Here is a 72,089-nt window from a genome sequence, read left to right as displayed (position 1 = left end):
CTTTACATACATATCCATGATGAATTAATTCATATGAATGCCCATCTCCCTCTCTGGACTGTAACCTCCTTGTGGGCAGGGAATGTGTCTACCAACCCTTTATTCAACCATCCCTTAGCCCCACAGCCTTTACATACATATCCGTGATGAATTTATTCGTATTAATGCCTGTCTCCCTCTCTAGACTGTAACCTGCTTGTGGGCAGGGAATGTGTCTACCAGCCCTTTATTCAACCATCCGTTAGCCCCATAACCTTTTCATACATATCCATGATGAATTTATTCATATTACTGCTTGTCTCCCTCTCTAGACTGTAACCTCCTTGTGGGCAGGGAATGTGTCTACCAACTCTGTTGTACTTTCTCCAGCACTTAGTACTGTGCTCTACATACAGTAATCCCACAATAAACACCACTGATTGACTGATTGCTTGATTAGGAGATTTGATTTTAGGAGGGCTATCAAGGTGGTGAGAGTGGTGGTCTGTCAGATATGAAGCGGGAGGGCATTCCAGACCAAAGGGAGTATGGTCAAGGGGTTGGTGGCAAGACAGATGTGATCCAGACATGGTTGAGGTACCATGAACTAGTACAACTCTGTTTCTGAATGATACTATGAGAAAAGAGCACAAGGAAAAGGACTATTCACATTCAGTACAGTGCTTTGCACACAGTAAGCACTCAGTAAATACAATTGAATGAATTCAGGTGCATTGTGTAAGCTGTCTTCATAAAGTCACAGCAGTCCTAACTGTAATTTTAGTAAGTCAAATCAACTCAGCGGGTAGACAAGGCACCAACAACACAGTATTAAGGCAACTACCCAAACTCCTGGAGCCTCATAGAGAAAAGGATATAGCTTAGCTGATTAAATTTGTCCTGTAGTCAGGAGTAAAGCTTTAATGCGGAGAACAAGGAAATCATCTCGCACCTGCAAATTTCTGGATGCCTGCTAGGCATTCTGGCACAAGTCAGTAGCCTAAGCTAGTTTGGTTTGTTTATACTGAGGGAAAATTAATGTGAACAATAAAATGATGAGCTTTAGAATCAACGCCTGGATTCATTTTCATATCCCAACATGTACCAGTAAGTCTTTTACTGTTTCATGAATCAGCTAACTGCCCAATCTATGTTTATTTAGAAGTAAAAGGAAATTAACAATGATAAAGAGCTGATCTACGGTTGGGTAATTCTGTTTTGTGTTGCTGATTTGTTTTTGTTTATGCAATGTAGTACCCATACAGCAAGCTTTGACATTTCAGATGTGTTTTCAGTTTCATGGAAACGGAAGGATTTTTGCCTACTTGGCATTACACATTACACATCTGTCCTCTTCTTTGCCGGCTTTCTCTGTCACTGGATTTGCACAGTTGTAGGAAAATAACAGGGATAAAGGGATTAAAAAGCAACGATTTTCTGTAAGACTTTATAGGGCATGTCTGCTACTATCATCTTACTTGCCTCTTCTGGGCAAGTAAAACAAACTGCTTTACTACATAGCCTGCAGACCCGAACTGGTAGATTAAAATGCAAATAGATGAGAAAAAAAGTACTTTAGCTTGCCTATTCTGTTCTGTATAGTCTTTCTAGACCATTTCTCTAATTCCTGTTCTGGGCTCTATCAGACATTCTTGGCTGACTCTTCCCTCCTTCCCCAGGAAAATTTAACAAGCCTGCATGAAGATTCCAGACCCAAACGGTTACTTCTTCAGGGATGTAGCTCCATCGACTGGATGGGCCAGCAGTTTGGTGTTGGAAGGAGTTCTGGAAAAGAAGAGTTTTCAAGGAGGATTTTTATGTTTCTAACCCTGTCTGCATGCTCCTCCACTGGTGATGCCCTGTGACCTTCGATCCAACTCGATAAGTTGGCAAGGAGGAGATAGCTGAGAGGGCTGTGGGAACAGCCAACAGCTCCCGCAGATTCCAGCTGCAGTACACCCTTGATTCCTGTAATTCAAGTGCCTGTCACTTTCCTGAAAGGTTTACTTAGGAATTTCCCCCTTTGGTGCACTAGCAGGTAGAAGGTGGAGTCTCTCAAAATGGCTCCTCCCAACATCCCCACCCCTACAAAGCCATCCTGATCAATCAGTGGCATTTATTGAGCACTTACTGTATACAGAGTACTCAACTCTAGGGAGAGTGCAGTGCAGTGGAGTTGGTAAACACAATTCTTGCTGTCAATAAGCTTATGCTCCCTGGGAATGGTGGCCCCAGAGAGGAGAACTTCTAGCCAGTTGTGCGATTTTCCCCAAATCCGAAAGACTCCTATCCTTCCGTGTGCCTAGTGGGGGTAAAAAGTAACAGTGGTCCCAAGATCACATACATTTAGCCCAGAAGGGAGCCTGGTCTCAGAAGCGTGGCTGCCAGGTCTTTTTTCCTTTTGTAGGTCAGTGCCCTCCCACATCTTACGGCAAATGTCTATGGATCTTTTCCTAATCAAAGGGGCATTTTGAGGCATTTTGCCATTTCCTGGAGGTGCAATCATCCCCATAGGATGCTACGTGCTTTCCCATGTTCTCAGAGGGCATCCCATGAAGTGCCTCCTCTATTTTAGCTCATCTTCACCAATCTTCTTTTCCCTGTTTCGCTGGGTAAATCAATGAGTCCCAGCACATGTGTCAGGTGCATTTTGGGAGTTCAGTTCATTATTGGAGCCTACTGCTCAGGCTTTTACCCTGTTCTACAAAGCTTCACCATAAACAAAATATCATCATTCAACTTTTACCAAGCTATCTGTAATACATGGCATGATCTTTCTTTCAGCATTTGGGCAACAATTAGCTGGGGATGCGGCTGGTTGTCGCTGCAACTTTATTTGGTGCATTATGAAGTCATTTTCATCCCTTAAATATAAGTTTGCCAAACTAAAAATACATGCCCTCTTGGAATTCAAGAATCTCTGAAAATGGCCATCAGTTTTTATTCCCTTCGGTAAGGGGGAAAGACTTAAAGACAAACTTTTTAGTATACCTCAGTAATAGAGAGAAGTTTCACTTTCCCCAATTCTGTCCTCTGATGATTTCTGGATCTGGGATTCTGCCAAACAGAGTCAGCATTTTCCTTATAACTACATCTGCAAAAACAGAACTCTCAACACAGAGATGCCTATTTTTAATTGCCCCAAAATGCACCTTCCAGAAAATACAATAAATCCCTTGCAGCGTCTGTGTCAGACCATTTTCTTCTCCCTCTTTTTAATTTCATGGGAATTGGATATTCTTGGTCTGAGTTGTGTAAGTTTCTGGGCCTCACCAAAAGATCCTGTCACACCCTGGCACCTAATCAGTGTATTCCAAGACAGTAACTGGTCTAAGCGGTGCTGCTAGTCCTCAGAGTACCCTTCTGCAAGCAAATGCCAGTTTTGGAGAGTCCACGGACCCAGGGTTTCACTGGACTAGGGATCCAGACCAAGATGCCTACCGGGAACCAGTCAGTGAGACCGGTCAATCGTATTTATTGAATGTTTACTGTGGGCAGAGCACTGTATTAAGCACTAGGGAAAGTATGATACAACAATAAACAGGTACATTCCCTACCCACAACAAGCTTACAGTCTAGAGGGTTGTAGCCTTACAGCCTAGGGGACCACAGACAGGGTAGGGCAGGGGTGGCACTCACGGCTACTGAATACCTTGACCTATGTGCCATCACGTTTATGCTGGGCCTGCAATGGAATGGAATCAACTCATGCACCCCATCTTGCAAACATCCACCCAAGTCTGCCCAAACCTAGAGTGTTTCTCCAGGAGATGCCCAAACTTCCCCAACTTGCTCCAGGGATTTTGTCTTCTTCCCTGACAAGGGCTCTGTTAACACCAAGCAATTAATCAATGGTATTTATTAAGCACTTATTGGGTACAAAGCACTGTACTACATGCTCAGCAGAGTACGATAGAACAGAATTGGTAGCCACGTTCCCTGCCCACAACGAGCTTACAGTCTAGAGGTCATAGGCTGCTTCCAAGCTGTTGGAACCCAGGTACAGGGAGGCTGCAAGCTTAAAATGAGAATTCTGGGGATACAGGAGTCCAGTGTCATATCTGGAATGGACAGCGAAAAGATCAGCTGAAAATGACACTGTCCAGTATAAAACCAGACGAAAGGTCACCCTAGTCACAGACTCAAGCCAGTCCTGGAGGTGCAGAAGACAGCAGGCAGGATTCTAGGGATTGCCCCTGGCCCAGGATCTTATCTGCTTGGGAAGGCCCTGGTGGCTCAGGGTGCAGTTGGTAGTTCTAGAGGCTCCAAAGGCTTTGAAATGGGTCCATAATTTAAGGAAGAGGGCAGGAAATTTGGGGTTACACTCAACCACCAATCAATCAACCGTATTTATTGAGCGCTTACTGTGTGCAGAGCACTGTACTAAGCACTTGGGAAGTACAAGTTGGCAACATATAGAGACGGTCCCTACCCAACAGTGGGCTCACAGTCTAGAAGGGGGAGAGAGAGAACAAAACCAAACATATTAACAAAATAAAATAAATAGAATAGATATGTATAAGTAAAATAAATAAATAGAGTAATAAATATGTACAAACATATATACGTATATACAGGTGCTGTGGGGAAGGGAAGGAGGTAAGGCGGGGGGGTGGAGAGGGGGAGGAGGGGGAGAGAAAGGAGGGGGCTCAGTCTGGGAAGGCCTCCTGGAGAAGGTGAGCTCTCAGTAGGGCCTTGAAGGGAGGAAGAGAGCTAGCTTGGCGGATGGGCAGAGGGAGGGCATTCCAGGCCAGGGGGATTACGTGGGCCAGGGGTCGACGGCGGGACAGGCGAGAACGAGGCACGATGAGGAGATTAGCGGCAGAGGAGCGGAGGGTGCTGGCTGGGCTGTAGAAGGAGAGAAGGGAGGTGAGGTAGGAGGGGGTGAGGTGATGGAGAGCCTTGAAGCCAAGGGTGAGGAGTTTCTGCCTGAAGCGCAGGTTGACTGGTAGCCATTGGAGCTTTTTGAGGAGGGGAGTAACATGCCTAGAGAGTTTCTGGACAAAGACAATCCGGGCAGCGGCGTGTAGTAGGGATTGAAGTGGGGAGAGACAAAAGGATGGGAGATCAGAGAGGAGGCTGATACAGTAGTCCAGACAGGATAGGATGAGAGCTTGAACGAGCAGGGTAGCAGTTTGGATGGAGAGGAAAGGGCGGATCTTGGCAATGTTGTGGAGCTGAGACCGGCAGGTTTTGGTGACGGCTTGGATGTGAGGGGTGAACGAGAGAGCGGAGTCGAGGATGACACCAAGTTTGTGGGCTTGTGAGACGGGAAGGATGGTAGTGCCATCAACAGTGATAGGAAAGTAAGGGAGAGGGCAGGGTTTGGGAGGGAAGACAAGGAGTTCAGTCTTGGACATGTTGAGTTTTAGGTGGCGGGCAGACATCTAGATGGAGATGTCCTGAAGGCAGGAGGAGATGCAAGCCTGGAGGGAGGGGGAGAGAGCAAGGGCAGAGATGTAGATTTGGGTGTCATCAGCATAGAGATGATAGTTGAAGCCGTGGGGGCGAATGAGGTCACCAAGGGAGTGAGTGCAGATCGAGAACAGAAGGGGACCAAGAACTGAACCTTGAGGAACCCCCACAGTAAGGGGATGGCAGGGGGAGGAGGAGCCTGCAAAAGAGACTGAGAGTGAATGACCAGAGAGATAAGAGGAGAACCAGGAGAGGACGGAGTCTGTGAAGCCAAGGTTGGATAGCGTGTTGAAGAGAAGGGGGTGGTCCACAGTGTCGAAGGCAGCTGAGAGGTCGAGGAGGATTAGGATAGAGTATGAGCCGTTGGATTTGGCAAGCAGGAGGTCATTGGTGACCTTTGAGAGGGCAGTTTCCGTGGAATGTAGGGGACAGAAGCCAGACTGGAGGGGGTTGAGGAGAGAGTTGGTGTTGAGGAATTCGAGGCAGATGACTCGTTCAAGGAGTTTGGAAAGGAATGGTAGGAGGGAGATGGGGTGATAACTAGAAGGTGAGGTGGGGTCAAGAGAGGGTTTTTTTTAGGATGGGAGAGTCATGGGCATGTTGGAAGGCAGAAGGGAAGGAACCAGTGGAGAGTGAGCGGTTGAAGATGGAAGTTAAGGAGGGTAGAAGGGACGGAGCGAGAGATTTCATGAGATGAGAAGGAATGGGGTCAGAAGCACAGGTGGCCGGAGTAGCACTTGAGAGGAGGGAGGAGAGCTCCTCTGAGGATATAAAATTTATAAAATTTTAGCACTTCTGCATCACCCCCACCAATGCCCACCCCCTGCTACTGTCTAATTTTAGGTTCCAGTCACTGCTAAAGAAAACTTGGTGCTAGCTGAAATCTACCAAAATGGTATTCCATGCTTAGTCTGTTGTGCCTAAATTCAAAACATAATCAAAATATCAAAATAATTGGTGAAAATTTCACATTCCAGTTCATTATCAAAATGATTTTAAAATAAGCCCAGAATGAAATTGAAAAAAAACATCTCCACACATCTTAATTTGACAGGAAGTGAACCAACCACTAGGCAGCACAACATAATAAAATAAAAAAAGGCAGGAACTCAGCCCTCAGAAAAAAAATATTTCCCTATCATGGCTAAGCAGGTATGTGGCAATCAGCCTCACTGCTTTAGTCACCCAAACTAAGTATATTTGTCTTCAGCTTTCATACCATACTTAATTGGAAAATTTCAAACCCCCAACAATATGTGGAACACAGTGTTCAAATTGTTCATTTTGTTATGTGGTTATACGAAAATTTAGATGCAATTTCATTTTAATACACAGATATCCTTCAAAGGTAAGACATAAGAATGGCATTACATATTTGTTTTAGGCCAAACAGACCTAACCAAGGGAACTCTTCTACATGTGTATGGCTACAAACTCCTCATGGTAATTAGTCCTTCTTTTTGGGGAGAGATATATATGTGCATGCATCTTATCACTGCCCACACCTGCGATGCAATTTTCCTCACAAATCTGCTTGAGAGATATGGGCACTGCTGTGATGAGTCATCTTTCTTCTACCTCATCAGGGGCTATCATGTTGGGGCATAAACACTGATGACTTACTATCTTTATTTTAGAGGCAGGTGTGGAAATGTGGACCCCCACAAAAAAAAATCACTGACATCACAGATTGGCCAGCTAAATCGCAATGGTCTATTCATGCTCAGCAAAAATGTGCTCACAGTCATCACACAGTTTTCCACTTACGAATAAAAGAATGCTGCCTTGAATTCCAATGTATTGGAAGTATTCAAAACAGCCAGGCATTTAAATATCAGTCACGAAGAACAAAAGTATGGAAACATCAAAGCAGCCTTACTGGGGCAAGAAACCTTATATGCTTCCAACAATGTGGACACTGATTGGGTGTCTCTACCTTTAGGACTGTAGGTATGTTGTGCTGCCTACTGTTTTGAAGAAAAAAACAAGACCGATTTGATGAGACTGAGATCCAAGAGTGATTTCTGGAGAAGCAGAGTGGCTCAGTGGAAAGAGCACGGGCTTTGGAGTCAGAGTTCATGGGTTCAAATCCCGGCTCCGCCAATTGTCAGCTGTGTGACTTTGGGCAAGTCACTTAACTTCTCTTTGCCTCAGTTACCTCATCTGTAAAATGGGGATTAAGACTGTGAGCTCCCCATGGGACAACCTAATCACCTTGTAACGTCCCCAGTGCTTAGAACAGTGCTTTGCACATAGTAAGCGCTTAACAAATGCGAATTATTATTATTACTTGATATTCACCCCACCCTCAACCCCAAAGCATTTATGTACATATAAACTATAAACTATGTATTATAAATTATTTATTTACATTAATGTCTGTCTCCACCTCTAGACTGGAAACTTGTGAACAGGGAATGTGCCTACCAACTATGTGGTATTGTACTCTCCTAAGTACTTAGTACAGTGCTCCACACAAAGTAAGTGCTCAATAAATACCATTGGTGATAATGATCTGGCAGAACAGAGGGGAGAGAACTGACTCTGGACATTCTCATAGGAACTACCCATTCTCTAATTACGGTAAGGACTGGGCTGATTATTTATATGCTTTGTTAACCTTGAACTTCCATGGCTGGAATATGGCTTCAGGCCTGAACACAGGAGAATGGACATGGTAATTAGTGCACATCAGCTACAGAAGAAGTACAGGGAATAAGAACATGGAGATCCTTTCGCAACATTCTAGACAGCATAAAAGTTATTGATACTATCAACAGACCTGGTTCCAGCAAATATTCTATAGGTCTGGCTATTTTGAGAAGTTTAAACCCTCCTTAAAAATCACCTCCTCCAGGAGGCATTTCCTAAATAACCCCCATTTCCCAGACGATGACATCCCATCAGCCATTTAGGTAGGGAATGTGTCTACCAACTCGGTTGTACTGTACTCTTCCAAACACTTAGTACAGTGGGGTTTTCTGCATTTTTATCTTTTGCAGTCTTTTCAGAATGTAAACCAATATAAAGTATCTGATTTTTAAAAATCAATGTGCCAGTGGATTTTACAAACAGGTACTGTTAGCCAATTTTCAATTATCCAGGACAGTGGTGGGATAAATAATAAATAAATGCTAACAAATAAATGAATACATCATATCTGTAGAGAATCCAACGAAACTCTCATCACAATTCTACTCAGAACTTTGCAATAACACTTTGCCGGGTAGTAACACTGGTGGGACTTGCCCAGGGCAAGGACATTTTTGGAGAGGATTTTGTCCTTTAAAATATTCACACTAAGCTCTCTCAATAGATACAATTGATTGCTTGATTGATTGACAGCAACATGGCCTAATGGAAAGAGCACGGGACTGAAAGTCAGAAGACCTGGGTTCAACTCCCAGTTCTGCGCCTTTCCTGCTATGAGACTTTGGGCAAGTCACTTATCTTCTCTGTGCCTTAGTTATCCTGTTCTCCCTCCTACTTAGACTATGAGCCCCATGTGGGACAGGAACTGTGTCCAACCTAGTTGACTTGCATTTTCCCCAGCACTTAGAAGTGTTCGAACATAATGATCACTTAACAAATACCATAAAATAAAATTAATTCAATTCACAGGATGGCAATGCCTTAAATATAATATATATAATACATTATATAATATGAAACAGCATGGCTTAGTGGAAAGAGCACGGTCTTGGGACTTAGAGGTTGTAAGTTCTAGTCCTGTCTCCAACACTTGTCAGCTGTGTGACTTTTGGCAAGTCACTTAACTTCTCTGTGCCTCAGTTACCTCATCTGTCAAATGGGGATGAAGACTGTGAGCCCCAAGTGGGACAACCTGATAACCTTGTATCTATCGGAGGCCTTCCCAGCCTGAGCCCTCTCCTTCCTCTCCCACCCCCACCCCCCACCCTACCTCCTTCCCCTCCCCACAGCACCTGTATATATGTTTGTACATATTTATTACTCTATTTATTTATTTATTTTACTTGTACATATTTATTCTATTTAATTTATTTTGTTAATATGTCTTGTTTTGTTGTCTGTCTCCCCCTTCTAGACTGTGAGCCCGCTTTTGGGTAGGGACCGTCTCTATATTTTGCCAACTTGTACTTCCCAAGCACTTAGTACAGTGCTCTGCACACAGTAAGCGCTCAATAAATATGATTGAATGAATGAATGAATACCTCAGCACTTAGAACTCAGCACATAGTAAGCTCTTAATACCATCATTAGTATTATAATGTTATGATTATGGAATCTATTAAGGACTTAAACTTACTATGTGCCAGGCACTGTAAAAAGCACTGGGGAAGATATAAGCTAATTAGGTTGCACACAGTCCTTGTTCCACAGGGGGCTCACAGTCTTAATCCCCATTTTACAGGTAAGGTAACTCAGGTACAGAGAAGTCAAGTGACTTGCCCAAGGTCATATAGCAAACAAGTGGCAGAGCTGGGATTAGAACCCAGGTCCTTCTGACAACCAGGCCCGTGCTCTATCCACTAAACGATGCCACTTCTCATACTGCACAGCAAAATCTAAACTTTTACAATAGCTTCAGAATGTAAGAGGAGTTTTCTGCATTCTTATCTTTTCTAGTCTTTTCAGAACGTAGTGGATAGGGCATGGGCCTGGGAGTCAAGAGGTCATGAGTTCTAATCCCGACTCCACCACTAGTCTGCTGTGTGACCTTGGGCATGTCACTTTACTTCTTTTTAACCTCAGTTACCTCATCTGTAAAATGGGGATTGAGACTGTAAGCCCACTGTGGGACAGGGACTGTGTCCAACCCAATTTGCTTGTACCCACCCCAGTGCTTAGTACAGTGTCTGGCACATAGCAAGTGCTTAACAAATGCCACAGTAATTATTATTATAAAGTACCTGATTTTTAAAAATCCATGGGCCAGTAGATTTTACAAATAGGTACTGTAAGCCAATTTTCAATTACCCAAGATAATGATTGCATAAATAATAAATTACTAATAAATAAATGGATAAATAATATCTGTAGAGAATCCAAAAAAACTCTCATCACAATCCTACTCAAGTCTTTGCAATAACTACTAAAACTTGGTGGGTCCTGTCCAGGGCAAGTACATTTTTTGAGAGGATTTTATCCTTTAAAATACTCATTAATAATTTTCATTTTAATAATAACAATAATAATAATGATTTATGCAGCACTTTCTATTCATTCATTCATTCAATCGTATTTATTGAGCACGTACTGTGTGCAGAGCACTGTACTAAGCGCTTGGGAAGTACAAGTTGGCTACATATAGAGATGGTCCCTACCCAACAGCGGGCTCACAGTCTAGAAGGGGGAGACAGAACAAAACAAAACATATTAACAAATTAAAATAAATAGAATATGTACAAATGATAGAGTAATAAATACGTACAAACTTATATACAGGTTCTGTGGGGAGGGGAAGGAGGTAAGTGGGGGGATGGGATGGGGGAGGAGGGCGGATTTGGCAGATCTTTTGGCAGATTTGAGGGAGGGCATTCCGGGTCAGAGGTAGGACGTGGGCCAGGGGTCGACGGTGGGACAGGCGAGATCGAGACACGGTGAGAAGGTTAGTGCCCGAAGAGCAGAGTGTGTGGGCTGGGCGTGTGCCAAGCCCTGAACAAAGTGCTGGGAACTAGACCTAGCTGAGCACCAGTCTCGCACCAGGGAACAGGACACCCTGATGCACATGAGCAGGTAGAAGGGAGTCGGTGGTTGGGTGTGGGGACTTGGATCCTATTTATTCTTCCCGGGGCCCAGTCAGAGAGGATGTGTAAGCACTGGGGCAGACAGGAGTCTATCAATCAATCATTCATATTTATTGAGCACTTACTGTATGCAGAGGACTGTATTAAGCACTTGGAAGAGAACAACACAAAAGAGTTGGAAGACACATTCCCTCCCTATAAGTGAGTTACAGTTTAGAGGGGGAGGCAGGTATTAATATAAATAAATGAATTACTGTTATGTACTTAAGTGCTCTACAACTGAGGGGTGAATAAAGAATGCAAATCCAAGTGCAAGGGTAATACACAGGGGAGTGGGAGAAGTGGAAATGAGGGTTTTGTTGGGAAGGCCTCTTCTATGAGATGTGCTTTCAACAAGGCTTTGATTTTGACACCATGTTTTGTTTTGTTGTCTGCCTCCCCCTTCTAGACTGTGAGCCCATTGTTGGGTAGTGACTGCCTCTATATGTTGCCGACTTGTACTTCCCAAGCGCTTAGTACAGTGCTCTGCACACAGTAAGTGCTCAATACATATGATTGAATGAATGAATGAAGGTGGGGAGAATGATTGTGTGTAAAATACGAAGAGGGAGGGCATTCCAGGCTAGTGGCAGGATGTAGGCGAGCGGTCGGTGCCAAGATAGGGGAGAGAAGTGTGTGGGATGGGTTGAAATAGGAAATCAAGGAAGTAAGGTAGGTGGGAGCAAGGTGATTTGAATGCTTTAAAGCCTATGGTAAGGAATTTCTGTTTGATGTAGAGGTGGATGGGCAACCACTGGAGTTTCTTGAGGACTGGGGAAACAGGGATTGAATGATTTTGTAGAAACATGATCCGGCAGCAGAATGAAGTAGGGAATGGCGTGGAAAGAGACGGGAGGCAGGGGGGTCAGCGAGAAGTCTGATGAAGTAATCAAGGCAGGGTAGTTTAAGTGCTTGGATTAACATGGTAGCAGTTTGTATGGGGAGGAAAGGGAAGATTTTAGAGATATCGTAAAGGTTGAACTGACCGGATTTGGTGGCAGATTGAATATGTGGGTTGAACGAGAGAGATGATTACAGGATAACGCCAAGGTTACGAGCCTGTGAGACAGGTGGCTACCAGATCAGACACAGTCCCCATCCCACACAGGTTTTATAATCTATTTTAACCCCATTTTACAGATGAGGAAACTGAGCCCCAGAGGAGCTAATAATTTGCCCAAGATCAGGCAGTAGGCCAGTGGCAGAGCTGGGACTTGAACCTGTCTGATTCCCCATCCCATGCTCTAATAGGCCACGCTGCCTCCCTATCATCTAATAGTGACAACTCACCATGGCAGAGTGCTATTAATATGTGAATAACATTACTGGAACAACATACCACTGGTGCCACTGGAGGAACCACAGAATCAGTACATTGACCAATCAGTGAATCAATCAATTGCATTTATTGAGCACTTACTGTGTGCAGGGCACTGTACTAAGCCCTTGGAACAGTACAACACAACAATATTACAGACACGCTGATCTTACGGATGGAGAACGTCACTAACTTTTCCAACCTTTCAGCCCTACATCCTAACTCTGCCGCTGAGCTGGGGTGCCTTGTGGCTGCCCCAAGATATGTAGAGGTGCCCAAGCCCTCTTTGATTGCTTCTGGGCCAATAGGGAGACCTGTTTCATTTTCTGAGTTTCACCTCTTCCTTATTCCTGAGTGTAGGGCCAAACGAGCAATGGGATTAGGGGATGGGAAAACAGCAGGAAAAAGGACAAGTAACTATAATCCAAATCTCTAATACTGTATTCCCCATCAGTCAATAAATGACATTTATTGTGTGCTGAGCATTGTATTGAGCATCTGGGAAAGTAAAATAGAGTACGTAGACCTGAAAACTGGCCTTAAGGAATTTAAAATCTACTGAAATTCCACATAGATAATGCAGGCACCCTTGCCTTCGGATTTGTGCCCTTTATTCATTCAATCATATTTATTCATTCATTTAATCGTATTTATTGAATGCTTACTGTGTGCAGAGCACTGTACTAAGTGCTTATGAAAGCACAATATAGCAATACTGTAAACTCCTTGTGGGCAGGAAACACGTCTGTCAACTCCATTATGTTTAACTCTCCCAAGGCCTTAGTACAATGTTCTAAACACAGAAAGTGCCTGGTACATACCTTGATTGATTGACTATACTCACTTTATGGCCATATTTTTAGGCAACCGCACCAGTTGCCTAAAACTGCAGCTAGCAGTAGTTATGATCTAATTCTCAGTGGGTATACTGGTGTTGTGCATACTATAGTATAGTATATATAATGCATGAAGTAATAGCAATAGTATATATGCTATTGCAATACGAGGCTCATAACCCACAGAAACATCAGAAATTATTTTAGCCCAAATATGGCTCTTGGATAGTACATCATTTAGTTGGAACATAGATTCGAGTGCATATTGTGTGTGTAATTATGTAAAAGAGCTTCAACAGATGCAAAGTGTGGTATAGACTGGTAGATGAGTACTTAGTTGTCCATGAAAATTAAACACGGGCAACGGTTTACTCATAAGGGAACCATTAACATACAGCTGAGCTGAAAAGAATGGGTTTTTGTTACAAAATCAAATGAAGTACAGGCAAAATAGAAAGAAATTTTGACAAAGAGATGACTCGAGAAAATAGGAAAAAAATGTAAAACATTTCCCTAAACATCGATATATCTGTTAACTTGTGGGAACCGGTTCTCTTTCTCTCTGCTAGACCAGTTAATACTTTATATACAGAGAGGCATTTAGATCAGTGGCTGATGGTCCAGGGGAGAGAGTATTGCTCTGGGAATTCGGAGACCTGGGTTCTAAAACCGCTTCTATCTGCTAGGGCTCTGCCCATTAGTGATGAACAGCTTAAACTTTCCACAAGGTGGACAGGCCCAGCAGGACTCCCCCAAAATAGCTGGCTGACATGGGTGGCAAAGAGCACAGACTTACCACGGCAACCACTTGAGGAAGCAGTGTCGTCTACTGGATAGAGCACAGGCTTGGAAGTCAGAAGGGCCTGGGTTCTAATCCCAGCCCTGCCATTTGCCTGCTGTGTGAACTTGAGCAAGTCACTTAACTTCTCTGGGCCTCAGTTAACTCATCTGTAAAATGGGGATTAAGATTGTGTGCCCCACGTGGGACAGGGACTGTGTCCAATCTGAAACCTTGTATCTACCCCAGAGTTTAGAACAGTGCTTGGCATGTAGTAAATACTTAACATATACTATCATTATTATTATTGTTATTATTGACAACCTGCCAGACTACAATGATGCAATATAGCATCGGCAACTATACCACGGTCACTTCTGCCATGGAGACGCACCTTGGCCTAGTGGAAAGAACACAGACCTGGGAGTCAGAGGACCTGTGTCCTAATCCCGGCTCTGCCACTGGTCTGCTGTGTGACCTTGGGCAAGTCATTTAACTTCTCTGTGCTTCAGTTTCCTCAACAGCAAAATGGGGATTAGCAGGTCTCCCTCCCACTTAGACTGTGAGCCCCATGCGGGACAGGGCCTATGTCTGACCTAATTGACTTGCCCCTACCCCAGCGCTTAGAACAGTGCTTAACAAATACCATAAAACAAACAAGCAAATGGGTCTTATACACAAAACAATCTTTGCATGCAGTTTTCCAGGTACTGTACCCCTGGCTGGGCACTACTTTCCTGGTGATTCGATTCCATTTTACTATCAGGTAACACCCTCACTCTGCTTCCCCCTTCTCTTCTCCCCACACCATCTTTACACTTTCCCACCCTTTCGCTTTCTCCATTCCTGTATATATGTATATATGTTTGTACATATTTATTACTCTATTTATTTATTTATTTTACTTGTACATATCTATTCCATTTATTTTATTTTGTTAATATGTTTGGTTTTGTTCTCTGTCTCCCCCTTCTAGACTGTGAGCCCACTGTTGGGTAGGGACTGTCTCTATATGTTGCCAACTTGTACTTCCCAAGCACTTAGTACAGTGCTCTGCACACAGTAAGTGCTCAATAAATATGATTGATTGATTGCTGCTTTTAAAATCGTTTGCACCCATTGCCCCTTAGCTCATGTGTGTTTCTCCACCACCTAGGCCTCCAGAGCTAATGTCATAAGGAGGCTAGTGTTGTAAAGTCAAAATAGACGTGTTGAAAGCTAAGGAAGTGCATACGTTTAGACATGTTTTAAGTGTCATTTGGCATATCGCAAAGCATCTTAAGTTCCTTGAGGGCAGGGATCACATCTGCTTATTCTTCCCAAGCTCTTAGTACAGTGCTCTGCCCACAGTAGGCACTCAATATTGACTGACTGACTGAAACTGGAGGATTTCCTGAGCCAGACAGTCAGGTCTGATACAGTCCCTTTCCCAGAAGGGACTTGCAATCTGGACTGGGGGAAGATAAATTCATAGGGAATAGGAATACATCAAGGAAGACAAAAATAGATAATTCAGCAATAAAAATTATAATCTGAAATAGGTAAATAGTACTTGGAGGGGACCGTCCTGACTGAGTTTCCTCACTGCTCCAGATCCCAGGTCTGGTGAATGGATAGTGCAGCGTACCCAACATTCTAACAATTGGGTCACCAGAATTGTAGCATCTTCCCATTCCTGAGGGGTGTGTGGGTGGGATCTGCCATCCCACAGTGGTGTTTGGGAGGGGGCAGGCTGCTCTGGGCATGGAGCGACCTCCAACAAACTCCAGAACTCACACACTTCTGTCCCAACTTGATACTAGTCCCTATTGGGAAAGGAAAATATGATAATTTGACTAACCCAAATCACAATAGCCAGCTTTCAGTGTATTCTTTCAGCAACTCCTATAAGACATTTTGGGGTCTTTAACCCCTTTTCCAGGACACAAATGGTGGAGCCGGAATTAGAACCCATGACCTCTGACTCCCAAGCCCATCCTCTATCCACTGAGCCATGCTGCTTCTGTACTTCCACACACATCTGAGTGCTCCGCACACAGAAGGCACTCAATAAATATTAATGATGAAGAGGACTAGATTTGCATACATAAATCAATACAGCATTTCTGATTCCATGGGCCATAAACATAATAATAAATGTCTTTAAGATGACAGTATTGCATAAGTAGAATCAAAATGAAAAGGAAAATGGATTCCCAACAACCCTACCCCATACTGAAACTTGGGTACCTAATTTGCAGCTACTAAACAATTTAAAAAAGCCATTTATTAAGAGCTATGTGCTAAGCTCTGGGGTAGCTAGGTGGTTATGGAACTGACACCGTCCCTGTCCCACATGAGACTCACAGTCCATTTCATCACCATTTTCCAAACAATCAATCGTATTTATTGAGCACCTACTTTGTGCACAGCATTGTACTAAGCGCTTGGGAGAGTACAATATAACGGAGTTGGTAGACATGTTCCCTGTCCACAGTGAGCTGAAGAAACTGAGACCTAGATAGGTTAAGTGGCTTGCTCAAGGTCACTCAGTAGGCCAGTGGCAGAGTTGGGCCAGAACCCAAATCTCCAGGTTCATTTAGAATGAAAGTGAACAAAGATCACGTTAGTTATACTACCTTGCTCAGTCCTAATCTTCAAAAGGAATACTGGTGGTGATTTTTAAACTATGATGCCATTCAAAGAAATGATCACAATGATGATAATGGTAAGACTAATAATATTGATAATAATATGGAGTAGCATGGTATTTGTTATGTGCTTACCAAGCACTGCAGTAAGCACAGGGGTAGATATAATACGATCCCTGTCCCACACAATCCTTGCCCCACATCGGGCTCCCCATCTAAATAGGAGAGAGTAGGATTTAATTCCCATTTTGCAGATGAAAAAACTGAGGCACAGAGAAGTGGAGTGACTTGCCCAAGTTCAAGATCACCATCAGCTGTTTATACTTCCCACTGTTCTATTTTATTCTGTTTATTCAGCTGGTTTGAAGACCCAAAATGTCTTCAAGAATTACAAATCTGAGGTTCCTAAACGTTTGTGTTTAAATACCTTTAAAACATTTGATGGATTGCTTCTCTGGGATCTAGCAGAGGCTCCATCACTTGCCTGCTGTGTGATTTGGAGCAAATCACAATTTTTCTGAGCCTCAGTTTCCTCATCTGTAAAATAATGTTGGTATCGCTAACTATGTGCTAAGCCCTGTTCTAAGTGCTGGGATAGATACAAGGTGATCAGGTTGCCCCACGTGGGGCTCACAGTCTTATTCCCCATTTTACAGATGAGGTAACTGAGGCACAGAGAAGTTAAGTGACTTGCCCAAAGTCACACAGCTGACAAGTGGCAGTGCCAGGATTAGAACTCACAATCTCTGACTCCCAAGCCCGGTCTCTTTCCACTAAGCCACGCTGCTTACCTGTTCTCTCTTCTCCCTTAGACTGTGAGTCCCATTTGGGATAGGGACTGTATCTGATCTGATTATCTTGTACCTTCCCAGCACTTAGTACAGTGCTTGATACACAGTAAGCATTTAAACATAATCATCATCATCATCACTATTATTATCATCATCATCATCATCATTTCTCAGTAACTCATACTACCCCTTACTATTTACCTCTTACGGCACCAACCGATATCATTCACTCCATGTTCCTTTCTTGTTCAGAATAGTTTCTCCCTACCTCCAATCCTATACCTCGCCTTTACCCTAGAATCTAATCGTCGGTTCTCAGTATAATCTTCTGTCTCTAGCTAGAGACTCCATTCATTCATGCAATCGTATTTATTGAGCACTTACTGTGTGCAGAGCACTGTACTAAGCATTTGGGAAGTACAAAACAGCATCATAATGTGAAACACTGAAATTAGTACAGTGGAAAATGGTACTGTTGTCTGTAATAATAATAATAATAATGGCATTTGTTAAGCAGTTACTATGTGCAAAGCACTGTTCTAAGCTCTGGGGAGGTTACAAGGTGATCAGATTGTCCCACGGGGACTCACAGTCTTAATCCCCATTTTACAGATGAGGGAACTGAGGCCCAGAGAAGTTAAGTGACTTGCCCGAAGTCACACAGCTGACAAGTGGCAGAGCTGGGATTTGAACCCATGACCTCTGACTCCAAAGCCCGGGTTTTTTCCACTGAGCCACGCTGCTTCTCACTACCACAGTAATAATCAAAGCAACATTTCACTGTGAGGTTAAGACAGGGCACTGAATTTTGCAACCTTCCCAAATTGTTCTCAATTGGTACAAAGAGCCCCACATTTGTCTCAGTAATGCTCAAGAATTGTCCTGGTATGAAATCATTGCTCTTTCTTCCAACCTTCGTGAGGGAAACTTCATTTATTTGAATGCTTTCCTCAAAACATTCTTTTATGAGGCTTTTGCTCCTTTCACATATAACCCAGCATCTCTACTTTTTATGTCCCTTACAGAGTTTAAATGTTGTGCCAAACCTTGGTTGAAACTCAGAAGAATCCTCTTTCTGGAGAATAGCTAATAAACAGATTGTAGAACATAAAGGAGACTTTGGTGGGGGGGGGGGGGGGGACTAAACATATGCTTTGGGGACTCATGGTGGGCAAGGAATGTGTCTTTATTTTTTTTGTCCTCTCCCAAGCGCTTAGTACACTGCTCTGCACACAATAATTACTCACTCAATACGATTGAATGAATGACTTCACCAAATAGAGATAGGAATAGGGAAAAGGTAAAGAAAAGGAGATTGAGATATGCAGGAAAGGCAGAAGCCAGAAGAGCAGAATGCCAGGAAGCCAGGATTTGGAAATACAAGACCTAGGGCTATGTCCGGAAGGCTAAGAGGAGCAGATGTTCATTTAGGGCTCTGAGGAAAGATAATCAATGACCATTCTGAACCACGAAAAGATTCAGGTTTAATTTGGGGATCAACAGTGATGTTGCAGCAGAAGGTTTCATTCTTTTCAAAGTTCTACCCCAATTTCCAAATGAGTCAAGCCCTACCATTATGGTTCACATATGAATGTGGCTTCCCCAGTGAACGAGTCAGCTATGGGAAAAATAATGAGAAAGTTTCTCTAGTCTTTAAATAGTCTTAGATGTCCAAAAACGAAAAACAAGAGGGCTTGGTATCGGAATGCCAATTAGGTCAGATATGACCGTGGGGCTCACCTACCCCACGTAGCCCAAGCAAAGTCCCAAGGGCACGGATAACCCCCGGGCATGGGAAGAGCGGGAAAATGTTTTGGGTTTTTTTTTCCAATTATCAAGTATCACATCTTACGCTGACACTGTTGTCCCTTGGCATGTTTCCGTCTTGGCTGTGCCCCCCCAGTCTGCACTGCGATCGACTTGGCACCGTTGTGCAGCTCTTCGGCACTTCGCTCGGATGCCGGGCTCACGCTCCAAGATTCAGCGGTGAATCCTCCCCCAGATCTCCCCCCCGTCCCCCAGCCCAGGCAGTCCGAACCGAGCTGGTGTGCGCGCCAGTGGGAAAGGGGGTGGCGCGTCCGGGGGTGGGGACAGAAAGGGGGGGGGGGGGGAAGCGGATGATCGTCCAATCAACCGCCAACCCATCAGCTGACCTTCTTTGCTTACACCAGGTGCACGCTGGCTGCGAGCAGCACAAAGCGGAGCGCACAGCACCCAGAGAGGCGGCAGGCAGCGGCGCCACCCGGGTTTAAGGAGGAGAAGGAGGAGCCGCAACAGCAGCAGCAGCAGCAGCCCCGCCGCCGATCCCACCGGGCAACCTTCTTCCAGACTTGGCTAGTGCTGAAGTGGTGGAGGCTGTCACAGCAGAGACCAGCCCCCGCCACCCCACGTCTCCCCCCTTGCCCTCTTTCCACCCCAGTCATCCACCACCTTCGGGGACCGTGGCACCTAGTGTCCCAGGGCAGCAGCAGCTGTTGAATGTGCTGCCGCCTCCCTCTCTTCTCCCCCGTCCCCCAGGTCCCCGCCTCTAGCGCCCCAGCCGGTGCGCCCTGCAGGTTGGGAGGTTCGGTTCGGCCCATCTTCTCCCCCCTCCCCACCCCTTCCCCTCCCTCCCGCCCCCCTTGCCCCCCGCACCATCCTCTGGGGTAAGTGCTCACTCTCCTCTTCGGGCTGGCCAGACCAGGGGGAGGGAGGGTAAGTCGGGGCAAACTTGGCTGGATGGACTCCAGCAGTCCAGGAGGCGGCAGGAGACGTTTGCTGGGATTTGGGGAGTGGAGACAGGGGAGGAGGAGCCACCGTAGAAAAAGGTTTAAAGGAGAAAGCGGAGGACGAGGAGGACGAGGAGAAGGTGGGACACGGGAAGAAGGCTGAAGAGGAGGAGGAAACCGCTGGTCCAGAGAGGAAACCCGCAGCATCTAAATAGGAGGGAGACGGGGGGAAAGGTACAAGGGGAGGGAGGGGGGAGGGAAAAGGCAGAAAAGACAGGGAAAGAGAGCTGAGGAGGGGATAGGAACGGAGGGATGGATGGATGGAAGGAAGGGAAGGAAGGAAAAGCGGCGGGGGGCGGAGGGGGAGAGTGAGGGAGGGGCGAAGAGAGAGATTGGGAGGAAAAACAGGCCAAACGCCAGCCGCGGATGGAAAGAATAGATTTCGGGAGATGGAAGAGAAAACCCAATAGGATGGGAAATCGAGGAGGCAGCCGAAAACGGGGAGATAGGGAAAGACGGGGGGGGGGGGGGGCGCAAGCAAAAAGCAGAGGGAAAATTTCTAGAAAACGTGAGGCATGAAATGGTAAGAAAGCCAAGGAGGCACAAAAAGGTCAAAGAGGAGAAGTAGCAGAAGTGGGGAGAAGAAAAGGTAACCAGGAGGTGAGGAACGACGACACGGCGCGGCGGTACCTTAGGGGCAATTGAGAAGAAGCCTAAGGGGAATTAGGGTCGGAACCAAGGAACGTGCATCCCCATGCATTATTTAGTTCCATTTATTGGCAAATCGATCGTTTTTCCATTGAAGAAGGGGCGAAAAGCCCAGCCAGGGATGCCTGTGATTTTAGGGAAACTCCCGTTGACTCTCCCATGATGCTGAAGGGAAAGGGAATACTGCTGCCAAGCCCTACATCCGAAGAGGCAGCAGGGAAAGTTTGCCAGCAAGTGTCTGTTCCACTGCCTGGAGAGGGGGAGGTGGGAGAGACTGCCAAGCGTTCAGTTCTGGGATCTCGTCTTTATTTTTATCCTCCTCTAAGGTAACTCCATTTCTGAGTAAAATCGGCAAAATGCAAAAGCTCTAGAAGGAAAAGCTCCGCCTCGGTTGCTTGGCAGTCTATCTCTTGGCATTACGATCCCCCCAAAAGCCCGTTTAGGGATGTGTCTAGGAAGCGTGCCTCTTTCTGACCCATAGATTAGACCAGCAGCAAATCCCGATTGATGTGGCTAATGCCATCGCTCCACTCCGACCATCAGAGAAAGAGCCCCTTACACACTCACAGTCGCCACGGTGAAAAGTCTCATTTCTATCATCGACTTTTTCCCCATTTCAGGTCTTAAGAACACGGATGAATAGGGAGTGAGAAAGAGTTGCGGTTTTCGTTTGTGAAAGACGAGGTCATTTTTCTTGCTTTCCTTTAAGCCCTTTCCCTCAGTCTCTCTAGATTATTCTCACCTATTTGTGCTTTGGTATTTATGGCACGCAGCATTTGGTTTCTGAAAATAGCATTCGCAAACCGAGAACATAGAAAGTTCAGTAACTAAGTTTGAACACAATAAATATAGAGTAAAAATGATCTTGTTTGGCTATCAGAAGCATGTGTGTCCCCTAAGTCTCTGATTTGCATGCAAATGTGAGTGTATCCTGGCAGATGTCTTGCCTCATCCATTCACATGAAGGAATTTGAAAACACAAGGAGTCTTCAGTTAACAATAGACCTTAAGAAAATGGCATAAAGGCTCAGTGTGAGTTTTTCTGTTTGGGGATTGTATGGCTTGCTGTCACCTTTATTCAAGAGCCAAATTCTTTCAGTAGTTTTGTGTTGAAAGCTGAAAGTAGTGGTTGCTCTGTACCTGGATGGGTGTGCTTTTCTGGGCTACAAGTGGAAATGTTGTATAGAGGAGAATACAATTTTACTCTAATTTTGATACTTTCAAGTTATTTTACACACCCTAAACTTTACCATTTCATTTTCCAGATCTGACACACTTGTGGAAGGACTTAAAAAAATTACCCAGTTGTACTGTTTATTAACATGGCCCATCTCTTCCCCAGAAATGTAGAATGTCAAATTAGAATTAATCCCCCCACCCCACCACCACCGACTTCATTTTTCTGCAGAAACCCCTGGAATGAAAACTTATCCTATTCCCAACCACCCGGCCATATCAGTAGTTTTAGGGTAACAATGTGAAATGCCAAGGAGGGGAAAGTAGGAGGGCACTTCAGAAGCACCCCAAAGCCAAGGACCTTTTTACTCTCATAACATCAGCTTGATAGACAACACTCTATGTGCACTGTTCACCTCTTTAGCATTGTGAAGCCTTCTAAACAAAAGACTTGCAGCGTGGGCTGCACGTGAGTCTAGGCGATATATACCTACTAACATGCCAACACCAGTTGCCTCTTCCTTTGTGGAATTTCAAACACTCTTCTCAAGAGTAAAAGAGCCTATTCAGTGAAAGGGGGTTAGCTCCTGTATTCTAAAGCTTCATTGAAAGGGGCATAAAAAAGACAGTATTGTGTTAGAGGGTTCAATGTTATGAGGGGGGAAAAAAACAACAGATGTTAGTCTGCTATTTTACATGTTTCTTTAAGTTACTTCGTGCTGGCTCAGTGCCTTTTACCCATCAGGCACTGTTCTCTGCAAAGACAAATGAACTGGATCAAACTTAAATAACTAAATGTTATAGTCCACAAACGATCTATCATTCAGTGGAACACTTACATTTTTGTCAAAGCTGAACAGTCGTCAGAAAGTAACAAATCATTACAATAAAACTTATGTGAATGTGCAAGACTAAGAGTCTGTCTTATGAACTAAAAGAATACCTATAAAATAAATATGACATTTCTAAACCAGACTATAAACCTTTTATTGGAAAGTGAGTAATTGAGGTGTTTGGGAAGAAATCCCATGGTACTTAAAATGAATAAATTTTCACATTTTAAATGTGATTCAGCTTCAGATTATCCTTTTCTTTAGATAACAAGTCTTTTAAAGGTTTCTGGCATTTGATTAAAATAATTAAAGCCTTACATTTTTTCCTACTTTAAGAAAGTTTTAATGATGGTAGGTGCAGTGTCAGAAAAAAGATAGCCTAGTAGCTCCATGTGGGCAGAGAATGTGTCTGTTATATTGTACTGTACTCGCCCAAGCACTTAGTACAGTGCTCTGCACAAAGTCAGTGTTAAATACATGCAATTGATTGATTGATTTTTAAGGGAATTTATCATGTCAAACAACTGTTACTTTGTTTTTGTTTTTCATGGACATGTTGAGCGCTATGTGCCAGGCAGTGTTCTAAGTGCTGGGGTAGATGCAAGATAATCAAGTTGGGCACAGTTACTGTCCCATATGGGGCTCCCAGTCTAAGTAGGAGGATGTAGGATTTAATCCTCATTCTACAAATGAGGGAACTGAGGCAGAGCTGGGATTAGAACCCAGGCCCTCTGACTGAAGACCTGGGAAAGCCTGTAAGACACCTCGCTAAATTTAGTGCTGAGGTTAGCAAAGAGGGTGGGAGTTTTTGTGAACTCTCAAATAATTATCTCATATCAAAGATATTCTGAAGTGATGGTTCTAATAATAATAAATAAATATATATATATATATATATGACTAAACAGAATTTCCTACAATTTCTAGGAAGTTCTAGATGTTGACTAAAAATAGCTCTTTGCAATTACAAATCACCATGATATAGAGAAGCAGAGTGGCTCAATGGAAAGAGCATGGGCTTTGGAGTCAGAGGTCATGGGTTCAAACCCTGGCTCTGCCAATTGTCAGCTGTGTGACTTTGGGCAAGTCACTTAACTTCTCTGTGCCTCATTTAACTCATCTGTAAAATGGAGATTAAGACTGTGAGGCCCGCCGTGGGACAACCTGATCACCTTGTAACCTCCCCAGCGCTTAAAACAGTGCTTTTGCACATAGCGCTTAACAAATGCCATCATTATTATTATTATTATTATTATTATTATTATTATTATTATCATTGTTATTATATTATGCAGGGATTATATGTATTTTGAAGTCGTGGAAAGCACATCAATTTATGAAGGTGAAATTCATTTTTCTAGAACTCCACAATGTTGTTTAAAACATTTTAAGGCAATGAAATAAACAGATTTTCTGTAGAGCTTATTTGAAGTGGAACATAAAGTTTGAACTATTGGTTTAAAATTTTCATTTTGTGGTAAAACCACCCTGAAAATGAAACATTCAGCTTGAGAATGGCACTTCAGTTCTTGGAACAATAGCAGCATCTTATAAATAGAGCTTTTGATTAATATTTAATAAGGGTAGGCATAGGCATCCAAAGACGAAATTATAATTATAATTAAATAGTCAAAATTCTGCATGTGTGTGTGTGTTTCTCATTTTTCTTGGCTCAGTGCAGCATACAATGGAATAATTCTGGGTAAAACTTGACAACATTCATTACTGGTACACTTTAGAGACCAGTGAAAGCATAGGCAATCTTGAGCCATTTTAATTTACGTTGCTTCTTTTAATTTCCCCTGGGTTGAAACATTAATGACATATGTCATTTCTTAAAGTAAATTCATCCTTAGGTACATTTTTGTTTTTGTTTGTTTTTTAAAGGAGCCTGCTGAAGGGTGTGTTTAATTCTTTAAACATTTTTGAAATAAAAAGTCTCATATTGGAAGACAAACTAAAGACAAACTATGGAATGAAGCCATTAATTGTCTAACAAGAGTTAAAACTGACTGGAAACTTTAGGTTTCCTCTGGAGCTAATAATACTAAAGATAAATCTAATAGTCCTCCTATTGTAAGGAGGAACTACAGAAGTGATTCTTAGAAAATGAAATGACCTGCCAATTTTGGTTTTTGAATACAGCTGAACCTGCTCTGAATATTTATTTTAAAGCTGTTAACTGAAAAAAAATCAACTACTTAACAATGCTCTTTTCCATTAAATGTACAGTTTACAGCCAAGAAGCTGAATATGTTTGAAAGCTCTGATTGATATAAATGAGTTATAATTTTCTGATCTAAGCTATCCCAGTTCACATCCGTTATTCTACTGAAAGACATGTGGTCTCCACAGCTGTCCCTTCATTTGTGTATGAAATGGACCCACTGGTGGCATTTATAAGTTACCATAGTTACATGAACAATACACATGTGACACCACATTTTCTAAGCTAAAGGCATTTTGTAGACCTAGAACCAAAGAAAATACATTTAAAGTTTGAAAAAAAGCATATAAAACATTCTTCAATTGATTTCAGAGCAAAGGTTTTCATTAGAAAGTAGGTATCCTTAAGTCTAGGAAAGGTGAATGAGTCATTGGCTAATTAAAAGTTCCACGAATCCCATCTCCAAAAATGATTAACCTCTTAACTGTTACATACATCAAATATTTCATGCCCATTTCTCTGCTGGCCCTTCATAGAGTTATATGCTAGCATAGACTATAAAATTTTCAAGAGGGAAATATTACATTGAGCCTAGCTTCCACCATTACTTCTCATGTAATAGATCCACTGAAGAAATATGCATTTAGGAAAAATAAAATATAGCAACATAAGCAATGATATCCAGTCTAGTAGTCTGTTTCCAAAAGTTGTAACACAATACTTGGAGGAAACACAAGATAACCATACCTAAGCCATCAGAATGGATGTCAAGAACAACCATCTAATATCCCCAACTTTTCCCCTTTCATCTCTAACTCTCTATTTGGTAACCCATTATGAACCATTTAGTCACAGATGCAGCCAAAGTCCTCCTGAACCTACAGATAGCTTTCATCTGTAAAACTTCCTGTGGTATCAGATTCTCTACGCTTACTCAATATGTGAAGTGTTTCCTTTATTTTGAAGACACGGGCTTCAGGATTCAGAACACATCCCTTGTTCTATTGTTTATGGGGTCTGATGAACCATGGCTCTGCTACTCCTCTCTCACCATTCATGATTTGGAAACTTCAATTATGTGGCCCCTTCGCCTTTACCTTTCTAGATTAGAGAATTTTAATTTTCCTCTGAGATATTCTAGTACAGATGCTGCTCCATCCCCCAACCATCGTGGTTGTCCGTCACTGTTCCTTCTCCAACTCTAATATATCATTCTAAAACTATGACAACCAAAATTGCTCACAGAATTCCCAAGTGCAGATGTGCCAAGGTTTTGCAAACTGGCAAAACTATGCCTTTTTTGTAATTTTCTAGTTGATGTCCAACAACAGCTGTCACCCAAGAGACCAATGGTCAATTTATGGGAAAATCTATAATATTCCCAAATCTGTATCCGGAATCATGACTGACAGCTCTGAGCCCATCACGATGTAGTTGTGATTTGAATTCTTTTTTTCCCCAAATGTATTCCTTTGCATTTTCCCACACCAAAGCAGCGCAGAGAACATTTTTTTTCCCAGCCATTCACTCAGCTCCATCTGCGGTTTATCCCCATCTACAGGACATTTGAAAGAGTTTAGAGCCATCGGCCAACTTGAAGAATTCACTGCCCTCCCCATCTTCTTGATTCTTTTTGAAGTTGTTATATAAAACCAGTCACAGCCCCAACCCCTGGGAGACCTTGTTCTTTGCAATTCTCTATCCTAAAATGTGATAGTTATCCCTGCCCTGTGTTTCCAATCCAACAAAACATTCTCTCCAAAAGAAAAGGACTGTGGAACCTTGTCAAAGACCTACTGAAAATCTTCTATCCACAACATTACTGACCTTTTAAAGAACCCCAACAGATTAGTGAGCTATGATTTCCCCTTATAGAAACCAAGTTGTCCTTCTCTCAACTGGTTGTATTTGCTCATTTATCCTAAACTTAATCAATCAATTTATCAGGTATACAATTTGTCAGGTATACAAGAGAGACTCACTGGTGTATAATTCCCAGAATACTCTTGGGTAAGGTGGTCATTTGTAACAATAGGTTACACAATCTTGCCAAGAATTTTCTGCATCTTTCCGATGAAATTCCTTCAGAACTCTAAGGTTGGATGTCTGCTAGTCCCAGTAATGTAGTTACATCTAGTTTATCAATTTGGCCTAAAATATTCAGTGAAGCAGTTGTTCTGAATCATCCTCTTCAAAACAACAAAAAAGCAGTTTGGGCATGGGGATATATCATAGTCTTCAGGGAAAGGCTTAATAGGGGAGATAGGTTGCAGAATTTGTTACATGGATATAATTTCCCCTACTTGAAAAAAAATGATGGTATAATAAAACTATCATTACTATGAACTTTGATTTCATAATAATACTAATTCAAACTTCAGCCAAAATATTTTAATGTCCTGAGTTGCAGAAAGACCTGGCTATATTCTCAATTTAAATTTCACTGATTCTAATATGCCACTTAACCTATCTGAATCAGTTTTTCCATCTGTACAATGGGGTTTTATATAGAGAGAGAGAGACAGAGAGAGAGGGAGGGAGGGAGAGAGAGCGAGCATACAGGGCTAAATGGAGCACCATTTTCCATGCGGATCGGTAATTTTCTTCAAAGGTCAGACAGTAGAAAAAAGAATGAGCACACTGAGTTTTCAGAAGAAAAACTGCACAATTAAAATGGGGGAAGACTGGCTTTATGTTTCCTCTCTAAACTGCAATCTCCTTCTGGGCAGGGATCACATCTACCAACTCCATTGTATTGTGCTAAGTACAGTGCTCGGCACACAGTGAGTACCCAATAAATATCACTGATTGATTGATTTGTGAATGTTATAAATTGCAAGAAGAATAGCGATGTGCCTTATAGTTTTAAAACCCCACAACGCTGGAATACAATAATCTGAGTATGGTATCTTGGAACCAAGGGGTAATCCTCACATTTTACTCCACAGTTATCAGTCGCTTACTAGATTATTTCAATTATGTGTGACATAGCTATGAAGAATGGAAGAAAATTCAAAGGAAAGTCACAGAGTAAAAATGAAGGGTGTGGATAAATTCATGGCCAAAAAATCCATAATGGCCTACAAGAGGAAATTGTTAGGCACCTTATATTAACATCCACAAGGAAATCATACTTCAGAATGTTCCTTTAAGAATCCCGATGTCACTGATTCCACAGAATACTAGGATGGGCATTTTGTTGGTAGAACCCAGGAATGGCATTTCTTATGGTTATGTGTAAGAGAAACAGGGATAATTAAGACTGGAGTAGCAGTAGCATGCACTGAACAACTATTGTGTGCAGAGCACTGAACTAAACACTTGGGAGAGTGAAATAGTGGAAAGAGCATGGGCCAAGGAGTCAGAAGGACCTGGGTTCTAATCCCAGATCTACCACTTGTCTGCTGTGTGACCTTGGGCAAGTCACTTAACTTCTCTGTGCCTAAATTCCCTACCTCATCTGTAAAATCGGGATTAAGACTATGAACCTCATGTGGGCTAGAGACTGTATCCAAATTGATTAGTTTATATCCATCCCAGTGCTTAGTAATAATAACAATAATTATTATTATGGTATTTGTTAAGCACTTAACTATGTGTCAAGCACATTGGGATTTGGGGAGGGGAGTGGGGAGCCACTGAACCACAGCATCCAGCAAGGACCCAAGAAACAGCAGTGATGATATCACCACCTGTGATCTCTCTGGCTCCAAGGGGCAGAGTGTAGAGGTCCAGATGTGGCTGCCCTCTCTCTCTCTCCAAAAAGCCAAAGACTTCATCCCTTTGGTGATAACCTCACAGAGGCAACTTACCTCACTACCCCTATGGGGTTGGTGCATAAGATTGGTAGTAATGGAATTAAAATGAAAAATAAATGATTATATCACCTATGTAAATCAATACATGCATATATGCCATGGATGGCTGTTGGGTTGACACAAACAGAGAGCTGGAAATCAGGTAGGGAATGTCTAGCTGGAGGAGGTGGCCTTTCAGGAGGGATTTGAAGATGAGGAGGGATGTGGTTAAGGAGAGAAAGTTATATCAGTTCTCAAGGATGATTTTCAGTCTTTAATGAGAACAGTATAGTCTGTTCTTGCACTCCCAGCATAAAAATAGGGCATAGGGTTAAGTCTTTAGTACACTGCTCTGCATACAGTAAGTGCTCAATAAATATCATTGATTGATTGATTGATAGTTAAGCTGGGTTTGAAGACAGACCAGAGGTGGAGAAGCAGGAATATGCTTGTAGCAATTCCGCTATTAATGGTGTCACCTCTTTGCTTCCTTTCCAACAACTCCAATTTCCCCCCTCCCAGACCCACAACACTTATGTATATATCTGTGACATTTATTTGTATTGATGTCTGTCTCCCCACCTCTAGACGGTAAGCTCGTTGTGGGCAGGGAATGTATCTGTTTATTGTTGTACTCTCCCACATGCTCTGCACACAGTGAGCACTCAATAAATAGGATTGAATGACTAAAGAGAAGAAATGCTTTGGGAGAGCTCAGGCAAGAAGTGGACAGAAAGGAGCCATTGGCTTTATGATGATAATAATAATTATGGTATTTGTTAAGCAATTACTGTGTACCAGGCACTTTACTAAGCGCTGGGGTGGATACACACACACAAATCGGTTTGGACCCAGTCCCTGTCCCACATGGGGCTCACAGTCTTAATCCCCATTTTACAGATGAGGTAACTGAGGCACTGTGACTTGCCCAAGGCCACACAGCAGACAAATGGTGGAGCCAGGATTAGAACCCATGACCTATGCCATTCCTAAATACCTGGTATAGTACTATACATACAGAAGACATTTAGTGCATATGCTGTTAATGATAGTGTTGGGGATAGGAGACTTCTTTGTTAAATTGCTGAGCCCACAACCAAACACTTATTTGCTCTCTACATCTCCTATTTTCTCAAAACAATGATGCAATGATAATGATAATAATAAGAATAATAAGAATAAGAATGTATTTCTTAAGCACATACTATGTGCCAAGCAATGTACTCAGCACTGAAGCAGATACATGATAATAAGATTGGACACCATCTTTGTCCTACATAGAGCTCACAGTCTAAGTAGGAGTGAAAACAGGTATTTAATCCCAATTTTATAGATGAGGAAACTGAAGCACAGAGAAGTTAATGACTTGCCCAAGGTCACACAGCAGGCAAGTAGCAGAGCCACAATTAGAACCCATATCCCTTGACTTCCAGGCCTGTGCTCTTTCTATTAGGCCATGTTGCTCCTCTATGACCTCTAAAGGAAGAACTCTGAGTAAAATATAAGGAAGGAGTCTCTGAAATTAGAATGTGTTTTCACGAGAGACTGTAAAATCCTCTCATTTCCAGGGAAGGACTGTCTAAACATGGTCCTGAAGAGAGGTAAGGGGATGGACTAAGATTCCTTTATATGGTGTCTCCCAGCCCCATCTTCCCTATATATCAGGTCAGATTATCCCCAAAGGCAAACTGCATTCTGGGAGTGAGTACAACACTTTTGGAAGCCATATTAACACTTTTGGTTCTATTATGGTGCCCCATAGTAAATTATCATTTTCATGATCAAATAGTAACTAGGGACATGAAGGGGTGAATGAATCTTTTGCACATGGTTATTTTGGTTCAATGTAGTTATGCACATATATTCTTAAGGGTCTGCTTCAGTGCTTACTCAGTTTGGTCAGAACTGACAGTCCACCCTTGTGTTGATCTTCTCAGGTGCCTTCACACCCACTGAGAAAGTTTGCAATCAGTTGTAATCACCTCTGTAGTCACCTCTGAAAAGGAATGAGTTTTCTATACACTTGTTTATACCTATTTTTCAAATCATATATATATATATATATACATATATATATATTTAAATTATGTGGAAAAAAATACTATCTATACTATATAAATTCAAGATTGCATTATCAGGCTGATCATTAAAATATAATGAATGTAAAAGGGGGCCAATACATTTGCTTTACTCATTTACTCATATTACTCAGTGAATATATTTTAACTGATAGTAAATTAATAAATGTAACATTTGGAAAGGTATCAGTAATTAAGATTACTTTTTTCAACAATAATTATGATCAAAATTCAAATTTATTCACATAGCTCCTATATTAATCTAAATGCTTCTACAAATTGTAAAATATGTTTCTTAGACATGGAAAGTATTCAGTAAGTATTCAATACCATTTCTGCTACTACATTTTGTTTGTGGTCTCCAAGACATTTTCATGTTTATCCCAAAGAAATGCTTAATAGCTAAAGGTTATATTGATATTAATAATTACACTCCTCAAAGTATGGTTGTTATTATTATAATTCCACACATTTAGATTTCTACATAAATTCCTTATTTTGATATGTTTTACTGATCTGGAAAATACATTCAAGCTCTAAATGATGCCCTTAGAGAATAGGCTATATATTTTAGGCAGATGTTTCTGAATGAGAAGTGTAATCAAAATTCAGAAAAAAATATTTAGAAATTTTAGGACCTCAAGATTAAGTATCTGTGTGAATGCAATATTTCAGATGGGTGTCACCTTTCATTAGAAACCTCAAGAAAGACTATTTATATAGGCATATGCACAGTCTTAACTGAGTTGAAGAGCTCTTCAAAGCTGATAGGTGAATGAACAGTCTGCTTTTCTAAAAAACATATTTTTTACTTGCTTATTACAAAAACAACCTTCATTCACCTAAATATGTCCATTCATTAGTAATTCTTGCTTTTTAGAAGGGTTTTCTAGACTAGAAAGAAGCAGGGAATTTGGACAAAGACCTGAAATTTCAAAAAGTAGGAATAGATGGTAGTCAATCAATTGCATTTTTTGAGTGCTTATTGTGTGTGAACACACCAATTAGAGTGTAAGCCTCTCAAAGGCAGGAATGACATCTATAAGCCTTACTCTACTTTCCCAAGCACTTAATACAGTGCTCTCCACACAGTAGGTATTCAATAAATACCAATGAATGAATACCCATGCATTCATACATAATCATACATTAAATTCATATTCATACATTAATAGATTTTTCAGGCATTGAAATGGTATCTTAGAAAATTCACATAGCAGTAAGAACAGAAGCAGTTTTAAGTCACTTCAGGTTGTGTCTATACTGGATGAAAAGTAGGTCAATTTGAAAACATTACAGATTCTCAGTACGTAGCATTTGCTATTTAATGACCTTCACAGTTCTAGCCAATTTGTCAACTCAAGAAAGGGACATAGACAGCTAGAATTGTTTGTTGCAATCACTTCATTCTCTGGGCCCCAGTTACCTCATCTGTATAATGGTGATTAAGACAGTGAGCCCCATGTGGGACAAGAAGTATGTCCAACCTGATTAGCTTGTATCTATCCCAGCATTTAGTACAGTGCCCAGCATATAGTAAGCGCTTAACAAATAACATAAAAAAGGAAGGTGATCTAGGCTGCAGAATGTTGGATAGATAGAAGAGGAGAGAGAATGGAGGTAGGGTGAGTGACCAGTACAGAGAGTGATGCAGTAATCCATCAGAGAGGTAACAAGGCTTTGGATAATGACGATGCTCAGAAGGGAGGAGAAGAAAGGGCAGATTGCTAATATATTGTGGAGGAAAACGTGGCAGGACGCATATGGGAAGTGAAGGGCAGGTAGTATGTCTACCAACTCTGTTACACTGTACTCTCCCAAGTGCTCAGTATAGTGCACTGTACATAGTAAGTGCTCAATAAATATTATTGATTAACTGAAAGACAGAGAAGTGATAAAGATGACATCAAGGTCAGGCTTCTGGGACAGGGAAGATTGTGGTATTCAGGAGGAGTTGGATCAGGAGAGAAGATCAGGGATTCAGTTTTTGCTGGATTAAATTTAAAATGCCCACAGGTCATCCCTGTGGAGATGTCCTTAGAGACATGAGAAAATGTGAGAGCATACGGCCAGTGACAGGTCAGGATCAATGGGATACATTTGGGAGTCTTCTATATCGAGGTGATAGTTGAAGCCATTTAACCAGATGAGCTCACTGAGAAAAGAAGTGTAAAGGATCCCATACATATTCTTGTGAGACACACACACACACACACAGTTAAAGGGCAAGAGGAGGAAAATGAGTCAGCAAATGAGACTAAGAATGAAGTCTCAGTATGGCTTTCTGCACTTACGTATCTTCCTCTATCCTCTAGTCTGTAAACTCCTCATGGGGAGGGATCATCTACAGCCACTCTTTTGTACTGTACTCTCCCAAGTGCTTAGGACAAGTGGTCTGCACACAATAAGTGCTCACTCTATACCATTGATTGATATCTTAGATGCTGCAAATATCACATCTGCTATTCTACCCTGTGGTCTAAAGTCACATTGAAACTTGGCGGGGGGCAGGTGGTGCAGTCAGTGAGAGCATGTGTATATGTATAGATGTGTATGCATACACATTATTATTAATTATTATTATGGTTGGTTAAGTGTGTACTACGTACCAAACACTGTTCCACATGGAGCTCATCGTCTAAGTAGGAGGGAGAACAGGTGAGGAAATTGAGACACAGAGAAGTTAAGTGACTTGTTGAGGTCACAGAGCAGACAAGTGGTAGAGCAGGGGTTGGAACCCAGGTCCTCTGTCTCCCTGGCCTGTGCTCTTACCACTAGGTGACACTGGTTCCCTGAACAAGTGTACTGACTTGTTGAGTCTCGACTACGGATTATTCACGATTTCCATCTGGCAGATGGTATTCACGCATATGGGCCCCTGCTAAAGTGGAGACTGGGTTAACACTTGAGACTCCCCAGTGAAGTTAGAGATTAAATCACTCCATTAAGTAAAAGGACAAAGTTTGGTCACTTTGATTTATATTCACAAACATATTCCAAGCCTTCTGGCTTCTTCAAATTATGAAATTTAATAATCTAGAGATCACTTGAATCCTCATTTAAGATTATACCTTGTCATAGAAAATCCATTCACTTTTTTGTTTGGGAAAAACAAAAGGCACTGGCATACTACAATGAAAGGAGCTTGTCAGGACAGTCTATAGTATTTCTCACCACATTGCAAAGACATCATTCATGTCAGTACTTTGTTCCAGGTAGACTACTTGTAATTCATTACTTCGACAATTTCCCTGTAGCTTTTGGAGTCTGTGCAAAATTCCTACTGTGGAACTCTCACTGGTGGTATCTGTGAGCATAGCATTCTTGTGTTGAGTGCTAATTTGACTGGCAGAGAACATTTTGAAATTTACAGCCTTTATTATTGGAAAACACAATACCTATTCACGTTGTCACTCCCCCATATTTATGAGTCTAAATGCTCCATAAGGTATCTCTGGTACAATGACTTTAATTTTCTTGTCTCATTTCAAAAATCATTATTCATGCTTCAATCTAGTTTTAAAGTATTGGGGGTGAGATCTTTATTTTATATTTTGCTGCCAAATAGTTCTGGTTATGACCAGAATTACTGCCTTCAGTTTTAACTCAACAAAAGAAAGTTGTGCCATAATTTTAAATTCCTGTTGTCCTTTGAATATTTTCTCCTCTTTCTTTGTATCATTTTGACTGCACAAGACCAAAGCTGCCCTATGTACTGTGTGGAAGCTGACATAATAGGTCACTGATGACCAGAACTATTCCACAATAGGTGGATTATAGGAGGCTTTATGACAGGGGGTGGGAAAGTTGCCAGATTTCACTTACTGATAGATATCAATTTCAAATCTTTATGAAAATATTAATTCAAATCAAGAGCTATATGAGGAATGCCTCTGAAACAAGTTTATTAAAATATTCATATTATTTTAAGGACAAAATATCTTCATTCTTCTATTTAATCAAACTATATTGTGCAGATTTCATATATATTTTGGTGAAATCATGATGACAGATAGTCATAATTTCCTGACAATTATTTATAGCTTTAAGCTTGATTAGCTAAAACTTTGACCTTAAACAAAAAATTTGTACGTTTCCACATTTTGAGAGGATATTTTAATGTGACTGTGAACCTGCTCTTGCAGTCTACAATTTGAAGTCTCTAATCTGGCATTTTGCATATTCAAAGTAGTCTGATTTTCTCCAGATGTATCTGCTAAAGCAAAGCTACAAAGAAAGGTTCCCTCAACCAAGGGAAAGAAATGGGGACTCTTATTTGTTTCAAACAACTGCTTTCTCAAAGTGTCAGGCAGTTGTCAGTGGAATAGAAAAAGAATTAGTTTGTGCAGCAACCCATGCAAAGGAAAGAAAAGTGCAATAAGATGTGACTGGATGGGAATAGAAAAATATGGCTGCCATTATCTTGATGAGCAGAGTTCTTGTTACCAATATAAACTAGACTTTAATTCAGTTTGGAAGTGAAAACAAATCTGATACCTCTTCATGGCATTACCTGACATGATCAGGTGCCAAATCTGTGATTTGATATGGGAAGCAGCATGGCCTAGTAGAAATATGATTGAATAAAAGAGGAAGGACCAAGGAATCAGAAGGACCAGGTTTCTAATCCCAGACCTGCCACTTTTCTTCTGTTTGACCTTGGGTAAGTCACTTCTCTGTGCCTCAGTTCCCTCATCTGTAAAATGAGGATTAAGACTGTAAGCCCCATGTGGGACAGGGATTCTGTCCAACTTGATTGTCTTTTATCTACCTCCGCACTTAGTACAGTGCCTGGCATATAGTAAGCACTTAAATACCATTAAAAAACCCTGATTACCTTATAACTACCCTAGTGCTTAGAACAGTGCTTGGCATAAAATAAGCACTTAACAAATAATAATAATGATGATGGTATTTGTTAAGAGCTTACTATGTGCCAGGCACTGTACTAAGTGCTGGGGTGGATAAAAGACTATCAGGTTGGACACAGTCCCTGTTCCACGTGGGACTCACAGTCTCCATCCCCATTTTACAGCTGAGGTAACTGAGGCACAGAAAAGTGAAGTGACTTGCCCAAGGTCACAAAGCAGACAAGTGGTGGAGCCATAATTAGAACCCACAACCTTCTGATTACCACAATTGTTATTATTATGTACTAAATCTTGTGGCTTCTACCAAAATCAATCTGTTTCATTTTCTTATTGGAGTATTCATATAGCTTGAATGAACAATCAACAGCTTTCACAGCCAATGGAATTTTATTAACCTAGTTAGGAACACCTACATCTAAAGTGGAAATGCTAAGCAATGTAATGTGTAGCTTTAAAATGAAGTAATAACCCAAGGACTTTCAGGCAGATTTAGGCTGTCAGAATAGAGATTTAGCTTTTATTTAATGCTTAATCGTACTGGTGATTACAAAGTAATTACTTCACATAGATATATGAAGGGAAGAAAATTCAAATTGCAATCATAATTATAATGAATTGGTTTCACTAAAATATCTTTTATACTACCTACTCTGCTGATACAGAAATTAAGTGATCATAGGGAGGACAATATTAAGGGACATTTTGTTCTTTCTAGAGATTGTTGATATCTTCATCTGAGAAACAATGTAAATATTTTGATTTCATATATGTATTTTGGAAAATGGCTTTTGCTCTTAGTTAAATATTAGACCATACACAGAATACGTTCATTTCTCTCTCAGATTCTTCTTCACATTGCAAGGTCTCCTGACAGACAAAAAAGATCTGAGGTGCAAAATCATAAGCTTAGATTCAGTCTATGCACCAAATCAATCAGTGTACTCTCCCAAACGCTTAGTATAGTGCTCTACACATAGTAAGTGTTCAATAAACACCACTGATTGATTTATTGAGCACTTACTGTGGGCAGAACACTGTACTAAGGGCTCATGAGAGTATAGTGCAGTAGGTAGACACAATCCCTGCTTTCAAGGAGTTTACAATTTAACAGGCGAGAGAGAACTGAAAATAAATTACAGATAGTGGAGCAACAGAAGAGAAGACTGTGTACACAAGTTGGGTGAGGATGGGGCAGGGGAACTGTCAAAGTGCTTGAGGAATACAGAATTGAGTTCATAAATGATGTAGGAAGGAGGGAGAACAAGTTGGAGAGATGAGAGGTTAGCACTTAAGGAAGGTTAGATCCTTGCTGCATTAATGGGCTTGTCACCACAGGATAGAGGTTCACCTTTTCTAGTCCCTCCTCCATTCCTGGGGAGCAGTGTGTTTCTAAATAGGGCTACTCAGCACCTCTGCTGCCTCAACAGTGACCAAACGGACAATATCCTGAGCCACTTGCTTATGCAAGACTTTAGTTTAGAGATAGGGGAAAAGGGTGTCATAGACAGCAGGACATGCACTTTCTTGTTGGGGTGATGATCTGCGCAGAACAGTCACACTGTCTCATCAGTTCTCCTGTGAGATGGCCAATCGAGGTTAAGGGGGCAGTCTGTTTCTGAGGGACAGAATACTTTCGTGTTGTACCCTTATTTGCTAAGAAGTTCAATACCTAGGGTGGGGTTCGGGGGGTAAGTTCAGGTAAGTTCTAGTTATCGTCCCATATCCCTCCTACCATTCCTTTCCAAACTCCTTGAACGAGTTGTCTACACGCGCTGCCTAGAATTCCTCAACAACAACTCTCTCCTCGACCCCCTCCAGTCTGGCTTCCGTCCCCTTCATTCCACGGAAACTGCGCTCTCAAAGGTCACCAATGACCTCCTGCTTGCCAAATCCAACGGCTCATACTCTGTCCTAATCCTCCTCGACCTCTCAGCTGCCTTTGACACTGTGGACCACCCCCTTCTCCTCAACACGTTATCTGACCTTGGCTTCACAGACTCCGTCCTCTCCTGGTTCTCCTCTCATCTCTCCGGTCGTTCTTTCTCAGTCTCTTTTGCAGGCTCCTCCTCCCCGTCCCATCCTCTTACTGTGGGAGTTCCCCAAGGTTCAGTGCTTGGTCCCCTTCTGTTCTCAATCTACACTCACTCCCTTGGTGACCTCATTCGCTCCCACGGCTTCAACTATCACCTCTACGCTGATGACACCCAGATCTACATCTCTGCCCCTGCTCTCTCCCCCTCCCTCCAGGCTCGCATCTCCTCCTGCCTTCAGGACATCTCCATCTGGATGTCCGCCCGCCACCTAAAGCTCAACATGTCAAAGACTGAGCTCCTTGTCTTCCCTCCCAAACCTTGTCCTCTCCCTGACTTTCCCATCTCTGTTGATGGCACTACCATCCTTCCCGTCTCACAAGCCCGCAACCTTGGTGTCATCCTCGACTCCGCTCTCTCATTCACCCCTCACATCCAAGCCGTCACCAAAACCTGCCGGTCTCAGCTCCGCAACATTGCCAAGATCCGCCCTTTCCTCTCCATCCAAACCGCTACCCTGCTAATTCAAGCTCTCATCCTATCCCGTCTGGACTACTGCACTAGCCTTCTCTCTGATCTCCCATCCTCGTGTCTCTCTCCACTTCAATCCATACTTCATGCTGCTGCCCGGATTATCTTTGTCCAGAAACGCTCTGGACATATCACTCCCCTCCTCAAAAACCTCCAATGGCTACCGATCAATCTGCGCATCAGGCAGAAACTCCTCACCCTGGGCTTCAAGGCTCTCCATCACCTCGCCCCCTCCTACCTCACCTCCCTTCTCTCCTTCTACTGCCCAGCCCGCACCCTCCGCTCCTCCACCACTAATCTCCTCACTGTACCTCGCTCTCGCCTGTCCCGCCATCGACCCCCGGCCCACGTCATCCCCCGGGCCTGGAATGCCCTCCCTCTGCCCATCCGCCAAGCTAGCTCTCTTCCTCCCTTCAAGGCCCTGCTGAGAGCTCACCTCCTCCAGGAGGCCTTCCCAGATTGAGCCCCTTCTTTCCTCTCCCCCTCGTCCCCCTCTCCATCCCCCCGCCTTACCGCCTTCCCCTCCCCACAGCACCTGTATATATGTATATATGGTTGTACATATTTATTACTCTGTTTATTTATTTATTTATTTATTTTACTTGTACATTTCTATCCTACTTATTTTATTTTGTTGGTATGTTTGGTTCTGTTCTCTGTCTCCCCCTTTTAGACTGTGAGCCCACTATCGGGTAGGGACTGTCTCTATGTGATGCCAATTTGTACTTCCCAAGCGCTTAGTACAGTGCTCTGCACATAGTAAGCGCTCAATAAATACGATTGATTGATTGATTGATTGAGGAACGAGATGGGGCAGGGATGGCCTCTCGTCTGGCTACACAAATGGCAAGTCATAGCATTCATCCTGAAGTGCTCTTTAGTGGTGTGTTTTATATATATATATATAGTGGTTTGAGAGAGAGAGAGAGAGAGAGAGAGAGAGAGAGAGAGAGAAGCAGCATGGCTCAGTGGAAAGAGCCCGGGCTTTGGAGTCAGAGGTCATGGGTTCAAATCCTGGCTCCACCACTTGTCAGCTGTGACTTTGGGCAAGTCACTTCACTTCTCTGGGCCTCAGTTACCTCATCTGTAAAATGGGGATTAAGACTGTGAGCCCCCCGTGGGACAACCTGATCACCTTGTAACCTCCCCAGTGCTTAGAACAGTGCTTTGCACATAGTAAGTGCTTAATAAATGCCATTATATATATACAGGGTTTTTTCTGCAATGCAGCAGGATGTGATTCTCAGATTTTCTGTCAAAAAGTTAAAATATTATTTCATTGATACCCTGACCCAAACCTTGAATCATGGAGCTTGATTTGTTCTGAACCTTCCCTCCAATTGGAATAACTCTTCAACCATTTTAAAGTGTCCTATTTTTAAGATTACCACAGAAGGTAATAGACTGCTCCAGTGTTTTGTGATCCCTGAAATTAACCAAAAATTCTTCTGTTACAATTTAAAGCTAATTCCTCCTGTTCTACCCTAGAGGGAAGAGCACTTAGCAACTTAAAGCATCAGGTATTAGAAGAAGGCTAAAACTTCCTCCACAGTATTCCCTTTTGTCCCCCAGGTCAAAGAATCATCATTTGTCACTGCTACTATTAGAATAGTTTTGATAATTTGGTATACACTTCTCTGGCCCCAGTTTCTCTATTTTAAACCCTCCAAACTAAAGCAGGCAACTAAACCTAGACTTGAAACTAATAACCTTCTCTAGACAAGCGACTAGGCTATTAAACTAGAAAATTCATTTAGAAGCCCAAGAATGGGGTGGAAGCTATACAGTGTATTGCACAAGGTACAGTGTGTCTGAAGGCTGCCTTCTAGGCTGGTTTCAGACACATACACTCTGTGCAAGGACCTTCTGGCTCTCCCCAAGCAAGAATGTGCTCTGATGGCAAGATGGGGAAACTGAGTGGGAGAATAATAATAATGATAACAATAATAATGGTATTTGTTAAGTGCTTACTATGTGCCAAGCACTGTCCTAAGCGCTGGGGTAGATACAAGGTAATCAGGTTGTCCCACGTGGGGCTCACAGTCTTAATCCCCATTTTACAGATGAGGTAACAGGCACAGAGAAGTTAAGCGGCTTGGACAAGGTCACACAGCAGATGAGTGGCAGAGACAGAAGAAGTAGACTATAGAAGAAGTAGAAGTAGACTTCTAGACTGTGAGCCCGTTGTTGGGTAGGGACCGTCTCCATATGTTGCCAACTTGTACTTCCCAAGCACTTAGCACAGTGCTCTGCACACAGTAAGCGCTCAATACATACGATTGAATGAATGAATGAATGAAAGTAACTAGCCCAAGATCAGGCAGCAGGCAAGTTGCAGAAGTGGGATCAGAACCCAGGTCCTCTGATTCCCTGGTCCATGCTCTTTCCACTGGTCCACATTGCTTTTTCTAATAATGAGAGAAACACCTCAGGAAGGGGGATCATCCAGCTGCAAAGGAGGGAAATGAACTTTTAGAGAGAACCCACCTCCTGGATGATGTCTTTCTGCTACCAAGGGTATTGCACCCCAAGAGGATTGTCAGAAGCAGGTGGTGGTAGTGAAACATTGACTCATTAGTTTAGGCACGTAGACAGATGGGTTTAAGACCTCTGAAAGGAGTGCTTGATGACTACCCTTCTGGCTACAAAGGAAAGTGAGGGGAGCTCCCAAGACAGGTTGTTAGAGGGGTCGGGGGAAGAGCTAGTGACATAGGAAAGGGCAGCGGGGCAGGGTATGAAGAAGGGGAAGAAGAAAAAGATTGGGGGGGGAAAAAAAGAGGGTGTTAGAGGAAAGAGGGAAAGGGAGGATGGAGAAAGAAAAGACACCTTCTGGGCTTTCTCCTCTTCCTCCACTGGTAACAATTACAGTACTGATTAAGCACTCACTTTGTCAAGCACTGTAGTGTTGCTCTTGGGGCCTTACCAGACCCGGGAGCTGGGCACCGGTGGCTGGGAAGAAAGGGCGCTCCGGCACTGGTGCATCACAGGGACCTTGTGAGGCTGTGTGGGAGCACCTGGCTACAGATCTGCAATTTATTTGTTATATCTGTAATATATTTATTTATATTAAAATATGTCTCCCCCACCCTCTAGACTGTAAGCCTGTTGTGGGCAGAGGAATGTGTCTGTTGCTGTACTGTACTCTCCTAAGTGCTTAGTACAGTGCTCTGCACACAGTAAGCACTCAATAAATAAGATTGAATGAATGAAGAGCAGGATTCCCAGGCCACAAGGTCCCTTTCCTGGCAGGGCCTCACAGGGGCCGCCAAAGTGAACGGGGCCCATTGAACAGCACAAACACTGCTGCATCGCGCAGCCTTCCAACGGTAACCACCATGAAAGCACCACGGCCCTGGAGCCAGCAGACGGGCACCACGGCCATGGAAGCTCGCCCGGGGTAGCAGTGTTTGCACGGCCCCTCAGAGCACCTGTGGCACTGCGAGCCTGGAATGCTGGCCTCTGATGGACCCCGGGGCCACCTAGGCTTGGGGAGCCAAGTGGAAAGATGGCCTTTTTTGTGGTGTCCCAGGGTGGAGACAGAGGAAACTACCTGAGCCTAGCCCTGGGTGAGATTCAGAAAAGCCCTGGGTGACATTCAGTGGCATCCTCCTTATTCTGTGCCACTTAGATCCATGAGCCCAGGCTAGAGAGGGCTCTTGGGACCCTATCACCTGCCCTGCTGAGTGTGCCACCAGCCTGTTTGGCCTTCAGCTCAACTGGCCTGCTTTCATTCAATCATATTTATTAAGTGCTTACTGTGTGCAGAGCACTGAACTAAGTGCTTGAGAATGTACAATACAACAATAGTGACAATCCCTGCTCACAATGGGCTCACAGTCTAGAAGGGGGGAGACAGACATCAAAACAAATAGACATCAATATAAATAAATAAAATTACAGATATATACATAAGTGCTGTGGAGCAGGGAGAAGGGGAAGAGCAAAGGGAGCAAGTCAGGGTGACGCAGAAGGGAGTAGATGAGGAAAAGTGGGGCATAGTCTGGGAAGGCCTCTTGGAAGAGATGTGCCTTCAGTAAGGCTTTGAAGTGGGGAGAGTAATTGTCTGGCAGATTTTGAGGAGGGAGGGCATTCCAGGCCAGAGGCAGGTTGAGGGCCAGGGATTGGCAGCAAGACAGGCGAGATCGAGGCACAGTGAGAAGTTTAGCACCAGAGGAGCGAAGTGGCGGGCTGGGTTGTAGAAGGAGAGAAGCGAGGTGAGGTAGGAGGGGGCAGGGTGATGGAGTACTTTAAAGCCAGTGGTGAGGAGTTTTTCTATGATCCGGAGGTGGATAGGCAGTGTCTCTGCTGCTTGCTGATGGGGGAAGTGGATGGGCAATATGTAGGAGCTTGGGGGAAAACTCACCCACTGAGGAAACTGGGATAGGAGAGAAGAGCAGCCTAGACGTATCCTGTAGCCCAGTGAGGATGAGGGGAATTCCACAGATTCCCCAGGACAGCTGAGGGGTTGGGGGGCACATCCTGCCATTAGAAGGCAAGGAGTAGAGTTGCCATCTGGGCTCCACATCTGGGCCCTGTCCAGATCCAAGGGGCAGGGTGGGCTAGCCACCGTTCCTACTCAAAGACTGTAATCAATCATATTTATTAAGCACTTACTGTATGCAGAGCACCATATTAAGCACTTGGGAGAGTACAATATAACAGTTGGTAGACATGTTCCCAGCTCACGATGAGGAAACAGTCTAGAGGAGAGGGGAATAATAATAATAATAATAATGGCATTTATTAAGTGCTTACTATGTGCAAAGCACTGTTCTAAGCGCTGGGGAGATTACAAGGTGATCAGGTTGTCCCACGGGGGGCTCACAGTTTTAACCCCCATTTTACAGATGAGGGAACTGAAGCCCAGAGAAGTTAAGTTAGAGAAGCAGCGTGGCTTAGTGGAAAGAGCATGGGCTTTGGAGTCAGAGGTCATGGGTTCGAAGGATTTGAACCCCTGACCTCTGACTCCAAAGCCCGTGCTCTTTCCACTGAGCCACGCTGCTTCCCAGCCAACACTGTCTCAAGCCAAGTAATCTACAAGCAGCCTGTAGGCTATTTTGAACAACCTTAATAGAGGTCCAGTTGAAAGGCATGATACAGAAAGAAAAAAAAGTCTTTCAAACCAAAATCCTACTTTCATTCAATCGTATTTATTGAGCAGTTACTGTGGGCAGAGCACTGTACTAAGTGCTTGGAAAGTACAGTTCGGCAACATATACAGACGGTCCCTACCCAATAACAGGCTCACGGTCGAGCAAAATAAAAGAGGTGATGAGGAGCAGCATGGCCTAGTGGAAAGGGTAGGGGCCTGGGAATCGGAGGACCTGGGTTCTAATCCCTGCTCTGCCACTTGCTTGCTGTGTGACCTTTGGCAAGTAGCTTCACTTCTCTGTGCCTCAGTTTCCTCATCTGTAAAGTGGGGACTCGATGCCTGTTCTCCCTCCTTGACTGTGAACCCCATGTGGGACAGGGACTGTGTCCAATCTGATTAACCTGGCACATAGTATGTACTGAAAAATGCCATAAAAATCATATTTATTGAGTGCTTTCTGTCTGCAGAGCAGTGCGTCAAGCGCTTGGGAGAGTGCAATATAACAGAGTTGGTAGGCACATTCCTTGCTCACAGTGAGCATACAATCTAGAGGGGGAAACGGACAATAATATGAATAAATTATGGATGTGTATATAAGTGTTGTAGGGCTGAGGGAGCGGTGAATAATAATAAGGAATGGGAGAAGATGACGTGACATGAGGAGTTAGTCAGGGAGGGCTCTTCGAGGAGATGTGCTTTCAATAAGGTTTTGAAGGTGGGGAGGGTGATCATCTGTGGGATACGAAGAGGTAGGGTCTTCCAGGCCAGAGGCGGAACATGAGTGAGAGGTTGGCAGCAAGATAGACAAGATCAAGGTACAGTGAGTAGGCTGGCATCAGAGGAGTGAAATGTGTGCTCTGGGTTGTAGTAGGAGACCAGTAAGGTAAAGTAGGAAGGGGAAAAGTGATTGAGGGCTTTAAAGCCGATGGTAAGGATTTCTGTTTGATGCAGAGGTGGATGGGCAACCACTAGAGGTTCTTGAGGACTGGGGGAACATGGACTGATCATTTTTGTAGAAAAATAATCTGGGCATCAGAGTGAAGTATGGCCTGGAGTAGGGAGAGACAAGAGGCAGGAAGGTCAGCAAGGAGGCTGATGCAGTAACCAAGGCAGGATAGGATAAATGCTTGGATTATCATGGTAGCAGTTTGGATGGAATACTACCTCTACTACTAACACTACTACTATGATAAAGACGTAAAAAAGGCACTCTGGGTTAAAGTAGTGATGGTATTACTATGGATAATGGTTCTACAAGGTCATGCAAGGTTAAATGTGGCTTAGTGGAAAGAGCATAGGCTTGGGAGTCAGAGGTCATGAGTTCTAATCCTGGCTCTGCTACTTGTCAGCTGTGTGACTTTGGGCAAGTCACTTAACTTCTCTGTGCCTCAGTTACCTCATCTGTAAAATGGGGATTAAGAATGAGAGCCCCATGTGGGACAACCTGATTACCTTGTATCTACCCCAGTGCTTAGAACAGTGCTTGGCACACAGTAAGCGCTTAACAAATACCATCATTATTCCAGCACTTAGAACAGTGCTTGGCACATAGTAAGCGCTTAACAAATACCATTGTTATTATTATTAAACAGTGAAGGCCAAAGAAAGTTTCATATTCCAACAAAGCTCTGGGGGGTTTTCTTTGCCACAAATCAGAGGCACCCAATCAAATTATGGTTAAATCCTGCACGCCTAAGAGTAAAAGGTATTTTTCTAGTTTGTTCCAAAGGCAGACTGGGAGAAGGAATCAAAAAGCCTTTCTGGTGTTAAATGTGGATTTCTGGCAATAATGAAAAACTTTGCCTTTGGCCTAGTGAGAGACAAGGAAGGTGAAAAAAAAAAAGGAAGTGGGTGTGATGCTGTATTCAGCTTCTTTCGCCATCTCATGGAAGGAGGATGGTGGGGAGAGATCTCAGGGACTATTCAACCATTGCTTCCTCTCACTCCTGCTATACTTAATGCAAGCTGAAGTGGTGAAGCCTATAGTAGGGCTTCCCTTGAGGCCTGTAGGTATAGCCCCTGCAGCAAATACACCAGGGCATCAAAGGGAGGGCTATGGAAACCTAGACGTACAACCTGTAGTCTAGGGAACAGTGTACATACACGTACATAACCAAACACGCACGCATGGAGAGGATCGTTCCCTGAGTAGCATCAGCTTCGACAATAAAGGACCCTTAGATATAAACATGGACTATATTGCATTCAGTGGTACAATATTTGCCTTAAGAACTACTCATATCTTCTCCTAATTTGATCTATTTGTTTGAATAGCCCAAGAAGTCAAATAAAGCCATATTTCCCCAAGTTGTCAGGAATAAGGGTTTAATGGTGCTGCAATAGAGTTAGTTATCTATTTGATTTTTCTGGTACTCAACCTATCACACATAAGGAGAACATGTGTTTGGAGGAACTATCTAGACTACCACTGCATTTTCTTTGCCATTTTATAACTCAAAACAACTTGAGAGGATCATAGCCATGTTTCTAATTTAAGAACAAATGTATGGAAAGGATACTTTTTCACACAGGATTTTTGGCTTTGGGGAATTTCACTTACATTAAACATGCTAGTAATGCATGTAATTGGGACAACAGTTTCTAAGGGTTTATGATATTACTTCCTCTATGAAATGTTTATGCTAATAGACTACTCATTTCAAAGAAGATAACTACAGAGAGAAAGAGGTTGCAATTCAATGCTTGACTTGGTAGTCAGGAGCTATGTTCTGCAGAGTAGGCCCATTTTACTCCCGCTGAGCTTTTAAATGAGACAATGGATTTTCCAATCTACCTTCTGAATTTTTAAAAGCGCTATATCTAATTTGAAGGCTAAAACACACTTCTGCAAACTATACATTTCAAAATTACTCCAGGCTATACTAACCTCTTTTCATGCCATACCTATTAAGGGCTCTGCACACAGTAAGCACTCAATACATACCACTGACTGACTGTTAAAAAGACAGATTTTTCTAATGGTCCTTAACCTTTATTAGCAAATGCATGATTCTTTAACTAGGGAAGGGATGGACTCTCCTGCACTGAAATTCGGCTATATAGTTTTTAGGATTTTATGGTTTGGGGCTGTAATCGTAAGAGAATTCCCTGACCTAGGACTTCTTGGATACATCCATAGCTCCTCTGTCTGGAATGGTTCAGGCTTGGTGGGGTTTAATCAATCAATCAATGGTATTTATTGAGCACTTACTATGTGCAGAACACTATAATAAACACTTGGAAGAGAACAATACATCAGAATTTGTATTGGTTTAGGAGACAGATGAGGCTAGGCCTATTTCTGAAACATACCTGGTCCCTCTGCAGAAACCTCTCAGACTGCAAATAGTTTGCGGGAATTTGGAAGGGTGTGAAAGGGGCCAAGGATTTCTGGACTCTTTTTTGGTGATCTCCATGCACCTACTTCCATCTATTTTCAAGTCTGATTTGATCAAGCTCTAGAGAGCCCAGTAAAGCTTGGGAATAGGACCAGGGCTTAAGAAGCAGCTTGGCCTAGTGGCAAAAGCACGGGCTTGGGAGTCAGAGGATGTGGGTTCTAATCCCGGCTCTGCCAATTGTCTGCTGTGTGACCTTGGGCAAGTCATTTAACCTCTCTGTGCCTCAGTTACCACATCTGTAAAATGGGGATTAAGACCGTGAGCCCCACGTGGGACAACCTGATTACCTTGTATCTACCCCAGTGCTTAGAACAATGCTTGGCACATAGTAAACGCTTAGCAAATACCATAATTATTATTAATTATTATTATTATCTGGCTCCGCACTTGGAATCTCTTCCATGATCTCCAGGCATACATAGCATGACTTGATCTAGCAAGTTTTCAGGCCCAGGCAGCTGGCTATAGTGGAGCGTGGGGGAAGCAACTAGAGATCCAATGAGGGACATTCACTCCTAGGAGCTTCTGGGCTACAGGTCTCAGGAAAGGGGTAGGATCAAGCCAACAGGCAGTGGAGGAATCAGAAGGGCAGAGCCAAGAATAAAGGACACATCCAACCATGTGCCCCACTCCCAGGTTTTCCCATCTTTTTCAGGTTGGATGTGCGGATCTAGAGATAGTCTGGAGAGATGCTAGAAGGGCAGGACTACCATTTTTGCTCATGCCTTAATTCAAACTACTTCTTGAAGTGGTTAATGACCAACTGAAATTGATTCCCATGGGAAAAGGGTGAGGCAGAAATAATCGGCAATTTCAAGGAAGAAGACTATGTGCTGAGATATATATGCACATATCAACATTTAACATACTTATGTGCATAATTAATTTCCCTAATCTCCTTTACTTTTTTCTTCCATTAACAACTTTTATTGCATGTTTTTGTAACTCAGCACCTTCACAAAGAATTGAATGAGTCCTTTTATATCAGTTTTAGGTTTGAAATTAATTGACTCTTGAAAATGTCAGTCCCGTGGTAGAGGTAGTACTAGTAGCAGTGGTAGTAAGTTTTGAGTACCCAATAGATACAATGCACTCTATTAAATGCTTGGGAAGTACAGACCAGCGAAGAGACATGTCCTCTGCTCACAAGGAATTCACATTCTGCTTTTTGTTACCTGGTGAGATTATTAACCCTACATACTTCAGGTAAGGTTCTGATGGGTCTCTAGTTTTAATGTGGTGCTTGAAATAATGACCCATAAATTAATAGGATTGTTGCTTAAACTGTATGCTCTGCACACAGTGCTCAAAAAGTATGATTGAATGAAAATACTAAATAACCAGCATGCAAACAGTTATCACTCTATCATTCAAAATGATTGCACAGCATTATTTTCTTTAAAAATGGCATCTTCTCTTTAAACACCACGTGGCAATGCTCTTCTAAGACAACAACACCTGTAATTGTGTGATCACTGGGGAGCTAGCAACAGCACCTTCCATATTCAATAGTGCTTTACCTTTTTTTTTTGACACCTAGTCATGTTTTGATGCACCAGCAGTTTTAAACTTCCTGTGAATTCCAGAATTCTTGCAAACCACAAGGTGCAATAAAAATTAAACACATGCTATGGAACCAATCTCTTAATCCCTCTACTGTTAAATCTGTTTGGCCTTTTAAATATAGCTTCATTTTGACAGCACCCAGGAAACAGAATGAGTTTTTGCGCATTCCCAGCTCTTAAAGCATTTTCACTCCCCTCTCACGCCGCCCACCCCTCCCCCAGGGCCATCCCCCACCCTACTGTCTCTGTACAGTAGATCTCATCTATGATTCCATCAGCTGAATTTAATTAGGACCTGTTTGCATTCCTTTTGAGAATCAACAATGACTGTTTGTGTTTGACCATATCTTTTATCCCTAATTACCAGATTGCATTATGTCCATGCCAAACATGCAGTGTATATATAGTTGCTCCTCATACCCAAAGATACTATTTTTTTAAAAAAATGGTATTGGTTAAGCACTTACTATGTGCCACGCACTGTAGTAAAGCACTGGGGTAGATACAAGGTAATCAGGTTGGACACAAAGTCCCTGTCCCTCAGGGCTCATAGTCTTAATCCCCATTTTACAGATGAGGTAACTGAGGCCCAGAAAAGTTTAGTGACTTGCCTGAGATCACACAGCAGGCAAGTGGTGGAACCGGGATTAGAACCCAGGTCTTCTGACTCCCAAGCCCGAGCTCTTTCCACTAGGCCATCCTGCTTCGCTGCTGGGATTCTGACTGTATCTGGTATGGAGTATATGTCATGCACTTGAGTTTGTATATCGAAATTTACAATAGGCTGCAGGAGTTATCCACACTTTCTTGCCCAGTTGACCTGTAGACAAGAGGATGTATTGTAAGATGGTTGATTGGGGTCAAGGTGCAGGCTGTGGAAGAGAATAGCTTTATGCTCCCTCCTCAGCCGCAGAGCCTGAAGGAATGGATATCGATCTGCCCTTGTCATTCCATGATGCAGTTCTCATTTTGTAGCTTCTTTGCCAATTAGCTCCTGAAGCTCCTGATAATGCATGGCTCTTCTAATTTAAACCTTCAGAAAACTAGTATTCCATTTTTTTTTACTTTTCCTTGAAATGTATAAGAAGTCATTAGTATAAGTTTGTCAATTTTCAATTGAAGCTCTGACAAGTTATGTAGTCAGTATATTAAATAAAAAAACTTAAAAGGAAATAAAGGAGTTGCTGCAATGAATTAAACTCAGTGTTGAGGTAACGTTCTGAAAGAATCACTATTCAAGATAAATTTGTTCCAAGGCAGTTTTAATTTATGTAGTTGATATAATATGGGGGATCAATTTTTAGAGAAGGGAATACTAAAAAGGCCCTCAAATAATCTCTTGAATAAATACATAATAACAATATAATCACACCTCTTTTTAAGCTCATGACACAGCAACAACTTTGGGAGAAGACTATAGTTACTGCATGCTTGGGAAGAATTAGGGGGAAAGGTAATCTTGTCCCCATTTTAGAGAATGAAGAAATGGAGTCCCAAATAGGTCAAATCATCATCATCATCAATCGTATTTACTGAGCGCTTACTATGTGCAGAGCACTGTACTAAGCGCTTGGGAAGTACAAATTGGCAACATATAGAGACAGTCCCTACCCAACAGTGGGCTCACAGTCTAAAAGAACTGTAGCTTAAATAGCTTAATTGAGATCAGGCTGTAGAGGGCAGGGATCATGCCTGCTAATTCTCTTTTTTATGATGTTTGTTAAGCACTTACCATGTGCCAGCCAGGCACTGTTCTAAGCGCTGTACAAGTTAATCAGGTTGGATGCTGTCAATGTCCCACATGGGGCTCATAGTATTACTCCCGACTTTGCAGATGAGCTAACTGAGGCACAGAGAAGTTAAATGACTTGTCCAAGGACACCCAGCAAACAAGCTGCAGAGCTGAGATTAGAACCCAGGTCCTTCCGACTCTCAGACCCGTGCTCTATCCACTAGGCCATGCTGCTTCTCTTGTTCTCTCCAATACAAGTAGTACTCAATAAATATGGCTGATTGATTCATTTCTAAGATATTACATGTCTACCTAAGTTTAGAAAGTATCTAAGACCCCCATACATGAAGGACAACCCTTAGTAGCAGCCTACACAGCAGAGGAGAGCCCAGCACTGTCTGAGGTTGCATAGAATATTCTTTCCTATGACTTCAGACTGTATCTCAGACAGCTCTTTAACACATACACTGTTGGCTAGACATGGGACTAGGCTAGGGAGTGTGTTTGGCTTGAAGGAGGTCATCTATTCCTTCATCCTTCTGTGTTGCCCTTGAAGTTGGGTTTGTACCCTTTAATCACCCCACTCTCAGCCCTTCTGCACTTATGTAACATCTGTAATTGATAGTAATATCTATCTCCCCGCCTAGACCGTGAGCTCCTCGTCAACAGGGAATGTGTCTACCAATTTTTTCTATTGCATTCTCCCAAGCACTTAATACAGTGCTCTGTCCACAGTAAGCATGCAATAAATATAATTAATTGATGGTTCCCTAGACTGTGAGCATGATGTGGGCAAGGAATGTGTCTGATAATAATAAAAATAATGGTATTTCATAAATGCTTACTGTGTGTCAAGCGCTATTCTAAGCGCTGGGGTAGATACAAGGTAATCAGGTTGGACACAGTCCCTGTCCCTCATGGGGCTCACAATCTTAATCCCCCTTTTACAGATGAGGTAACTGAGGCACAGAGAACTTAAGTGACTTGCCCAAGGTCACACAGCAGGCAAGTGGTGGAGACAGGATTAGAACCCACCTCCTCTGACTCCCAAGCCCGAGAAGCAGCATGGCTCAGTGGAAGGAGCCCAGGCTTTGGAATCAGAGGTCATGGGTTCAAATCCTGCCTCTGCCAATTGTCAACTGTATGACTTTGGGCAATTAACTTTACTTCTCTGTGCCTCAGTTCCCTCATCTGTAAAATGGATATTAAGACTGTGAGCCCCCTGTGGGACAACCTGATCACCTTGTAAACTTCCCAGGGCTTAGAACAGTGCATTGCACATAGTAAGTGCTTAATAAATGCCATTATTATTATTATTATTAAGCCCATGCTCTTGCCACTAGTCCATGCTGCTCATGTCTACCTACTCTGTTGTATTGTAGTCTCCCAAGAGCTTATTACAGTGCTCTCTGCACACAGTAAGTGCTCAATAAATATGATTGATTCACTGATACTAGAAAAACAAATCAGGACACAGGCTACTAATCAGAAAGCTCCCACATTCCATTTCCTTATTCTGCCTGTTATCCTTCTAGATTATTTCACACATCTATCCCTTCTTCACTAATAAGACCTATTATAACAGTCTCATTACTTGTCTACCATCTACTTCCCTCTTTCTCTCTTTAATACAGCTACAAGTTCTTTCTTTCTTTCTAGAATGCCAATCGGGGCATACCACTGTCCACCTCAAAGGATTTTCTCATAAAACAAAACTCCTGACCATTACTTTACCAATCTGCTTTCTTCTCCCACTACCACCTGATCACCTTGTAACCTCCCCAGTGCTTAGAACAGTGCTTTGTACATAGTAAGTGCTTAACAAATACTATCATCATCATCACCACACCAGCTCATGTTCCTTCCTAATTTGCTAAGCATTTCTCATTTTTAACCTGCCCACTGCTTTTTTTGTTTTAATGGTGTTTGTTAAGCTCTTACTGTGGGTCAAGCACTCTTCTAAGCCCTGATGTAGACTCAAAATAATCAGGTTGGACACAGTCCCTGTCCCACATAGTCTAAATCGGGGAGGGGAGGAGTAGGATTTAATCCCCATTTTTACAGATGAGGGAACTGAGGCATGGAGAACTTAAGTGACTTGCCCAAGGTCACACAGCAGACAAATGGCAGAGTCAGGTTTAGAACCCAGGTCCTCTGACTCACAGGCCCATGCTCTTTCTAATAGGCCATGCTGCTTCCCAATGCTTCCCATTGCTCACACCTTTCCTCCCACCTGGAATGTTCTCTCTCCTAAATTTTGCCAAATCATGGCTTCTTCATTTTTCAAGCTACTCTAAAGAGCAACCTCTTCCATGAAGCAGGCTCTAATCCAACCACTGTCTCACTTGTACCACTCTCTTAAGTCATCTAGCCATCTTTCCAATTATAATGAGACCTCTTTGAGAACAGGGATTGTGTCCTACACATCTATATCATCCCCAAGCACCTAACTGAACATGCTACACTCAGTAGGTGCTCAATAAATTCTGTTATTTTGGTGAAGATGTAGGAGTCCTGGGTATCTGAGCTGTGCTATTTAGAGAAACCCTCAGGTGAACTTCATCACTGTTGGCCACCTGAGGTTCCAAGGACCAATACAGACACCCCATTACAAAGGTTACAAAGGTCCCCCTAAATTTGTCTGCTTCATTACCAGGTAATCTACCAGGGGATCAAAAAGAGTGGGTTTTTATATTTTATGTGAGCACAGTGTGGTTACTCAATCTTTGAGTGTAAAAAAATGTTCTGCACATATCCCCCCACTCATCAAAACCTTACAAAAATCTCCACATCAAACAGAAACTCCTAACCATCAACTTGAAGGCACTCAGTTAGCCCGACCCCTCCTATCTATCCTCACTCATCTGCCACTATGAACCAGGCTGGGCAATTTCCTCCTCCAACACCAACTCACTCACTGTACCTCGATTTTGACTTTCACATCCTCCTTCCTGCCTGGAACTCTCTTCCCCTTCATATCTTAGAGACCACCACTTTTTCAATTTTCAAAGCTCCACTAAAGTGTATCTTCTCCAAGAAGTCTTCCCCAACTAACCCCTCATTTCCCCACCCTATTCATTTTTTCATTCATTCATTCAATTGTACTTATTGAGCACTTATTGTGTTCAGAGCACTATACTAAGCGCTTGGGAAAATACAATATAGCAATAAAGAGAGACAATCCCTGCTCAAAACAAGCTCACAGTCTAGAGGGAGAGAGACAAACATCAGTTTAAGTAAATAGACATCAAGATAATAAAATTACATATATATATATATATATATATATATATATATATATATATATATATATACACACAAGTGCTGTGGGGCAGGGAGAGGGGGGGAGAGAAAAGGGAGCAAGTCAGGGTGCCGCAGAAGGGAGTGGGAGATGAGGAAAAGTGAGGCTTAGTCTGGGAAGGCCTCTTGGAGGAGATATGCCTTCAGTAGTAAGACTTTAAAGGGGTGGGGGGGAGAATAATTGTCTGGCAGATGTGAGGAGGGAGGGCATTTCAGGCCAGAGGTAGGACGTGGGCCAGGGGTCAGCGGCGAGACAAGAGAGATTGAGACAGAGTGAGAAGGTTAGCACCAGAGGAGCAAAGTGTGAGGGCCGGGTTGTAGAAGGAGAGAAATGAGGAGGTAGGAGGGGGCAAGGTGATGGAGTGCTTTAAAGTCAATAGTGAGGGGTTTTTGCTTCATGCGAAGGTTGATTGGCAACCACTGGAGATTTTTGAGGAGGGGGATGACATACCCAGAATATTTCTGTAGAATGATGATCCAGGCAGCAGAGTAAATTATGGACTGGAGTGGGGAGAGGCAGGAGGTTGGGAGGTCAGAAAAGCGGTTGATGCAGTATTTTTAGGTGGGATAGGATGAGTTATTGTTACTACCATGGTAGCAGCTCCTTCTGTATCACCTATGCACTTAGGTCTTTACCCCTTAAGCATTTTGATACTCACCTCACCCCACCCCCATGGCACTCTAATATATATTCTTGTACTCTGCCATTTCCCCTGTCTGTAATTTATTTTAATGTCTGTCTTCCCAGTAGCCTGTAAGTTCCTTGTGGGCAGGGATCATTTTTTACCAACTTTATTGCACGGTACTCTCCCAAGCACTTAATATACAGTGTTCTGCAGTCACTCAGTCTATCCTATTTATTGAATGCCTACTCATTCATTCAATCATATTTATTGAGCACTTACTGTGTGCAGAGCACTGTACTAAGCGCTTGGGAAGTACAAGTTGGCAACATATAGAGATGGCCCCTACCCAACAGTGGGCTCACAGTCTAGAAGGGGGAGACAAAGAACAAAACATATTAACAAAATAAAATAAATAGAATAAATATGTACAAGTAAAATAGAGTAATAAATACATACAAACATATATACACATATACAGGTGCTGTGGGGAAGGGAAGGAGGTAAGGCGGGGGGGATGGAGAGGGGGAGGAGGGGCAGAGGAAGGAGGGGGCTCAGTCTGGGAAGGCCTCCTGGAGGAGCTGAGCTCTCAGTAGGGTTTTGAAGGGAGGAAGAGAGCTAGCTTGGCGGATGTCGGGAGGGAGGGCATTCCAGGCCGGGGGGATGACGTGGGCCGGGGGTCGACGGCGGGACAGGTGAGAACGAGGCACGGTGAGGAGATTAGCGGCAGAGTAGCAGAGGGTTCAGGCTGGGCTATAGAAGGAGAGAAGGGAGGTGAGGTAGGAGGGGGTGAGGTGATGGAGAGCCTTGAAGCCGAGGGTGAGGAGTTTCTGCCTGATGCGTCGGTTGATTGGTAACCACTGGAGATTTTTGAGGAGGGGAGTAACATGCCCAGAGCGTTTCTGGACAAAGACAATCCAGCGGAGTGAAGTATGGATTGAAGTGGGGAGAGACAGGAGGATGGGAGATCGGAGAGGAGGCTGATACAGTAATCCAGACGGGATAGGATGAGAGCTTGAACGAGCAGGGTAGCAGTTTGGATGGAGAGGAAAGGGTGGATCTTGGCAATGTTGCAGAGGTGAGACCGGCAGGTTTTGGTGACGGCTTGGATGTGAGGGGTGAACGGGAGAGCGGAGTCGAGGATGATACCAAGGTTGAGGGCTTGTGAGACGGGAAGGATGGTAGTGCCATCAACAGTGATGGGAAAATCAGGGAGAGGGCAGGGTTTGGGAGGGAAGACAAGGAGTTCAGTCTTGGACATGTTGAGTTTTAGGTGGCGGGCAGATATCCAGATGGAGATGTCCTGAAGGCAGGAGGAGATGCGAGCCTGGAGGGAGGGAGAGAGAGCAGGGGCAGAGATGTAGATTTGTGTGCAGAGCACTGTACTAAGTGCTTGGGAAAGTACAACGCAGCAATAAACAGACATATCCCCTGCCCACAACGAGCTTACAGTTTGGGGGGGGGGGGGGAGAGGCAGATGTTAATATAAAGAAATTACAGATATAAGTGCTCAATAAATACCAGTGATTGAATGATCAATTGAAATGACTCTCAGTTGCCCACTGCTACCTCCAGCCACTTTCAAAGGATGGTGAGAAACGGTAACCTCTATTGTTCTTGGATGCCTGTGCACTAGGGAGTGGTGTAGAAGGGTGTGGGTAGCCATGATTTATTTTTATGTTCAGAGTTGGTTGCCAAGGATTTTTCTCCACAGACCAGGTTTTCCTATGGGGAAGTGGTTTTGTAGGAAAAGTCAGCCAGGATTGTATTCAAACCAATGCAGGAAAGCAGCTATCTTGTGGGCCACTGCTCGAAATGTTTTAAGTATACACAAGGAAGTTTCATGATCAAGACCTTAAAAAATAAATATGTAAACTTCTTGCATGGTAGGTCTAAAACAGGTGGCTGATATATGTTATTATCATTAGTATTATTATTCGTAGGAGCTGGTTTTTGAGCTTGATTTGTGCCAGGCCTTGCCAAGTTGACTAAAGTGGTGGAAGACAGAGCAAGAGCACTCTAAGCAGTTTGGGAGGAGCATTTTTCCAGGTTCTAAATACTCGTGCTGTCATTCGGTACCAGTAATAGAGGAATGGCCCCTACAGCGTGGCTCAGTGGAAAGAGCCCGGGCTTTGGCTCAAATCCTGGCTCCGCCACATGTCTGCTGTGTGACCTTGGGCAAGTCACTTCACTTCTCGGAGCCTCAGTTCCCTCATCTATAAAATGGGGATTAAGACTGTGAGCCCCACGTGGGGCAACCTGATCACTTTGTATCCCCCACAGCGCTTAGAACAGTGCTTTGCACATAGTAAGCGCTTAACAAATGCCAACATTATTATTATTATTATTACTCAGCCACTCCCACATCCCCTTATTTGAGTTACTTTCCGACAGAGAGACAATAGATTAGGTAGCAGAGCCAGCAAAAGGGGAAGGCCTTTCCCCTGTTTGAATTAAGCACTGTAAGACCTTCCAACTCCATCACTCCCGCAAACAACTATTTTTCCAGGGATGGCTTGATTGCAAACTATCCCAAAGCCGGAGGATGGAGCAGCTGATTTCGGGTTGTGTTAAAATCCCTTCTGGTCCTGTAATTCCCTCCATTGACTCCACCTTTAGCAGTGGAAATGGAGAAACAGAGCTAAGTGACTGGCTCAAGTTTGCCCAGATTTTATGGCAGAGCCACAGTTAGATATCATAAACCTGTAACTTTTATTCAATTCATTAGCTCACTGAGACCAGCTCCTTTGCTTACTGATCAATCATGTGGGCTCTCGGTAACATAGTGTTCTGCAAAAGAGTTCCAGACAGGAATGTCATTCCATAATAGCTTTATTAATGCACAAGAATGATTTTATTCTAAGGGCATTCTAGAGACTATCAGGCTGTACCTCCCAAATGTATCCTACAGCAATCACTAACACCTGTCCTCAAGAAAATGGCCCATTTAGCTATGCGTAATATTCAAACTAGTGGGTGGATAGACCATTTTTAATTATTAAAGGAGGAAATGGGAAGTTTGAGTCAAGGGAAGAATTAAATTCCAGCACACTCTTCAGTTTTACTATTTTTTTCATATAAAACAGCCTGTTCTTAGACTCACGGACTTGCAAACGGAAAATATTAACTGAAGCAGGTCTGATACAATTAAGTTCATTTTTTTTTTTACCTCCCAGTGAGTGGGATCAGTCCTTCAGAAAAAAAAAAAACACTTTTCCTCCTTTGGCTAAAAAATCAGGTTTCATTGTTCTTCTAGTTTCCTCAGGAAAGATTATGAAATCTTACTCTTCTGGCCATTGCAGTTTTAGCATGAAGAATTAGCATTGAGTAATTGTTTCATTTAACTGCAGGATTCTTTATCTTAAGCTATTTTAAGAAGAAATTGAATTATCAATTCTGGCAAAACTGTCATATGAGATGTGAAAAGGATACAAATAAATTATGGATAATCTAGTCGTATCCTGTTATAACTTTCTAGATAATCTAATAGGCAAGATTTGTTAAGTGGCTATTTTCACTATGATTGCTTTTGCTATTGCTGCTTTACGGTCAGAGGATGAGAAAAATATTACCAATCAATAGTAGTTACTGAACACCCACTGGGTGAAATGCACTGTACTAAGCCATTGAGAATATGCAAAACCAGCAAGTGACAGAGTCCCTGCCCACAAGGCACTTACCAGTTAAGCAACAAAACTAGAATTTTGAGTTTTAGGTGCTGCTATTGGAGATTACTGGAAAATGTCATCCCACAGAATTAGATTCAAACATTGGAGTAAATGTCTTGCTTAAAACATACAAAAGAGTCCCTTGAAAGATAATCAGAAAACAAGATGAACTGAGATACTAAATTAGTATTCAGCTGGTACCATTAAATCTTTCTCAAATAATTCTGCAAGACATGTTACCAAATGCCACTAACTCTGTTATATAATTAATTAAACATCAATTCTTAAAGATCAGATTTGATAAAGATTATATGTTAAAGTAAGCTTAGTACAGTGCTCCGCACAAAATAAATCACACAATAAATACCATGGATCGATTGATTAATTTCCAGGGAATCAAGAATCAAGTTAATTCATTCAATCATGTTCATTGAGCACTTACTGTGTGCGGAGCACTGTACTAAGAGCTTGGGAGAGTACAATACATCCACAAACAGATGAGACTATCGCGCTTGCCAAAATCCAAAAGAGAAGTGTATGATATTTAGTTGAACAAACTTCACAGGGTCTTGGGCAAATCTTAAATAAGGAACAATTTAGTAATGACGTAAAGTAGTTCCACCTATACTCTCCCAAGCACTTAGTACCGTGCTCTGAACACAAATTCCATTGATGATGGTATGATTTAAAAAACTTACTATTTATGAAATGCAGAGGGTTACAGTATAATAAAACCTTAGTGGGAATACTGATTTTTTGTCAAAATAAAATTAGTAGGAATTTTCTAGTGCAGACAAGGTTAATATGTTGGAGCCCCAGATCCTTAGCCCACCTCCAAGTCCCCCCAGCAAAACCCAACTTTCCCATCTCTGAATGACTGACATGCTGCATTTTAGGATTTTCAGCCCCTCCCTGCATAGAGAAACTGTAGTGGAGAAGTGCAAGCCTGGAATTCAGAAGGATTTGGGTTCTAATCCCAGCTCTGCCACTTGTCTGCTGGGTGACTCTGGGCAAATCATGTAACTTTCCTGAGCCTCAGTTACTTCACCTGTTAAATGGGGATGTACACTGGGAGTCCTGTGTAGGTCATGGCTTGGGTCCAACTTGATTAGCCTGTATCTACCCCAGCACTTAGTACAGTGCCTGGCACATAGTAAGCGCTTAAAAACTACAATAAAAAATTCTCCCTACCCACCAAAGCCACCCAAGTTGCTCTCCAAGGTCCATGTAGAATGCAGGTGGGGTGAGGCATAGGTGCACAGAGTGACCAACGTGCTTGGGCTGCAGCTGTCAAAGAAGTGGGAATCCAAGAATCCAAGTTTACAAGGGGAAAAAAAAACTCATCTGCATGACCTGACCCAAAGTGCCTTTGATCCTTGCCTTGTTTTGTGCTGTTGAGTCGTCTCCGATCCATAGCGACTCCATGGACACATCTCTCCCAGAACACCCCACCTCCATCTGCAGTCGTTCTGGTAGTGTATCCATAGAGCTTTCTTGGTAAAAATACGGAAGTGGTTTACCATTGCCGCCTTCCATGCAGTAAACTTGACTCTCTCCCATGCAGCTGCTGCCCAGCACAGGGTAGTTTTGACTTGTAGCAGATTGCCTTCCACTCGCTAGCCACTGCTCAAGCTAGGAATGGAATGGGTAGGCCTCTGCTTGACTCTCCCTCCAGTAGCCGAGCCTGGTAGAGTCCTGGAAACTCTCCAGGTGCGATCCTAAGAGGGGGTTTTGGTCCTAGCCAGTTGAATTGCAAGCAGAAGGAGACAAAACTAAGTTTATTATCTGATGACTGAGTCAGATATCATTAGAGCCAGTAAGACAAATGTTCATTCTGTTAGCTGTTTCAACCTGAGAGATTCTGCCCCATGTAAACATGGCTAATGTGAGGCATTCACTGATAGAGGAGATAAAACTCTGTGATGGTGTATAGTAGTAATGAGATTTGGGGTATAAGATTAAACAGTTTTGCAACAAAGGTAGTAAAGTGCCCTAATGCAGAATGTGTTTCTTCCCTACTCAGAGCCTTGATAGGGCATTACGTGTTGCACAAGCCGGTCTGCTGGAGGTCAGATTGGAGCCTCTTTTCCCAGCCAAATTCCCTGTTCTCCAATCTATAAATCTCCAATCTGAGTTACAAGATTTTTCTCTTACTGTGTTAGATACATGCTGGAACCACACTTCCTTCCTGATCAAAGAATTATTTTGCCAGAGAACTTTATACCTCACTATTTTATACACTAATGGGGTTTCTGTCATAAACAGTAGCATTCAAATTGCTTGGGCAAGTGGAACCTATCAAAAGTTACTTCTGGACTACACTGGATTTTCCTGTATTGCTCCATTTGATTTCCCTTAGGTTAAGGAAGATTGGAAGTTATAATGTGCAAGTCATTTCTATGGAAGATTTCTGGTTAAAAAGGAAATTACATCTTTCACCTAAAGAAGGCAACCAAACCCCACCAAATAATGTGTCACTGCCTTTTGACCCAATACACCATTTAAGTGGTCATCTAGTAAAACCAGAAGTAGGTGGTTGGGATGTAGTTTTGTCTGGGATTGTTTTCATTTTGCAGTTTGGGTTCAAGCCACAGTTTGCTCATGTACAACTGGGGAGTATTTTCATATTGTAAACTGCAGACCAAAAGCCACTAAGATGTCCATCAACACTCTGGCACTTCTATTGAGAGTAAATGTAAAGGCTACAAAGGGCATAATACTAGAATAAATATGGCATTTCCCAGAAAACATTTTATTCTATTTGAAATCCTTTCCTTCAGGACTCGAGTCCCATCTAAAACTGAAGAAGCACTGCCACTCCATGATGTATTTTACACACCATTAAAACATAAGATCTAGAAAGTGACAAAAAAAATTTCACACTACCACTGTAGGTAAGGCAAGGCATTTCTCACTTCAAAAGGGTGTATTTGAATCAATATAGACTGGCTGTAGACAGACTATTATGATGATATTTGTTATGTAGGTAAGTCATTTCTAACCTCAAAGGGGTGTATTTGAATCAAAGTAGACTGTAGACTATTATGATGATATTTCATTCATTCATTCAGTCATATTTACTGAGTGCTTACTGTGTGCAGAGCACTGTTCTAAGTGGTTGGAAAGTACAATTCAGCAGTAGAGACAATCCCTGCCCACACCGGGCTTACAGTCTAGAAGGGGGAAGACAGACATAAAAACAAGTAAAACAGGCATCAATATAAATAAATAGAATTATAGATATATACATAACTGCTATGGGGCAGGGGGAAGAGGAAAAGGGAGTGAGTCGAGGTGAGGCAGAATGGAGAGGGAGCTGAGGAAAAGGGGGGGCTTAGTCTGGGAAGGCCTCCTAGAGGAGGTGAGCCTTCAGTAGGGTTTTGAAGGGAGGAAGACTGTTTGGTGGATTTGAAGAGGGAGGGCATTCCAGGCCAGAGGCAGGACATGGGCCGGGGTTGACGGCGGGACAGGCAAGAATGAGGCACAGTGAGGAGGATAGCAGAAAAGGATTGGAGTGTGAGGGCTGGGATGTAGGAGGAGAGAAGGGTGGTGAGGTAAGAAGGAGCAAGGTGATGGAGAGATTTAAAGCCAATTAGTGAGGAGTTTTTGTTTGATAGGGAGGTTGATAAGCAACCACAAGAGATTTTTGCGGAGGGGGTATGAAATTCTCTGAACATTTCTTTAGAAAGATTCATTTGTTCATTCAATTAGAAAGATAATCCGGGCAGCAGAGTGAAGCATGGACTGAAGTGAAGAGGCAGGAGGTTGGGAGGTCAGAAAGCAGACTGATTCAGTAATCCAGTCGGGACAGAACAAGTGATTGTACTAACATGGTAGCGGTTTGGATGGAGAGGAAAGGGCGGATCTTGGCGATGTTATGAAGGTGAGACCGGAAGGATTTGGTGACGGAATAGCTGTGTGGGGTGAATGAGAGAGTGGAGTCAAGGATGACACCAAGGTTGCGGGCTTGTGAAATGGGAAGGATGGTTATGCTGTCCACAGTGACGGGAAAGTTCGGGAGAGGACAGGGTTTGGGAGGGAAGATAAGGAGCTCTGTCTTGGACATGTTGAGTTTGAGGTGGCGGAAGGACATCCAAGTAGAGCTGTCCTGAAGGTAGGTGCATATGTGAGCTTGGAGGGAGGGAGACGGAACAGGGGAGGAGATAGAGATTTGGGTGTCATCCACATAGAGATGATAGTTAAAGCCATGGGAGAGAATGAGTTCTCCAAGGGATGGAGAATTGAAAGGGACCAAGAACTGACCCTTGAGGGACCCCAACAGTTAGGGGATGGGAGCAGGAGGAGTCTGCAAAGGAGACTGAGAATGAATGGCCAGAGAGATAAAAGGGGAACCAGTAGAGAACAGAGTCAGTGAAGCCAAGGTTGGATAATGTGTTGAGGAGAAGGGGATGGTCCATAGTGTCAAAGGCAGCTGAGAGGTCGAGGAGGATTAGGATGGAGTAGGAGCCATTGGATTTGGCAAGCAGGAGGTCATTGGTGACCTCTGAGAGGGCAGTTTCAGTGGAGTGAAGGGGGCAAAAGCCAGATTGGAGGGGGTCCAGGAGAGAGTTGAAGTTGTATGTGTGATGATGGCATTTGTTAAGTGCTTACTATGTGTCAAGCACTGTTCTAAGCACTGGGGTAGATACAAGTTCGTCAGGTCAAACATAGTCCCTGTGCCACATGGGACTCATGGTCTAAGTAGGAGGGATCACAGGTATCGAATCCCCATTTTACAGATGAGGAAACTGATGCCCAGGAAAATTAAGTGACTTAACCAAGGTCACTCAGCAGACAAGTGGCAGAAGAGGACTAACTACTTTGTTGCACTTCTTTGCAGCCAACAACATTTGATGAAGATCAAAATGAATGACTTAATTAGGAATACCAGCTTCTGAAATTAATAAAATGAAGGGCATAGTAATAGTATCCAGTCAAAGGTGAAACCCAATGACTTTATTACAGTACGTGGTGTGAGGTGCCACTTCAAGTAGCAGAGATGTCTCCTACATTCATTCAGTTACTCCAGCTGAAGAGATATCATTGGTCTTTCACCAGTGATGAATCACAATAAAATGTCAGATAAGATACCTAATAAGTTATGTCTTGAAATGCCTTCCTTTGAAATGTACTCCCGGGGGAAGATGCAAAACTTTCATATTATCACTTCTATTAGTTCAAGCTACCTTTTAGCTATTGAGATTAATGACTATTGGATTTGAGTAGGTGCTGAGATTTTTGCAGCTTTTAAAGAAATGACAGCTTTGGGCTTTTCCAAATATCCCTGTTGGCTGTGGGAGTTTTTTCAAGTATTAATTCATGGGGGAATAGTCCAAGTAATTCTAATTTGCATGATGATGTAAATAATTTTTCAAAATCAATTTGGTTCAGTAAATTGGGGCAGGCATTAATGTAGTGTCTTGCCCTTTAAAACTCACTTATTTTGTAAACAGTGAATTTCAAAAAGAACATCATTCGATTTGACTGATTATAAATCCTTGGAAAACACCGAAAAGAAGGTCACAACGTACAAAAGGTGTGGAGTGGATATAACATCTGTCCCGATCTGTTTTTTAGGCACATCTTCAGACACTGATTTGGCTGAACCAACTTACGCAGTAGAGCTTTGGGTGAGCGCCTGGAATTGAGAGGCAGAGTTAAGCAACTCCCAAGTACTTGCTGTCCTCTGAAAACCCCAGGAGCCGTCCTTCCATCTCTGGATGTCCAATAGTTTCAACCTAAACTTGGCTTGAACGCTCCCAATTTCTGCTTGCTCTCACATCTATACTATATAGCACATTTGCACTGTAAGAGAGCTTGGGCTACACCAGCATGGCCAAGATTAGCTTTGGCTTAATAGCTGGCCGGTTGGTGCTAGGGCTACTGATAAGTTCACTAACCGAGTCTTCCATACAGAGTCATGAATGTCCGCAGCTCTGTGTCTGTGAAATCAGGCCCTGGTTTACACCACAATCAACCTACAGAGAAGCTACAACGGTTGACTGCAATGACCTCCGCTTAACAAAGATTCCCAGCAACCTTTCAAGCGACACCCAGGTACTTCTCTTACAGAGCAACAACATTGCCAAAACTCTGGATGAACTTCAGCAGCTTTTCAATTTAACCGAGTTAGATTTTTCACAGAATAATTTCACTAGCATCCGAGATGTGGGGCTTGCAAATCTAACTCAGCTCACTACTTTACATCTGGAAGAAAATCAGATAACTGAGATGACTGATTACTGCTTACAGGACCTCAGCAACCTTCAAGAATTATACATCAACCACAACCAGATCAGCAGCATTTCCGCCAATGCGTTTTCCGGCTTGAAAAACCTATTAAGGCTCCATCTAAACTCCAACAAATTAAAGGTTATTGATAGTCGCTGGTTCGATGCTACACCCAACCTTGAAATCCTTATGATTGGGGAAAATCCAGTCATTGGAATTTTAGATATGAACTTTAGATCTCTTTCAAATTTAAGAAGTTTGGTTTTGGCAGGAATGTACCTCACTGATATTCCTGGAAATGCCCTAGTGGGCTTGGACAGTCTAGAAAGTCTTTCATTTTATGACAACAAATTGGTCAAAGTTCCTCAGCTTGCACTCCGTAGAGTTCCAAATTTAAAATTCCTAGATCTCAACAAAAACCCAATCCATAAAATCCAAGAAGGCGACTTCAAAAACATGCTGAGATTGAAAGAACTGGGGATCAATAACATGGGGGAGCTGGTGTCCGTGGATCGATATGCCCTAGACAACTTACCCGAACTTACAAAACTAGAAGCCACCAATAATCCAAAGTTATCATACATCCATCGCTTAGCATTTCGCGATGTCCCAGCTCTGGAAAGTCTCATGCTAAACAACAATGCCTTGAATGCCATTTACCAAAAGACAGTAGAATCTCTTCCAAATCTGCGGGAAATCAGTATTCACAGCAATCCACTTAGATGTGATTGTGTCATTCACTGGATAAACTCCAACAAAACAAATATCCGATTTATGGAGCCCCTGTCAATGTTTTGTGCTATGCCACCAGAATACAAAGGACAGCAGGTGAAAGAAGTTTTAATACAAGATTCCAGTGAACAGTGCCTCCCTATGATTTCCCATGACACATTTCCAAATCACTTGAACCTGGACATTGGGATGGCTGTTTTCTTAGATTGTCGGGCAATGGCAGAGCCCGAACCAGAGATTTACTGGGTAACCCCACTCGGAAACAAGATCACCGTCGAAACTCTTTCAGAGAAATACAAGCTAAGCAATGAAGGGACTTTGGAAATAGCAAATATTCAGGTGGAAGATTCGGGAAGGTACACCTGTGTAGCTCAAAACATAGAAGGGGCAGACACCCGCGTTGCTACAGTTAAAGTGAATGGGACTCTTTTGGATGGTACCCAGGTGCTGAAAATCTATGTGAAACAGACTGAGTCTCATTCCATTTTAGTGTCCTGGAAGGTTAATTCCAATGTCATGACTTCCAATTTAAAATGGTCATCTGCCACCATGAAAATCGATAACCCTCACATCACCTATACAGCCAGGGTCCCCGTCGATGTTCATGAATACAACTTAACTCACTTGCAGCCTTCCACCGACTACGAAGTGTGTCTTACCGTATCCAACATCCACCAACAAACCCAAAAGTCGTGTGTTAATGTGACGACAAAAAATGCAGCTTTTGCACTCGACATTTCCGATCAAGAAACCAGTACTGCCCTGGCAGCAGTCATGGGATCCATGTTTGCAGTTATTAGTCTGGCTTCCATTGCCGCATACATCGCAAAAAGATTTAAGAGAAAAAACTACCACCACTCATTAAAGAAGTATATGCAAAAAACCTCTTCAATTCCACTGAATGAACTGTATCCTCCACTGATCAACCTTTGGGAAGCTGACAGTGAAAAAGAGAAAGACGGTTCGGCAGAGAGCAAGCCCACCCAAGTCGACACATCCAGAAGCTATTACATGTGGTAACTCAGTGGATATTTCGCTTCTGGTAGTAAGGAGCACAAAGACTTTTTTGCTTTATTCTGCAAAAGTAACAGGTTGAAGACTTTTGTATTTTTGACTTTGCTAGTCTGTGGCAGAGTGGTGAGGATGGGTGGATATTTCAAATTTTTTTAGTATAGCGTATCGCAATGGTTTGACACAAATGGTAGCCTCTCTCAGCTTCCAGTTTGTGTTTGGTTGTTTGTTTGTTTTTTAATTACTATGATTTGATTTTAGTTGTTGTGCTAAACTTAATAATGCCATTCTAACTTCAGTACTCAATAAAACTATTAATAACAGGTTGGGGTTACCCTGTGATTTCACAAATAGCATGACCCCTTTCTTCTGAAGCCATCAGTAGAGAGTACAGTGCCCTTCCAAAGCTAACATTCAGTTTTGAAACTGCATTGAACCTTTTGTAACAATCTGGTCTAGAGTTTTAAATAGAGAAGCAAAGACGAGACTTGTTACGTTTGTTGAATGATGTTAGTTGACTGTACTGTAATGTTGTATCAACTGAATTGAATGTTTTGACTGAAAAATGACCTTTTCCTTTTCTTTTTGTATTAGCTTAGGCCAGGCTAACAGGTAATAGAAATATGTATATCAATTTTTTAATGTAACAAACTACATGTTAATTGTTATCTTATTCTTTTTATTATATTTAGTAGACACTTTTAAAACAAGACAAGAATTTTGTTGTGCTTAATCCACCAATGTGTGGTGTAAAATGAAGACAGAGCTATAATAAAATAGTTTTGTTCCGATTTTTTTTAGAACAGTGGCAATAACGTATTATTTATAGCCGTTAGTAGGTACACTGGTAAATGTTTTTCTCAACAGCAAAAAAACCCCAAGATGTTCTCGAAGATTACTTTCTAAAGGTAGCTATAAAATGATTTGAGCAGTTTTCTAAAAAGAATTATCTATTTTAATGAGGTGGTTGAAATGACAGAGTTTGTTTCTATATTTAAAAATACCAAAAAGAAGTGAATCAGAAAGACATTATGTAGAGAAAAAGCTTTGTCACCGCCACATGTACATTCGGACATGTTTTCAAAGTAGTACCTAGTACATAAATATATTGAATGTCACATTCTCTTTCTGTATACATTTTTCTTGCAAGCTACTTTTTAACATATCTTTTTTAAATCTATCATCCTGGAAATTACGAATGAAAGGCCACTTAGTATTTCCTTTGGAAGTATAAAACAGAGAGACAATGTACAAAAATATTTTATGTTCTTCCTTTTGAACACATTCATTTTCAGGCTGGTGATTCCAATTGAAATTTATCAAACAAGTGAGTAGCCTACAGATAAATACTATTTTGTATAGCTGGAATCTCTTCCCCAAAATTGTCTCTAAAACACCTAGCTAAATTAAATGATGCAATTTTGTAGGCGTTATGTGGTTCAAGTTAAAGAAAGGAATTCCCATGTGAATAAATTAGGAGAGCTCTCAGTTTTAAGGCCAAAAGCAAAGATAGAAAGGAATTAAGAAGCATAGGTAAAGGGGAAGAAATGCATTTTAAAATGTGAAGTGATGGGGCAGAGAAATAAAGGAAGTCTGTTCCAAATTGCAGCAGCTGCAGAGGAAAATCTCCTAGATCGAGAATGATGAGGTCGTGGAAAGGGGCAGAAAGACAACATGAGCCAGATAAGCAGGTAGAAGGAAAGGGGAAAAAGAAAAAAACTGTCCAGGAAATAAGTTGGAGAAATTCCCCTGAACTTGATTAACGTGAAAGGCAGCTTTTAGCTAGAAAGATTTGGAAGCAAGTGGAAGTGTGAGAAGGCCTGAGCTCTGGAGATCCCATGATGTAAAGTAAGGTAAAATCAAGATCTTCATGATGTCAGCACAGAATCCAAAATGATGACAGGAACTATTCAAAGCTTAGGTGAGAGACTAGAACTAAAGATTCAGGCACTCCTGTATAGCCTCAGAAAAGCATATCTGCAAATGGACTGGAGAATCAATTCTATTTCTCCAAAGGATAGAGGATTACTTGAAATTTGATGTTTCTTTGAGAGGAAGGGACTGGTGACTGGTGTGTGTTTGCGGATGTACTCACAAATGCTGATAAAGAAATGCCCTCAAACCTTTTTCTGCTACAAGCAAAAGAGTCTTCAGGTCTTTTGTCATCTGTGCTGACAAGTACCATCACTTGGTAGAGAAATGTAAAAGTGAATCTTTTAGCCTACTATTTCTTCTGTGTAATATAATGCAAACGGATAAATTAGACCTGTAAGGAAATTACATAATCAGGTGAGGTATGAATGGATAATTGAGGTAATGGCACCCTAGACAGTGGTGATTATTACCTGTCTACTCCAGATTTCATATTCTTTCTTTCTTCCCCTCCTCATGCTGAATATCTGCCCGCTTTGGCAAGGATATTCTGGGAGCACATCCAACTCCCCCACATTTGATCCCAAAAATCATTCCACCAGCCTGGCTAGACGAACAACTCTTTTGAGCACTTGGTGAAAAGGAACAGATATCACCATTCTTTGCCAATCAAAACCAAACCAGAATTCACTTCGGGGAAGCGGGGGAAATAGACTTAAACATCTGCTCTTTTCTAGGGTCAAAACCACAAGTCTGCTACATGACATGCAATTGCAGATGCCTTTTGACATCATTTCATTCTTTTGCTGCCATGTCTGCAACTGGGGCCAAAGGTTTCACCTGAAAAAATATTCACGTGGCTATGAACTTTATCAGTATTGTGATCCCTAATAGAAGCTGTTTTTCAAAGGTTTTAAGAAGAGATTGAGAATTCCTGATGCACTGCATATGTATCCTTCACTTCACTTTTTTACTCTCTCCCATCCTTCTGAGAGCAGATGGACCAAAAGTTTATTAGAACAAAGAATTGATGTGTGTTTGTGTTGAGATTGGCAAACTCCTGCCTTTGCCCCGTTTCCTTCACAAACACCATTTTTGATTTTTCAATTACTTTGCATTCATTTGAGCAATCACCATGATTCTGTGGGGCTCCCCATTTTGACTCCTCCTTTAAAGTTATTTCCACTCCATCCCTTGCTAGTCCTCCTGCACCTAGGCAAAGTCAGACAGTTCAGTCACTTAACTGAATTTACCAGCTTCTTGCTTTGTTCTTGGGAGTTTGTTCCCTTTATCCAATCCTTCTATACCAACTCTCTCCCTCAAGCTAGTATGGGTGCCAATAACTGGTTCAATGGGACCCAGAGCGTGTTTCACGTCAACCCAAAAATTAATTTTGAGCTTGAACTCCCCCAAATTACTTGTTGTTAGAACCATTCTTTTAGAAAAAATAAAAACAAAAAATCCCAAACCACCGACAATCACGAAAAGTGAACCTGAGCCGGAGGGAACATTTTTCCTTATAGAAAACCACTGAACAAGGCTAGGTGATGCTTATGTCACATAACAGCTGCAGTAGTGACTTGAGGAATATACAGGAACATCTCCAGCATCCAAGAGCAAATTAACAACTTTTCTCAACCAGCTGCAGAGGTCCTGAAGCTTTCAGATTGTTTCTATATTCCGTTTGGTCACCAGAAACTGATTCCACAATTTGTGGACATAACGGTTCTCTTCATTTCAAATACTTCTATTTGCTTTTGGCTGCCTTACTGTGGAAGTATAATAGACAATACGCCTGCTTTCTTTTTCAGGATCTTAATATAATTACCATTTTAAGCACTCATTGGAAAAGTAAAAAGCTTTGCTGAACGTTGTCTGCCCAACCACTCTCTGATCTCACATTTCAACTACTAGGCCTGAAATGCATAGACTCTGTCCTCAACTGGATAAATGGTCTTAAGAACATAAGCAATGGCCCATCCAACCCATCATTTCATCTCTGGGAGTGGCACCAGAAGGCTTAAAGGAAACAGTGTGATGGTTGCCCTCTTTGGCAGTCATCCTAATGCCTAAAAATGGTACACCTAACATCACTTTCCCTCTAGTAACCCATTTTTGGGGCTGTCATCATATATACCATGAAATGTTATGGGACCATGACCTGGGGAAAGAAATATCAAAGACTATGCATACAACAACTTCAACCACAGTGTTTTTTCCTCTTAGGCAAGTGTTAAATAAATTGTTTTTCGTTGGTTTCAGCATTTTATTACCAGAAAGGAATCTTTTACTCCGCAAATGAAAAATGAGACCTTTGGCATCTGCCAAAAAGCAGTTCTGTTGCTCATTCCATGAAACTGAGTTAAGAGTTAGGAGTGGATGAAATGAAATTTCTGGGTTAGAACAATGGTCCATCCATCCCAGTATATCCTACCTCCAACAGTAGCAACGGGATACTTGGAGGAACTGTGATTGGTTACCCTCCTTGACAAGCACCCCTACTGTTTAGGAATGTACCATCTTGCATTCCTAACTTTCCCCTCAGGTAATCCATTATGGATCGTGAATTTAACCATTTCTTATACCTCCTAAGGTTTTCCGCTTATATATCTTCCTACAGTAATAAATGCACAGGTTTACCACCCAGTTGGTGAAGAAGTGTTTCCTTTTGTTTGGTATCTACTGCCCTTAAGAGTAAATGAGTGTCCCCTTGGTTCAGGTGCTGTGGGATTTGGTGAACAGCAATCCCATATTTTCCCTGTCCACACTCTTCACAAAGTTTTTCAACTTCAATCATGCCCTCTCTCAGGCTGCATCTTTCCGGGCTGACGAATGTGAACCTTTTTAGTCTCCACTCCCATGTTCATCTTGGATTATCCTTCTTTGTCTTTTCCGTACTTCTACAATGGCTTCCCTAAGACGTGTCAACCAAACCTGCACACAATACTCCCAGTATGGTTGTACTGTGGTTTTATAGAGTGGCAAATCCATGCCTTTGTGAAATGGCTCAGTGGAAAGAGCACGGGCTTTGGAGTTAGAGGTTTTGGGTTCAAATCCCATCTCCGCCAATTGTCAGCTGTGTGACTTTGGGCAAGTCACTTCACTTCTCTGTGCCTCAGTTACCCCATCTGTGAACTGGGGATGAAGACTGTGAGCCCCCCGTGGGGCAGTCTGTTCACCTTGTAACCTCCCCAGCACTTAGAACACTGCTTTGCACATAGTAAGTGCTTAATAAATGCCATCATTATTATTATGATGCTGTGATGCTCAGAATTCAGATGGGCTTCGTGGCTGCTGGCACACATTGGACCAAAAACACAATCAACCCTGACTTTGAGATCTGAGTTGTGACTGATAGCTCTGAGCCTATCAACAACACATGATTTGGGTTATTTTCTCCCAGTTGTATCATGTTGCACTAACACACTGATGCTTATATACCATTTTTCAGTTCACCCAGTTCCTGGAGTTCTTTCTCCAGTTTATCCTCATCTACGTAACAGGCCACCCTCCCCAAACCTGAGAAGAACAGTGTCATCTGAAAATATGGAGAATGTATTGTACATGCCCTGTTCCTGCTCCTTTATGAAGCTGTCATATAAAACTGATCCTAGCACCAATACCTGAGGGCCTGCCATTTCCACTTAGATTGTTAAGGCATTTATTCCCCGCCCTTCATTTCCTACCTCTTAGCCAGTTTTTGTTTTCTTTAACTGGCTAAAAATAAGGTTCTGAAGTGAACCCCTGTCATCAGTACACCCTGCATTATTAAAAGGAACTTACTTGAAAACTCCCTTCTCTTGCAACTTATTCCAGGTCAATGGTCCTCACCCTTGCTGCTTAGTAAAGCAAGAAATATGCTGCTCTCCCAAAGCAGACACTGGATGACTCACATTTCTGAACATCAGTGCCTGAAGAATCACAGTTTAAAGCAAAGGAAGGAACAGCAAAGATGAACAGTTGCGGAAAACCTTGCAGCAAGGGTGTACCTAAACAAAGAATCTTCAAACTTTAAGGGGCCTCAGGTATTAAAATAGAAGTGAGTCCTTGATGGCAATTTTGAACCCATGCCAGCTGTCCTAGTGTCAGTTGCCCATCCTTCATTAGAGACAGGTGGTGGCAGAGCAGGATTACCAGGGTAGATATCAGGTCATGTTTCAGGCCTCTGCCAGCAATCACGTGCAGTTTACTTGGAAAATGCTTTCAAAAGAATGCTCCTGACCTTTGTAGCCTTGACCCTTGGAGATTTGCAAACACCTGGTGTGGCACAAATGTGCTAGTCCCTCAGCTTTCCACTTCAGGATTACTAAAGGAGGGTGTTGCTACGGACACTAGGTTCCTAATGCTAGAGAAAAAAAAAGGGTTATACTTATCAGGAAGGTAGGCATTTTACATAAGGAAGCTAGTCACTAACAGTAAAGATTATCCCCTAAAGTCCTTGGACAATGAGT

The 72,089-nt window shown here is 42.5% G+C and overlaps 1 protein-coding gene and 1 non-coding gene across 2 annotated transcripts; one reads left to right on the top strand and one right to left on the bottom strand.

The window, feature by feature from the left end:
• Nucleotides 1-20,338: 20,338 nt before the first annotated feature.
• LRRN1 (leucine rich repeat neuronal 1) lies at nucleotides 20,339-70,320 on the top strand. The gene is made up of 2 exons (XM_038772567.1): nucleotides 20,339-20,457; nucleotides 63,370-70,320. Exon 2 carries the CDS (start codon nucleotides 63,625-63,627, stop codon nucleotides 65,773-65,775), a length of 2,151 nt encoding a protein of 716 aa, XP_038628495.1. The 5' UTR covers nucleotides 20,339-20,457; nucleotides 63,370-63,624; the 3' UTR covers nucleotides 65,776-70,320.
• On the bottom strand, nucleotides 59,383-59,520 carry LOC119920646. The gene has a single exon (XR_005448377.1). It is a non-coding gene; the product is annotated as a small nucleolar RNA SNORA7 (small nucleolar RNA).
• Nucleotides 70,321-72,089: the final 1,769 nt, after the last annotated feature.

The sequence above is a fragment of the Tachyglossus aculeatus genome, chromosome X1 (genome assembly GCF_015852505.1).
Source record: "Tachyglossus aculeatus isolate mTacAcu1 chromosome X1, mTacAcu1.pri, whole genome shotgun sequence".
NCBI classification, from domain to species: Eukaryota; Metazoa; Chordata; class Mammalia; order Monotremata; family Tachyglossidae; genus Tachyglossus; species Tachyglossus aculeatus.
This window is presented reverse-complemented; position numbering and strand designations above follow the sequence as displayed.

Excerpts from the sequence above, each read along its gene's own strand:
- LRRN1 (XM_038772567.1), top strand. The coding sequence starts at position 63,625 with ATGGCCAAGATTAGCTTTGGCTTAATAGCTGGCCGGTTGGTGCTAGGG.